Consider the following 60914-nt stretch of genomic DNA (forward strand, 5'->3'; position numbering starts at 1 on the left):
GTGGAAAATAATGTGTTTTTTTAACCTTAAACCGCATAAACACATTTCATTACACCAAATACACAAAATAATGTTCTTTTTAGCAACATCATATAACCCCTTTAAGATTTTAATAAAAAGTAGACTGTGGTGTTGTCTGATGGTATTGATTTAATAGTTTTATTGTTAATAACTTATGAAAACCTTATTCTAATTGAATTAATTAACATTTTTTTGTTTGTTTTAGTTGTAGTCACATTTTCCAATTTTGTATTTATTTATTTTTAGTAAGTAAGCATATAATACATTTCATTTTTATAAAATGTGGACCGTGGTGCTGTCTGGTGGTATAGATTCTATATTTTTATTGTTACAAACTGATGCAAAGCTTTCTGCCTGTTTCTTTACTTTAGTTTAGTGTAGTAGCTCCATTTTTTTTTATCACTGTTGTTTATTATTATTATTATTTTATTGATGCTTTGGTAATATTGTATGTAAAACAGTCATGACAATGACATACTTTGATGCCGCCGGACATTATTTAATTTAATTTAATTTAAATTCAATTAATTTTTTTGTTTATTTTCATTTAATTTGTTTTTATTTATATTGATGTTTTGGTAATACTGCATGTAAATCAATTATGCCGATGACGTACTACAAAACTGAGAGATAGACATGCACTTCTACCGACTAGGTAAAAATCTAAAAAATCAACTCTGAATAGGATAGAAATGCTGGCTGTCAGTGTTCATAAATCCAAATTAATATCATGCTCCACAAACAAATATCCCATGATAAACAAGACATCATACAACGGAACCAAAAGTTATCTTCTCAGCGCTGGATGCATGAGGTACGGGACTGTTATACAATCAAGCCATAGATCCCCCTGATCTGCAGGTTAAATAACTATAACAGTCCTCGGCTAATGTAACCACCCTGACAAACACACACTTCATTTGAACATAATCAGCTGTATTTTTATGGCATGTGTGTGTGTGCTTGAAGTTTCAGGCGTTCTCCAGTGCAGCAGGATGGGTATGTTTGGGTTGACACCAGGGTCAGTTGGCTCTGCTTTGACAGTTTTATATATACCCAATAGATGGCTGGCTACATTCACTGGAAGGTTTCGTATCTTCACTCTCACCGGTATGGCTTTCTCTGATTCTAAACTGGCTGTATTATTTACGTTAGCCGAGCTGATGAGACTCGGCCTGCGTGGGCGGCCCGCGGCTCCTCTCATAGTTGGGTGTTTCCCATATTTGGCTCTCCTTTGTGTTTATATTGCGAAAATCTTGCGCTGAACAGGAGCCGACGGAAGTAGAAAGATACAGAGTTGATCTTTCTAACAGATAAAAAGTGAAAGGAGAAGGAAATGGAAAGACAAAGTGGATGAGTTTCAAAACCTCCTTTTCCTCCCCACTATATTCTCTCTCTCTATTCAGCGATTAGCAGAGAGGTCTAGATCACCGGCAACGACATGTATGCGTGTGCATATGTGTGTGTACAATTAAGTATCTTTTAAAAATGTATTTCACCACTTATTACATTTTTATTATAATTATTATTATATCTAAATATTTGTAATATTAAATAAAAAGATGAAGTAAAATTGCAATGAGACTTAAGATTACTTTTGCTGATTTTTTATGAACTTTAATTTTGAAAGTGAAAAGGTGCTTTCAATCACATTCAGTACTCTGTCTTTGTAAAATCTTTATTAGATGTGTGTTTTGAATAACTTTATAGATCTGGCGAAAATTGTGCATCACGTCATTGACTTGTCTGCATGTGTATATAAGGCGTGAAGCAACCCGTTCATTCTGGGCAGAACAAAGTGGACATCACGCCAAGGTCTGTGTAATCTCAACAACACACTCACTCACACACCCTGTACTTGAGGGGTTTGGTGATATGAAATAGTAGTTGCAGTGTTTTAATATAATTAAATATGCATGTGCATGATGCTACTTGTGTGTAATTGTGTGCATGAATGTGTATTTGTGACTACAGAATAACTCTTTCTGAAGTGATCTGTAGATCGTGCTGAATGTGTGTGTGTTTGCACGTTAGTGAAGGTCTCTGGTGCAGATCAGGTAGCTCGCTTGTAATCTGAGAAGCCAATTAGTGTGCTTCAGCACTGTGCCAAATGCCTGGTTTCTCTCTGCCTCATTAGGCTAACACACCACTATGACCATTTACAAGTTGCCAAAAACATCTGAAGACTCTTTTTAGGTCCAGTAAACAGTTTGTGAACTCTGGATGGAAAAAGCAGCATCTTGCAATGTCAGCATTCAGCACTGTCAAAGGTCTCTTAATGCAAAAGCATAAACATTATCTCTCAGAGAACAATCCAGTTTAGTGTGGGGTTATTTGGCTTTAAATTAAATGTATGTTCACTTCCTGTCCACCTATTCTGCCATCTGTGTAGTAGCTCAGGTACACCAGACTCACACAAAAGAAGCACCGTGAATTATCACTATATAGGGTAACTAAATACAGGGGCAGACCAAACCCCATCTGGCCCTTAAATCTACCTGAGACCTTTCACTACAGTGGGGTGTTTTTCATTTCTCTTCCTTTCATGGATTTATGTGCCTTATTATTTATGATGGTGTAATATTAAAGATGTGGTCAGATTTTAGATGCAATTTTAGCATATAGCACAACCTAGGAAACCACAAACTGTGAAACTCAAATTGTAAACCAGGTTATTCATGAATGAATCCAGGTTTTAAGCAGCATAACTGTTTTCAACATTGATAATAATAAGAAATGTTTCTTGAGCAGCAAATCAACATAATAGAATGATTTCTGAAGGATCATGTGACACTGAAGACTGGAGTAATGGCTGTTATAAAATCAATGTTACCATCGCAGAAATAAATTACATTTTAAAATATATTAAAACAGAAAACAGTTATTTTAAATAGCAATAATATTTCACATTATTACTGTTTTTATGGTATTTAGATCAAAGAAATGCAGCCTTGGTGAGCATAAAAGGTTTTAAAAATCTTACCGACCCCAAACTTTTTGAATGGTAGAGTAGAAGTGACAAAATATATCAGCCTTATTGAAAAGACATAGACCTGTGTTGTTTTTATTGTGTACATTAAACATTTTTTAAAACATCTAATTTTTTGTTCAACAGAAGAAACACAGTTTTGAATGATATGAGAATGGGTAAATGATGACAGAATTTTTATTTTTATATCTAGTTTAGAGCTAGACCAGTCTAGATCAGAATACAACTTTCTGGTCCTTTCAATGGGTAAAGGTTAACTTTTATTTGTAATTAATTACATGTATTCATTCATACAAATGTTTTTCCTGGTCATCTTATTTGATCAGTCAGTGTGGGAGTGCTGACATAATTTTTTTTTATAAATCTAAAAATGTTTTTTCTTCTTGAACCATTATTATTGCATATCTTTTTGCTTAAAATCTTTGTAGAAGCAGGTTTTCACAGAAGCCGGACTGCTTTATGAGAGCACAATAGAGAGGATTACTCTAACAGCACGACCTTCACATGAAAGCTAATATAATCTCTCCCTCTCCTCCCTATCAAGAACACTCGTTCACCCCCAGAAGAGCCACATTCATAATTCTCAATTCCACTGAAGCACTATTTCAAGCACAAACTCACTGTATCCTGCACATACATCTGTTATATACTGTAAATCTATCTTAGATATTAGACTCAGCTTTGCTTCTCTCATTATCACAGGCCCAGAGTGCTGCTTGAAGATGCTGTAATTCATCCCAGATGAGTGTTGGTCAAAGCAACTGCCACTGGTTCAGGGGTCACCAGGGGTCACAGAAAGGGGTTACAATTGCCCGAAGGGGCCAGAGGTGACCGCTGCCCTGAAACAAAGCCACTTGGGTTACTCCCTGTGCAATGATCAGTTCGACAGAGAGCTTTGAGTTTTTGACAAGTTTAGCCGATAACCGCCTGTGTTTGATTCTTGATCTGATCCTCATCGAAGCATTTTTATCAGACCTTCAAACACACTTTTACCTTCCGCTGTTTGTCATTCAGTGTCTGTGAGAGAGAGCTGTTTAATTAAAGGGATAGTTCGGCCAAAAATGAAAACTCTGTCATCATTTACTCACCCTCAAGTTGCTCCAAACCTTTTCTTTTGCTGAACATAAAAAGCAAAGCCAAACAGTTGCTATTCCCCATTGACCTCCACTGTATATATATATATATATATATATATATATATAAAAAATTATAAAAGTCAATATCTACCAGAAACTGTTTGGTTGCTCACATTCTTCAAAATATCTTCTTTTATGTTCAGCAGAAGAAAGAAATTCATACAGTCCTATAAAAGCACCATCAAACGTTTGCACTATATTCCAAGTCTCCCAAAGCCATACAATAGCTTTGTGTGAGAAAAGACTGATATTTAAGTTATAAACTTACACTCAAAAATAAATGATGACAGAATTACAATTTTTGGGGTGAGCTATTCCTTTAGCCCTGTCAAATCCATCTACATATATTAGCTTGATATTTTTAATAATAAACACACTCACTTGCGATAGACCGTGAACCGTAATTTTTTATCTCTAGCTTACAAAACAGCTCTGGAATTTAAGAAAAATTGTGTTTCGTGAGAGGCCCAGTTACAACTGCTGGAGGAACTCTTTGCCCTTCAAGTGTGGCCCTGAGCCCAGACCCGCTCCCCTAAAAAAATCCATTATGTCAGCGTGTGGTTACAGTCAGGGTCTAGGGTGAACAGAGATGTGTGTAGTTCAATGTGTTGAGTGTGGAGAGTGTTTAAGTTAGGTTGGTTCATGCGTGTGTGCGCTCTTGGTGTAGAGAAAGTTAAAAGTATAATTCAAAAGTTTGGTGATTAAAAAAAAAAAAAAAAAAAAAGAATACTTTTATCCAGCAAGGATGCATTAGATTGATGAAAAGTGGCAGTAAAGACATATGTTACTAAAGATTTCTAGTTCAAGTAAATGCTATTGAATAATGTTTTTAACTTTTTATTCATCAAAGTATCCTAAAAAATTACATAATTATCAACATTGATAATAATAAGAAGAAATGTTTTTTGAGCAGCAAATTAGCATATTAAAATGATTTCTGAAGGATCATGTGACTGAAGACTGGAATAATGGCTACGCAGTCTTCAAATTGTAAGCATATATTTTAAATTGTAATATATTTTTCACAACATTGCTGTTTTTACTGTATTTTTGATCAAATAAATGCAACCTTGGTGAGCATAAGAAACCTTTCAAAAAACATTTTGTCAAAATGTTAAAGGCCACAAAGTTTTGAATGATAGTGTACAGTAGCATCATATATATCAAGATTGCATGCTTAAATATGGTATAAAATTATTAAAAAAAATAAAACTTACAGAGTTAGAGTAAAATGAACAAGCACATATAAATAAAAACCATAAGAAAATGAAATAAAAATGCTAATAAATAGATGTGAAAACAAGGAGAGAAGTTAATTAAATTGCATGAGGAAAGGTTCTAGTAAATAAATGCTAATTGAATAAGTTGCTTGCAGAGCGTTTTGGAGAGCGTTCCCCAGCTTGGAAGTGTGTGTGAAGTTAAAGTTAGTGTATGATTAATGTAAAGTGTGTTTGGCTGGTATGAAGATGTGAGACTGGGGACACTCTGATGAATGAGCTTTGGACCAGAACGACATGTGGAAACCAGATGGTGGAGAGAGAAACTAAAGATGAGGAGTGAGGAACAAATAGAAGAATGAAAAAGAAAATTGCTTATGACAATAATGACAGCAGCAGCACCATCACAATAAAAGCCTGTCCAGTAGGAAAGAAAATTAAATTTGTACATTTTCTGCAGAAAAACTGAGTGATGTTTGCCTGTGCAAAGGTTGCTAGGGCATTCTGCATCATCACCAGGGTGTTGCTTTGTGGTTACTAGGGTATTTTGGATGGTTGCTACCGTGTTCTAGGTGGTTGCTAGCATTGCTGGTTTGTTGCTATAGTGTTCAGGGTGAATACACACTAGCCCAAGTAAAAAGAGCCTTTGTGGAACCTTCAGTGTAACCTTCAGTTTATAATGCATGCTTCTTATAAGGGGCATTCAAGTATGAATATAAGAAATGTAAAAAAAAAAAAAGTCTAGTTCTAAACTCATTCTAAACTGTAGAAATGAACAAAATATGCTTTTATTCCTGCAAATGAGCAACATGTTTTTGTTTAAGTGATGTATGCGTGTGTGTCTTTGCCTTGAATCTGTTTATGCACGCTCTTACTGGAGGACTGCCCGGCCTTCACAGGTCTGCCAGAGGAGTGTGTGAGGGAGTTAGGTCAAGCGCACACTCACACACACTCACACAAACATAGATTATGACTTCCCTCCACCTGGCTTGGCTGTTTGTGAAAAGATCCACTGCGGTAAACGATTGGGTTTGGTCTTTGGATGAACGTTAGGTTTAGACTACAGTAATGCTGGGTTTTCTCTAGAACCGGGCCACCTGTCTGACCTTGAGGTCTGGTACCCATCACATACCGGAAACAGAAAGCCACTTTAAAACATGCAGGAAACAAGGTCTGGACCTTATACACCCTCTCATACACACACACACACACACACACACTCGCAGTTCCCACGAGCCAAAACCCCAGCCGACAGAGCTGACAGGCTGTCTAACATCTCTGTAAGGCTACACACACACACTTCGCCATACATTCGCTTGGCTTGTTCTTCTCACTATAATCTCTTTCCAACTAAAATCACTCTTCATCTAGGGATCGAAGATTTATCTGAGCAAAGCACAATCCGTCTGTAACCCAAGGACTGAAGTCTACCCAAGATCCTCTGTCTTTCTTTGCTTTCTCTCGTTTGGACATGTAGATAATGACCAAATACAGATGGGCATCCATTCATCTCTGCACGGCCGAGGAAGCCGCTTTATTCATTACCCATCCAGCTGAGCTCCGCGGAACAGAGCGCTGCTGTCATCACAATCCCTCTCTGAGAGAGGTAATGAGCCGCCTGCGTATGTTTACACTCTGATTAATCACAGTAATTATTTTAACGGGGCTTTTTTCATCATGCCAGAATATCTGTTGATACCTCACGCTCGTTTATCACCTGTACATGGAAGAGAAAACAGTGAGTGTGGCGGCAGCAGGGAGTTGAACTTGGATTTTCGTGTGTTTTGAAGGTGTTGGCTAAACTGAGAAGGTAGCGCAGAGGGAAATGCTGTTGCTCAAATGTTGCTCTTTTATTGATCAGGACGTTTCATCTAAATATCAGCACATGATTGACTCTTATGAGCAGGCCCGGATTAAGAACACACAGGGCCCTTTGGTCTATAGCAAGCTAAAGGTCCCCCTTCAAAGTAGCCTATCTTGGTGTCACAACATTGTTGCTTTTTTCCCCTCAAATTTTAAATCTCCAGCACACCGAAATATATGGAGTATGCATACTAAATATTCCAGGCTACAACATATTAAAAGCATAAATTAATTAACATCAGATATATGAGGTCTAAGCAAACAGGTTTGCTTGGGCTAAAATTCAGCCCATCTGGCCCATAAATGTTTTGCTGGGGTTAGGGACTTTAAATTGGAATTTAAAAAACTCATTATTAAATAAAGGACAGAAACAAATCATATATATTTTGAATATACTGCAAATGCATTTAACAATATTATTATTTCATTATATTACAGGCTTTTATTAATTGAATTCATATTTTGCTTTAATTACAGTTTATATGTACTTGTCCTACTGAAAAGCTATAGTGTAATTCTTGAATCCAGAGTTTACTGTAGTTTTAGTAAGATCACAAATCAGGCAAAAACCATAATCCTCATTACCATGATTTTCTGGTTTCTATAACAACAACAAAACATAATAATAATAATATTCATAATAATAATACATTTATAATAAAACTGAAAAATTAACTGGTGTTTGTAATGAAAAACATCTTAATTACATAAAACGAAAACAATCTCTATAAAAGTGATGTTTTGCCCTCATATTACCCAGTTTTTAATATTAGTAGCTTATAATAATTGTGACATTAATAATAATCAGGTAGAACTGTTTCATCACATGGCTCTTGGTGTTTGTTTCCCATGCACTCCAAAGCTTAGGCGATTAAAAGATACCTGCAACTCTAGTTTAAAGGAGTACAAAGACATTCTATCGCTCATAACTTTTTGAGAGAAATACCGCAGACACTGGACATGGATGAATGATATGTGGGGGCAGGTGAGGTTTTAGCGATCGGCCTACTGGGAAAGTTCGGGTGGTCCCATTGGCCAATCAATCTAGGCCTACTTTTCCTTTCCTTCACAACCAATCATAAATTGCACCCACTGTTGTCCAATTACTGAATGAATTACTCTTATGAGCCGGGTTGTTTTAGTGAATCAGAATCATTGTGCCCTGTGTACTCTGATTCATGAACTAATGACTCTTATGAACCGGTTCTTTTAAGTGAAACAATGCAACCAGTGTTGTCTGGTTCCTATGAGCTTGTTCATCATACATTGCACCCAAGTATATCTAATTCTTGAATGAATTATTCTTGAGTCATTTTTTTTTAGGGAATCAAAGAAACATCGTATGACTCTGAGACTTAAGACATGCATTTTGTCAGTAGTGTTTTATAAATATTAATGTATGAAATGTGTTATCACTTTTTTGTTTGTTTAGTATTGTTGTTTAATTAAGCTCAGGGCGTTTTTTGGTATTTTCGCCTAAATTTGACATACTCAAATTCAAATGTTTATGGGAACCGAATATTACACAACACCGGCAGCTATCCCTAACATTCAGAGTGTCAAACAAAAACATATCAGTTCATCCACACAGCACTGTAATAATCCATGTATATTTACTGTATATTCACTGAAATGCATAATGTACTGTACTTTTCTGTCAATAAACAGTGTATCAGATTGCTAGCTGTGCTATCACGTTTCCAAACAATGTTTCAAATATCAAAAACACGTTCATATAGCCTTACCAGACGCGCGTTCATTCCTCTCCACGGCGCCGCTGAACGTTCTTCACCATATATAACTGGTAATATGATTATCATAGATTGATATAATCCGGGCCGCGTGTGCAGTATCCTTTCTGTGAGGGAAACGCGCCTTCAACACATTCAAAAAAAACTACAGTGACCAAAAACCCCCAGAGGTACATTCCCGGATGCAAGACCCACCTCTCCCCCTCTAGTGACACAGAGGTGTCAAATTTCACGGCTCTGAAACGGCCGCCGAGTTGACAGACATGTAATCTGACCAATTGCAGTCCACAAGCAACACAGATCTCTAGAACATCAGACGCGCTGGCTGTGCGCTCCTATGATATGAAGAGCGCCTATTTCCAGACGCACGTCTATTTCTTAACCTGGACAAAACGCTATATATCTCACCGATGGAAGCACGCAGAAACGTGAAAATGGTCTTGTTTGAAAGAAGAGATAATAATCTAAAAGATAATATAGAGTATATAGATATTTGTGGCTGTTTGCGGCTGACTGAAGCAGTGCTACGAGTATAAATGTAAATTCACTCAGAGGTGACAAAATTTTACATCGTGATTCTATCGAAGATAAGTCGATCTGTGATTGTCACACAATGAAATAATCTACATCGTCAAATTCCTGAGAATGAGAGCTTTCTTGTGATATATGACTTGACTTTTTTGTGAAAAATATATAAAATACACATTCTTCATAAAAATTATTCGCAATGGTTAGGCGGAAATTCGTGTGTGGGACAAATACATTTCCAAGCTTAATTTTACTGCTTTATGAATATAAAAACCAAAAGGAATGGTATTCTTTGTAAAGAAGACACTCCAAGCTTTCAAATGAACCCATATATGGGCTGATACCATATAAGGAAGCATAAACATTTTTAACGCGATTTTGGACATGCAGAGTTTAACTGGTTTTAATATATGGTTAAGGCCAATTATTGGTCTGCAGTTATGCATCTTGCATATCTTTTCCCCCAAATATTTATTCCTTAAAAGTACTAAAATAATCATTAATGCAACCTTTAAAGAAACTGGAATCGTAATTGGAACTGGAATCATTCAATTATTTGTGTCTTTTGTGTTCTTTTCTTTCTTCTGTGTTCTTTATGTAATTTCTTTCCTTGTGGCTGGGAGTGTTGCAAAGGCAAGGACTATTAATGTTCTTCTGAGAATGCAAAAATGTAGATGTAATGGTTTATGAATATTATGGATATGATTTATTTAAACTACAAAAAAATAGACTTATTATATGGGCGATATCCCTGGGTCAATTTGAGGTTAAATACACAGCTAACAGGGGCAAAGTGGTGATAGGGTTCTTTCAATAACTCAAGTTCACAGGTCACCCCCACTTAGGATGAAACCTGTGACAGTATAAAAGCATATGGCTTGTGTACTGCAGACAGAAAGGAGGAAGACATGGGTGGGTGGTTTCTTTTCAGCATGTTCAGACAGTTCCACTGAAACTGACGCACCACAGCGGGTTCAGTCAGCACTTCTGCTCCCTGTAACACGCGAGCCTGAGTGAACACACACATTCTGATTCAGGCTGCATGAAAATCTGAGGAGGTCAATGCCAAACCTCATTCTAGACAATTCATGGCTGCAGGGCAGGTGTGCACAGCCACACACACACACACACACACACACACACACACACACACACATTAAAGTGTACTTAGTGTAGGGGGAGGGAGTTTTCTTTCCTCACCTGTCTTTTCTGCCTTGAGTGGGCAGAAGGTGCTTATTTGTGTTGTGTGTGGTTCACACAAGTTTTTACCTTTATTAGTTGAAATGCCTTTGGATACAAATTTTGCTGTTACAGGTGCACATGCAGATATAAAGTTTGCGACACAAACAGATTTCACCAGTAATTTCAAGGAATAGTGCATTAAAAAATAGCTTGTAGGATTTTCTTTCCTCCGTGTTACACAAAAGGAGATATTTCAAATAATGTTCACGTTAAACTCCAAAAAGCCACCATAAAAGTAGTCCATATGACTATATTAAGTGCTGTATTTAGTATTCTGAAGCCATACGAAGTACAAACTGAAATTCAAGTCCTTGTTCACTCAAGTTTTGGTCCGTTCTTCTGATTTTAAGCCATTTACTTACAAACGCCATTGATTTCAATGTGCCTTGTAAATTAATATGTGTGTGTGTGTGTCATAATTTTTGAACCAGTGTTAAAAAAGCAGATAACAAACTTAAAACTTGACTAAAACTTAAAATAAAAATACAAACATAAAGCTAATTCAAACTGAATAAATGCTATAATATTATATAAAATACTAAAAAGAAATACTACAATTCTAAAAAGAACACTGTTTTGGACTTTTAACAGCACACATTAAGTTGCGTTTTTTCAAATACCTAAAATGAGCTAGAATCAGAAAAATTAAACGAATAAAAGTCATGTTAGTTCGTAAGGACATGAGTAAATATTTTTCATTTTTGTGTGAACTTAACCCAACATGTAAGCAAACGAGAGTAGTATCATTTTCATATTGCAGCTACAGACTGATTTAATCGTGACTCAAATATTGTCGACATGAGGTCACTCTCCTTGCATGTGCGTTTGAGTGTGTATAAAGGATTTGGTGAAGTTACTACTAGAGCCAGAGGGATATTTGCGGGCTTTCCTCGTTTGTTTTGGGAAATCCAACACCTCTGGATTCCCAAAGCGGCCATTCTGTTCAATGGTTGGCTACCTGCACAGGTACTGAGGTCAGTGATGCGTGCTTCAAGCTAACACCTCCGCTCTGAAGTCATGCGTCCATTATGCATTCCGTCATCTCCCGCTCCGTCTGCTCATCCCCAGATCCACGTCTCGGCTTCAGTGCGGGGAAAAACAGCAGAGCTCGGAACAATAGGAATGCCACTCAAACCAAACTCCTGCTGGAGGGAGTGTGTGTGTGATGCTTGAAAGAATGGAAAGACTGTGGTGTCATCTAACCGCAGGGCCAAGACTGTTTTCAAGGGGTTCTTCACAAATGTGTGCATGATATTTTACTGGACGCCCCCTCCTCTCACCTCATATGCTTTATTCTGTTATTCTATTCATTTTCCACTTACATAATGAGAAAAAAAAAACATATTTGAGAGCTTTTACAGTGGGGCACTGGAATGGACTGGAAATGAGAGAATAAGAGAAAGAAACCTTGCCAAAAAAAGCGTGTTTTTTTTTAAGAAGAAGATAAAATATGTGAGTGATTGAAAATCAAAGAGAAATGGGGGGGCCAGTAACCTTGTCCTGCTCATCAGCAATTTATTTGTTAAATGTCAGGAAGGTCTTTGACTGTCTGGTGTGGAATACTAGCCTAAAATACTCTAAATATGTATTTTTTTTATTTAATTGGTGTGTAAAACAGTATACATTTACAATTGCATTTACATTTAATCATTTAGCAGACGCTTTTATTCAAAACGACAAATGAGGACAATTGAAGCGATCAAACAAACAAAAGAGCAATAATATGTAAGAAGTGCTGTGACAAGTCCCGGTTAGTCTTCCGCAGTACACATAGCAAGGTTTTTTTTTTCTTCTTCTTTTTTTTAATTTTTATAATGAATAAAAAGTAAATACAATAGAAAGAGATTTGTTATAGGGTCAAGTTGTTGTTATTATTTTTTAAAATAAATAAAAAGAAAACAAGTAGATAAAATAGAATAGAGAGTGCTAGTGTTAGAGGGTCAAGTTTTTTTAATAATTAAAAAGAAAACAAGTAAATAGAATAGAAATAGAATAGAGAGTGCAAGGATACAGTGGTACATATTTCAGAAGTTTATATTGGTTCACATTTCAGTAGTTTTGGTTCATTCAGATAATTAGAATGATTGTATTTTAAAAGTTAAAGAATGAATTGAAGATTTACACTTACAATTAATAATATTAATATTATTTCATATAATAACAGTAATATTTTCTTGTAAAATAAATTAATACTTTCATTCAGCAAGAACGCAATAAATTTATCAGAAGTGACAGTAAAGACATGCATAATGTGAGAAAAGATTTCTATTTCAATTAAATGCTGAACAAAAATATTACGCAGCATAAAGTTTTTCAACATAGATGATAATAAGAAATCTTTCTTGAGCAGCAAATCAGCATATTAGAATGATTTCTGAAGGATCATGTGACACTGAAGACTGAAGTAAATATAGTAATAAACTAAAATACTAATGAAAATATAATATTTAGCATAGAATAGATTCCAACCCCAAACTTTTGAATGGTAGTGTACATACTATATACTGAAGAAATATGAGTAACATAGTAGTGTGCACTTCTGAACATACACTTTGTCAAGTTCTGAGGAACTAGAGGAGCATCCTTACTCAGCTCTTACCTCATTTCCTCTCTAATAGCCCAACACCTCCAAAGTAGCCACAGTTTGAAGAATGACACTCTATCTAATGATACAAACTTGAGCCAGACTGGGTTTGATCCTATTTTGTATGCGTATAGGTATGAGTCACATGATTTCCTGCAAACCTTTGTCACCGTGTTTTACCTAATTGCAAAACGGGCTGTTATGTCACTGAGCAGACAGGCTCAGACATGGATCTGGTCAGGTGAGCGGTGGAGAGGCACAACAACCCAAAAGGCCAGTATGATCAGCCAGAGACTGGAGTAATGTCGTTTTGCTGCGTTGGTAGGGAGGGTCAACTTGTTTTCTTGTAAACTGCTTTACTGATTGACTAACCTGTTTGATTCATTTTCCTTCATTCCGTTTATGACTATCAATTTCAGGAAAGAAATGTAGTGAATTCTAATGCATGATTAATATTCAAATAAATACAATTATAATCAAAATATATCACTTTATTATGCTTTATAAAGTATAATAAAATATAAGGATAATATCTAATCATTGATCAGTCTTTGTGGTGGAATATACACATTATCTTTCGTCTTTTTGGACTCTGTTAGTTCAGTCTGACCTCGTATGGTCTTTTTATTGTATTCTTTGTTATGACCTTTTTAAAAAGTCTGAGATGAGTTAAATAAACATCAGCACTGTCTCAGGTAAAGGTCAAAGAATTAAAGAAACTGTCACCAGGCCTCTAGACAAAACCATGGCATCAGCAGCGGATGAGTCACAGTCAGCCCAGCTGACTTCTGACATTTAATAGTCAATACACTGATCTGAGAGCAGCTTAGCTCAGGGGTGCCCAAACTCGGTCCTGGAGGGCCGGTGTCCTGCAGAGTTTAGCTCCAACCCTAATCAAACACACCTGAAGCAGCTAATCAAGGTCTTACTAGGCATACTAGAAACTTCCAGGCAGGTGTGTTGAGGCAAGCTGGAGCTAAACTTTGCAGGACACCGGCCCTCCAGGACCGGGTTTGGGCACCCCTGGCTTAACTGATCCTTTGGAATCACACAGGAGAAGCTGTTCCTGTTCCTGGACCTGAGTGTGACATTTACAGTAGTCATCCTGTCTTGTGACTTAAGGAAAAAAGCAAATAAAACAACACAATAAAGATGGTACTTTATGTGATCATTTGAAAGTACTCATAGCTTCATATAAAAAACTGACATATAGGTTATTTATTTAATTAAGTTCCAACAGCAAAGAAGATTATAGGTAATCCAAACGCGCAAAACAGAGTGCAATGCACAAACAATACCGGCCCCATGAAAGGTGAACAAAGAGGAACTTAAAGGGGGGCAGACGTGGCCTAATGGTTAGAGAGTCGTACTTGTAACCCAAAGGTCCATGGTCCATGGCAACTGATGGCTGGTGGGAAAACTAGAACAAAGAAAAAAGGAAAATGATGAGAAAAAAAAATAAAAGTCCATGACAATGAAACTAAAAGAATATAACTGTTACAAAGACATACTTAGAAAGCTCTCTGCTATTATCTCATAACTTGAATATATTACTATTGTGAGCTGTCTCAATCTAAATCATGATGCAATATTTCATTCAGCTTTTTTTGTTCAATTATTTTGTATCTTACTATTATATTTTGTATATGAATATTAATATTAACAATATATTTAATTGACATAAAACTGTATATTTCATAAGATATTTTATCCTGGTTGTGGTTGATATCTTTATTGTCACATAACAGATTTAATTTCACATAACACGGCATATTTTTTAGGATATTTGATTTCTGCACTTTATTGTTTCCTGTTTTCTTTTTCTCTACATTTTAGTGTCTTTATGATTCATTGTGTACCCTTAAAACTAAATTTTACATCTGCGATTAATGAAGTTGTATTGTTTTATATCTCTCCTATTTATCAGTAAAGAAAAGAAAATATAAAAACAGAATACAAAAAAGAGAGACACCAAACCTGACACATCTCTGTTAATTAATGCGACAATAAAATACAGCTCTGTGCACATGCACCATGTGAAGTTGATGTCATTGCGGGTTACTTCATTTGAGAAAACACAGTGGCTCAATGGGAGTCTTTCCTGTTTATGGCTTGTCGTTCTTAATAGAGTTTATTCTCTCTTCCCATGATAAAAATAAACTCTGACACAGGATGTGAGCTTCTGACTGATGTGTTGACCATCCATGAAAAGCAGAAGTCAGATATTCACACTGTTCTTTTTTTTTTTTTTTTCTGTGTTGTTCTTTTCTTCCAGTCACCCCCATACAGAGGTTTTATCTCATGAGAAAGTCCAGTTTATTTTTAATACAGACACACTGGAATATTAATGGAGATGGTTTCTTGTAGGACTTTCTGAACAAAGAAATTCACTCTTGATATTATTTATTATTTTATGTATAATTAATCCCACTTGTATTAGTGTTTCATATATGACTGCAGGTCATTTATATCTTGCTATCTGTTTTTACTTTTCATTATTGTAAAACTATTATATAAAAATCAATCAATCTCATACTGCCCCCTAAAGACCACACAGTTTGTTCAATTAATGACCGATGTCATCAGGTTTGAGTAGTTTGTAAAAGTGTGATAAGGCTGTAAAAGCAGACTAGTGAGTAGATGAGTTTACCTGCTAGGTCCCCAACAGCTTCTGTAGCCAATTCTTAGCTTGTTCAAGAAAAATGAAAACTTGAACTTGAAAAAACTTCAGTGCATTTTATGGCGTAGAATAAAAAAAGACATTACTGATGCATTTTATGGCGTAGAATAAAATGCCAGACCTTATTTCAGCCATTTAACCAAAAACACGAAAAAACAAACAAAAAAACACTTTGGGACAATGGAACCGGAAGTGCAAAAATTGCACATTTCCAGGTTATAGGAATCTCTATAGTAAGAATATTATGCTATTCTGATTAAGCCACAGTCTTTTCCCATCTATAATTCCATAATCATTCACTCTAGGAGCCGATTTCACAAAACATTAAAGGGGTGGTTCATTGCGATTTCACTTTTTTAACGTTAGTTAGTGTCTAATGTTGCTGTTTGAGCATAAACAATATCTGCAAAGTTACGAAGCTGAAAGTTCAATGCAAACGGAGATATCGTCTTTTAAAATTCTGGCAGTTTAATGCCTACAAAAACGGCTGGCAGGGACTACAACAAATTACTTCCCGGGTTCGTGACATCACAAACCCAGATAAACCCCGCCCTCAGGAAAAGGCAGCAAAGGGTCTCAATCGGGCTCAAACTGATAAGCGATATTAACGACGCCGTTGTTTACAATACAACCGGAGCACATGCCGCCGAGGTGAGGGGCGGGACGATTAGACGCGCACTAGAGGTGGTTTAGCCAATCACAACACACTGGACTAGCTAACCAATCAGAGCCCATTGCCTATTTCTGAGGGAGGGGCTTCATAAAAGCAGGAAATTGATCAGCGCGTTTCTCAGAGAAGGGACAGAGCGGTGTGAAATAAAGGTAAATTATGTGAAAAATAGTGTTTTTAATAAAAAACAAAGCATTAACATGTAAGACTGCACCCCGTAAACACAATCAAGCCTAGAAAAAAACCACTGAACCAACCCTTTAAGATTTTCGTGAATCTGGCCCCAGGACAGAGGAATGTAAATGTGCACATACCTACCCACACATATTTTTGGTGTCGCATAGTTGAAAATTATGCAGTTTTAGCTGGGGGCAGGAAACCCTGTTATTTAAGATGGGAAATTCTGTATGAGCACTTCTCACTTGCTTATAGCACTTGTCAAGTGTCCCCATTGGGAGTTTAAGGGTGATAAAGCATTTGTATGAAGATCTCAACACTATGTGATCTATGATTCGTTTCCAGATCTGTATAGACATAAAATAGAGGAAATGGAGACCCAGCAGAGACCCTCTTTAGCAGGCTTTAGCTCTGCCCACTCGCTTTGCTTCACATGCTTTTCTGGCTGCCCATTCCCCCACAGGCTCTATGTAAACACTCCAGGATCTGCTTTAAAACAGCCCAGAGGAGCAGAACGACCAAATCAGCTGCAGATGTTTATACTGCCACCCCAGCTGCTGCCCTGAACAGGAAGTGGCCATGGCCAGAGCAACTTAACTCAAAGCTAAATGTGGCAGTAAATATTTTCTGTTTAGGGAACATGAGAAAAGCCACACTAATTTCTTCTGAAACCTTGTTCCAAGTCTTGTAGGAAGTTCAAGACACTAGGAAGAGAGTGAGAGGTCAGCTGGACTTCCTGTTAGTTCCTGCTTTCCCATGAGCCCCATGGTCCATAAAAGACCTTGTATCTTATCTTCCATAGCTTCATTAACCTAATGAAAACAATTACGGATCACGAGTCGGCCCAGATGGTTCTTATAAAGCTAGTGCACTGATCTGACAAGAACACACTCTGAGAAACATTTAGAGAAATCCGAGAAGGGAAGTTTTGTGGGGATACAGGGAGACAAAGACATTCACATCTACAAATATATGAGTTTTTCATGTGCGTTAGACAAGGAAAGTCCAAAACCAAGTCATTCCAGATTCCCAGTAGACGGTATGTCTATTTAAGCGAGATATGTCACTCTTAAAAATGAAGGTTCCTATAGGGGGGTTTCGATGCCATATATAAGAATCATTTTTGTTCCCCAAAGAACCATTCAGTGAACAGGTTTAAAAGGAATGCATTTTCTTATATAAAGAACATTTTGAGCAATATGAATGTTTCATGGATGTTAAAAGTTATCGTGGATGCTATTAAAGAACCTTTATTTTTAAGAGTGTAGGAAAACAATGTTCTTCCCAACAGAAATGTGTGTTTATTTTAATTGAGATTTGTAGACATAGGTGAAAATTGTATCACTCTGTGCTCCATTCGTGTACCTCAAAGAGAATTATGGGTACTCGGGAAGCACCGGGAGGCTATGGCGAAATAATAACCTCTATGACACAATTACCTGCTCCATGAGAGGCTTTCAAGATCCGTAATCATCCCATCAAAAACAGATTCCCTTTGTGCTCGCTGAATAAATCCCATGCTCTTCGGCCTGATGGAAGCCTTCCAGAGTATGAACAGCATTCAGCAGGTAGTCCACACACCTTATACAGAAAAAATATGGGACAAAATTGGAATTGAGAGAGCCGGATGCACAAGAGGCTTACAGGCGTGTGATGCAGTTGAAGTGCCAGAAATTATGATAAGATCAAAATTATTCTCCACAGGACATCACGAGATCTTTACTGTGATCTGTAAGCTCTGGCTTTATAGAAGCTGTCTGAGATGGGTTTTGTGGTTGTCTGCACTTCAGTGTTATGCTGCTTAAGGAGTTCTAATAGTCTTTTGTGAATGTTATGATCAGTTTTTGCATGGAAAGATGTGCCAACTGGAATTGGACGCATTGGATAAGGTTGTTTGTGGTTTTGGATTGACAGCAGCTTGGGTGGCATTTCTTAGAAATAAATACATATAAAAAATAATTGTAAAAATGCAGTAATGCAATTGTTTTCTCAATAGCAGAAAGAAGTCTCTTATGCTTCCCAAGGCTGCATTTATTTGATCAAAAACACAGTAAAACTGTTAATTATCATTACAATTTAAATAAGTGTTTTCTATTTTAATATATTTAAAAATGCTATTTATTCCTATACGTTAAAGCTGAATTTTCAGCAGCTATTGCTTCGGTCTTTAGTCACATGATTCTTCAGAAATCATTCTAATTTGCTGCTCAAGAAACATTTCATATTGCTGTGCTGCTTAGTATTTTGTGAAAATGTTGATGCATTTTTCGAGGATTTTTTTTGATTATTGAATGGCAGAAATTTCTTGAATGCCCTGACATACACAAACCTTTAGCACCCCCTGCTGCCTGTACAGACTAACTTTAAGACTCTACATATAGCATTATATTTAGTGTAAGATTTACAAATGTTTCATCACAGCCAACTATATATACTATATATTCTGACACTATATATTTATCTACATAACGCTACATAAGTTATCAGAAAGCTGAAAATCAAGTGATGTTTTCGTCTGGCTTATACAATATTTTGGAGTTTGATATATTACAAGGCACCTTTTATGAATTCCAAGAATCCTGACAAGGATTACGAACGGAGATGTAAATAGAAAAAAAGCTATAGTTTATTGTTTCAAATTATACTCTGTACAGAGACAAGAAAAAAAATGAATGAAATCTGAAAAAACAAAGACAAAGACTTCAATCAAAATATTCAGAAAGGAAAAGACAAAACGGACAAATATAAATACAGAAACTGGATATAAATTCTGACCTAAAACACTTAAAATGCCAGAAATGCAGCCCTGTTGAAAAGTCAAATAAATAAAAGTATTTTCTATCTCATGAGACACAAGTTCATTTCAGTGTAATATGAGGCACCCACTACCCAGTGGCACGATTTAGTCTGTACAAGAAAGAGTCTAAAAACACATATAGATAAACATTTAGATCAGCTTAGAGAGGCCATCGATATTTCCACAAACACAGTCTAGCACTAAAATTCATTTTCAGTCTCCACTGAAAATTTCCAAAAGCATGTGGCATGAAGTGTTATCTGTTGATCACCAGCTCCCTGTGGATGCAAATACCCCTGAAACTGGTCATATTCACACAGGAAACTGTTCTTAGCAATAGACCACTAGGACCACTTTCCTTATTAACATCGCTGTAAATAGTGGCTTTCCTTATTGCATTTTTGGCTGGCATCATGGGAAAAATGTCTCTTGCAGGCCTGAAAAGGGAGGTGTTTTATTCCAAGAAACCATCCAGAGTGGTCAGGCTGGAGGTGGGCTTGCTTGTAACGGGCCTGGACACCTTCTTTCTCTTGGACTTCATGGCGAGGGGTCGAATCTCAGATAAAGGAGACTGGTGCACGTACTAAAGTTAAGGAAACATTATGAAAAACAAAACAAAACAACAACTTCAAATAATTATTTACATGCATAATGATAGCAACTTAAGTATTTTCATTGGATAAGGATACAGGTTGGATAAATTTGGCTCTTCCCCCAAGTCCATCATAGCCAGATCTTACCTGGAATAAAAAAGATGCATTAAGGCAAACTGCACAAAATGTTCAAAGGTTTGAGGTCTATAAGATTTTTTGTTGTTATTGAAAGAAATCAATACTTCGATTCAGCAAGGATGCATTAAATTGATCAAAAGTGACAGTAAAGACATTTATTATTTATAATTACAATTATATTGCAGCCTTTGTGAGCATAAGAGACAGAAACATAAAAGAAAATCTTACCACCCACAAACTTTTGAATGGTAGTATATGTGTGCATGAAAACCAAGAAGAGTTTTGAGAATGGCCAATTGTATGGGTCTGGCTTCCGGTGTTATCTGCTGCCAGCTCGTTTTGCTGCTTGGTATTATAAATATGTGTCTTACCATATTATTTTTAATGTAATAACATAATTATGAACACACTGGTTTGTAGTGCAAACAGTTTTACCGCTTACTGCACTTTGTTATTCTTCTCGTTATTTCTCTATGGCGGCTAATGAACCGGAAGTCTCACACATTCACAGAAAACGGCTTACTACCACGTTGAAGAATAAAGTGGATAAGTTACAAAAACATTTAGAAGTCTCTCACAGTGCCAAATTTGCATGGGTCCAGCATGCTCCCTAACGCGTTCTTTCTGAAGAGCAGCGAGTTCCTTAACATGGGCCCCATCATGACATCATCTTCTTTAACACGAGCATTCTGAGAGCAAACACACACAAACATTACACCCTCCATCTAATCCAGTCTCATATTCTTCAACACCAAGACATCCTGCTTGAACACATACACTACGTCCAAGTGCATTTTCCATGTTTTTGGATGACGATCTGTGGAAAAATGAAAACAAATGGACATCAGTAGAAATCATATGAAGAGTTGGACAAAACCGTACTGTGTGGAGTAAAAACTCACACCGGAGGGACCAGACGCATCTTCTTAGATGGCACCTGAACGGGTTTCTTATCCACCTGTTCGGGTGTGTTAATGTCAAAGGTCAGGTTGAGGTCAATTTCCTGAGAGTCTGTCATCAGACCATGACCAGGAGGCTTCAGCTCCAGAGGAGCAGGACTGGAAATACAAAAATCAACAATGCCTCTTTCAGCAGATCTACCAAATAGCCAAGTTTTGCTCAAAATACAAATGGAAATTCTGACCTTTCGAAGACCAGTCTGCTGATGGCCTCATTGGTGCGGGTCGGAGTGCTTAATGTCCTCTGCAGAATTTCCACCTTCTTCTTCAAGCTCTGTGAAACATGATGTCAGATCAAGAGTTTAGAAATAGTCAGTTTGAAAAAAAATTGCACCCCCTTGTGGCTGATTTGAAGGACATCTTGTAAAAGTATTTTGATGCTTATATTAAATGCATTTTTACAGAATAGTAAGATGTTTATGTATGTTCTCAGTTCATCTTTCCCTTCCATTCTATTTGTGTTCAAATTATGCAAATTTTAACCTTAAGGCAAGACACTACAGGTGAATAGGGTAAATTTTAATTAAAGATCATCACACTTCCCCAGTTAATTACTCACAGTACATTAAAGACATAATAGTTTGCATTACAAGTTCTAAAATTTTATGTTTAAATATGCAAATTATGCATTAACTAATTAAAAACACACTAATTTGCATACATTTCCAAAGCAGAAATCTGAACACTGGAAAGCCAGGTTAAAAATTTTTTGTTTCATTTTGTTAACATACTAGAGTTAAAGATCCAAATTCCCTTCGGCAAAAAAAAAAACTTTTTTAAAATTTCTCCTTAATTCAGAAAATACTGTCAACAGTCAGAAAAAAATCAACATGTTTTTAGGAATAAAATGATATATAAAATTATTATATAATCCAGACGAATGTTTTATGAACAAACCCCTCTGTAAAAACCTTCAGAATTTAGATAGGATTAATGGCCTTTAAAGATCAACAAATGCAAATAGATAAAGTGTAATAAAGTAGAATTTCTAACAGTGATCTCTTTGTCTGCGTTGGACAGGTCGTTCTGAAGTGCCTTCATGTCCTCCTTCGTTCCGTTTGTCTCTGCAGTGGCTTTTTGCAACTGCAGTAAAAAAAAATGAACATACATTACAAATAAATAAACGGATGCTGAAAAAAAAAAACTATAAAAAGATCAATAAGCAATTATACATTTCTAAATAATAATATTTTTGATAGACAGTCTCAGAGACAAGAAATGAACCTTGCTGTTAGAAGAGATGAGTTCCCTTTTTAGTTTCTCACACATCTCATTTGATGACTTGAGGCTTCCTTTCAGATTGTCGTACTCCCTGAGGATAAATAAAATATAACACTCACATACAGCATGAGGAAGCACAACTGGTGTACCAACATTCTAAAAGGTTTGGGGAAGTAAAACTACTGAGGTTTTAAGTTTTAAACTGTACAATCACACTACATATGCAGCAGTGAGAGTGTGTGTATTTGCAGGAAAGTAAAACTTACTTTTTAAGTGAGATGCAGTATATGGACAGCTGTTCAACAGCAGACTGACCAACACCCATATCAGTGATCATGGCCTCCACCTCTGACCTTTGACCCTGTAGGACCACATCTAAACTAAAGGACAGAAACATGCACAAGAGAACATATGAACAAACAATAAAGTCTACTAAGTATTTTTTAACCTTACAACTAATCAGACAGTTAATTTATTATTTTTATTGTACACATGAGGAGATGGACACAAACTTTTCGGCTCTCAGGCCTTCTTCAGTGTGTCAGTGTATCAATCTCCTAATGTGATCAATAAATAATAATAATAAAAAAAAAACATTGATTTTTGAGTGTGAATCACTATTCATAAAAATAGTTTTCATAAAAACAACAGACTTTTTTACAAATTTGCCACTCATTAAATGTCTATCTCTCACACATACATTTAACAACAAAAACCTGTCTTAGACAAATGAATTAGTACCTTTCATAGGTTTTCATTTTGACTCGGAGTCGCTTGGCTTCCTCTTTGGCTGCCTGCCCTTCATTTTTCTGACTCTCCAAGAAATTCATCTGTTTCTGAGAATTTCATGTACAACAAAGTCAATACCAGCATTAAAATAAAATGCAGAAAGCATGCTGGACTAACAGACACAACAGTTTACTAAAATAAATGTACCCGGAGGACAGCACACAGCATCTCTTTGTCTCCGATTTCCTTCTGGAGTCTATCCAGGTCCCTCTTCTGCCTCTCAATAGTGTCTTTTAGAGTGTCCACTGACTTCTGCTTGTCCCTCCATTCTTTCTCTGGAATGCACAACACATGCAAACACATAATATAAATGGATGGACATTTTAAGGATCAATCAAACTTGAGTTGATTATTTCAGTCTTACCTTTTTCAGACAACACTGCTTTCATGCGATCAAGCTCATTCTGAAATTGGAACAATAAAACAAGCACATCTGTCAATAATTGTTAACTGCGTAAACAAACTCTGAGCATTGAATAAATTCAGCAGCATGCTTTATCACCTGTAAACTTTCAGGATCCACTGGCGTCCCATCATCCTCTGGTGCTATGTCAAAGAACAGTTTGTTGATAATGTGCCGTGTACTGACCTGAAACACAAAGAGTGAGGGTTTCATTGCAGTCCAGACCTTGAATTAGTTTAATCGAATTAATCAGAAGAATAAGTCAGTTCACGGGTTAAGTCAATGGTTTACCTGTTTCCTACATTGTGGACAGGTTTTGTTTGGGGCTGACTGAAACCACTGGAGAAGACTTTGTTGAAAAGAAAAGAAACAGAAAGTCTTTAAAAGTCATTGAGAAACATTAATTATTGTTTAACATTCAAACACTGACATTTCTAAATATTTGAATGTACATACATTAATAATTGGCCAGGTTCCCACACCTTTCGACCATTGGATTTTCATAACTTTATCAGGTATTTTATTATGGGTTTAAATAAAAATAATAATTTTAAAGACACTCTTTATAGAAATTTTTAGCAATGAGGATCCTGTGTTAATTAACATGTAATGGTATAATAATTGTGTAATATTATAATAATGCATATAATATTATAATATCAACAAAAACAAACATGCATTAGAGTAAAAAGGAGACAGACTTACCAGACATAATGAAAAGTGTGGCCACAGTGAATTGCAGCCACATCTTTGGAATTATCAAAGAAATCTGAGCAGATGGTGCAGTATGCTCGAATAGGCATTGTTTGTCTAAAATATTAGACACAACATGGTCAAAATCTTTATGTTGATGGCACGGTTTGTGTTTTGTTCATTACTGATGTGCTGTGGTACCCTGTACCACCGGTTACGTGAATTACTTCATGTGCTGCGTTTACTCACCCAAATGACGCTGAGACGACCGAGAGCTCTTATTCACATGGATTTGTTGAATTAAACTCCATAATTGTGTTTATATGGCTTGTTTTTGCTTTAGTGTTGAGCTCCTAAAAACAGTGAAGCGGCGCACTTAGTTCAAACGTAATGACTCCTCCTTTTTGATTGCGTCATCAACATACGACTCCGTGCTGCCTGGAAATATACGGAAAACCTATTGGTTAAGGTTAAGCTAGGTTTATAAGATTTAAGTGTTTAATTTAATTTGACATAAAAACGCGGACATTGTTTTTTTAGTCCAGTAGCAATAATTAAAAAACTATATGTTCTCTAATTAAAAACTACATTTCCCATAGTACATCTCGTGCGTGTTGACGCCTGTGACGGTCCGAGTTGACTTTTGATCCAAGTCAAGTCAACATTCAGTGATTTGGATAAACACTGTTTAAGGTACAGTAACGATAATTTGTATTATTATGAGTCTAAACTATATGAACAACATCTGTTAGACTTGATTAAGTTCAAGCTGGCGCAGAATACGTTGTCTTCTAGTGATATTGAACAGTTTTTAAAGGTTTAGCTCCGTGGCTAGTGTGTTAGCCGGAGTGGATTTATAGACATGATAAAATCAACGAATCTTCCATATGCGTTCAGTTGCAAGAATATCTCAAGATTGGCATTAACATACACCGTGTTTGACAGTTTTAAACAGAGAAGTTGCACTGATATTTAATTTAAAATTCGCTTGCATCAGCATCATCATTATTGTCATAAGTTTAAATAGTTGAAATACTTAGTGTTAATGTTATTATTGCTGGGAAATGTTAGCATATTTAATAAAAGTGGTTCAGAGCGTTTTATACTTGTATGAAGTTTTCAAACAAATATAACTTTCCAACAAAAATGAAATTATGTAGCCTAATTCACTGTTGTTGGTCACTATGAACAAATGTAAGATTTTTTATAGATTTTTAAATTATATTTGGCACCCAAAAACATTTTATGGGGGGGGCTTTAATTGCATAAAACTGTGTCTAAATCCATTAGAACAGAATATTATGAAATGCATCAAAAGAAGAATGAAGTTTTAAAAACTGAGGAATTAACTCATTTCTTGTTCCTCTTTTAATGTGTCTTTCTGTAATTTCACTTCCAGACACTGATGGAAACCCTATAAATTGTGCTGTAAGACCTTCCAAGCTGTTGGGATCATGCAGTGAATCGCTCCTGGCACTGACTGGCGGTTCAGGACACTGTGTCCTCTCTTCTGCTGGGTTTCTTTTGTGCCTGATGCCAGGATGGCGGCAGATGTCCACAATAAGGGTGCACTCTGGGAGGTTAAAAATGGCAACTTGGTGCCATCAGATCGACTCGGGCAGGACCGATCGTATAGTCCGACCCCAGGGCTGGTGGAGGGGACAGAGCCAGGTTAGTTTAACAGTTTATACTCTCAGTTATAACGCTGTGTAATGATTAGATGCAAATATATTCTGCTTTTGTCATGGATTGTAATCTTTATTTTTACTTAGAAACATTTTTTTGTTGCCAAAGTTTTTATGATGCTTTGACAAAGTCGTTAAAGTGACCTATATGCTTCTTAAGCCTATAGGGTGGGTCTCTATAAACAAACCACACCTTATTTCTTAGTCATGCATATCCTTGTAATATCCCATTGTATTTCCCGTTGTGAGTGATCAAATAACTTGTATGTTTGTATGTGATAGATGACTAGAATCTCAGAATTAGTTTAGCGGTGTAAATGATTCTTTCGAGAAGTTGAAGTTTGTCACAACACAGGCAGTTTCATAATGATATGAAAGTTTCAACTAAATCTCCTGGAGGATTTCCCAGAAGCCCCGGGAGTATGTGAGGGCTGATTCCTGAAACTGGAAAGTTAAGAAGTGTGCCTATATTGTATTTCGGTGGATACTTGGCGTTGTAGGAATTTTTGATCCTTAAATGAATTATAAGCGATTTTTGACACATGTAGTTAAAGCATTTACAGAAGCTCTTCAGTCTCATTTACTGTTCAGTCTCAACCTGCAAGTTTTTCAGATTTTCTGATTATATTGGTTGCGTTTTTAACAACATTAAGAGAGCAGGGTGACCCGTGGCTAATGTATTACAGATTATAGACTATAATTTAAAGTTTAGTTTAGTAAGATTTTTAATGTTTTTGAAAGAAGTCTGTAATGCTCACTAAGACTGGATTTATTTGATCAAAAATACAGTGAAACAGTGATATTGTGAAATATTATTGCTATGTAATATAACTGTTTTTTTATTTGAATATATTTGAAAATGTATTTTATTTCTATGATAGTAAAGCTGAATTTTCAGCAGCATTTACTCCAGTTTTCCATGTCACATGAGCATAAATCATTCTGATATGCTGATTTGGTGCTCAAGAGACATTTCTTATAATTAACATATAATTATGTTGAAAACAGTTGTGCTGCTTAATTTTTTGGTGAAAACTATATTACATGTTTTTTTTTTCATGATCCAAATGAACAGTATCATAAATCTTTTGTAATATTCTAAATGTCTAGTAATTATGTTGAAAACAGTTGTGCTGCTTAATTTTTTGGTGAAAACTATATTACATGTTTTTTTTTTCATGATTCAAATGAACAGTATCATAAATCTTTTGTAATATTCTAAATGTCTACACTGTCACTTTGGGATCAATTTTTTGCGTTCTTAATAAATAAAAGAACTAATAAAAAAAAAGAATCTTTTGAATGCTAGTGTATATAGACAACAATTTTATGACAGCAAAAAGAGATGCACATAAAATTGTTAAATTTTACTTTTTATTTAAACAGTTCACTCAAATGCACAGAAAAATACTTTAATAAACATATATTGTTTCTTATTATTTATTATCCATTTACAAGGCTGTTGTAATTTTTTTTTTTTTATTCACAGAAGGTGTTGTAACACTCATATAATTGATGATTACATGAATGATACCTCAAGTCAAGTAGCTTGTTGAGCAGAGGTGTGCTATTACTTCTCTAAGCAATGTGTCACTCCCTGACAGGTGCTGGACAGGAGGGCGCCATGTTCGTTCATGCCCAGTCTTTTGAGGACTTGAGTGCTGACAGCGAGCCCAATACCGATGACAAATCTGCAGAGGTTGGCAGCTCAAATCTAGGGAATGCTCAAGTAGAGGCTCTGGAAGGAGGTGAGGAGGAGGTGCAGGAGCGAGGTTTAGTGATTGAACAGGAGGAAGGAGGGAAAGAGGAGGTTCGGAACAGCAACAAGGCAAAAGAGGAGGATGTGACAAGTGAAACGTGGCGGAGTCACAGGAAGCATATGTTTGTCTTGAGTGAGGCGGGGAAACCCATCTATACACGCTACGGAACAGAGGAAGCGCTCTCCAGCATCATGGGAGTCATGATGTTACTCATGTCATTTGTAGAGGATAAGAAGAACATCATACGCTCCATCCATGCAGGTAAGAGATATTTAGAAAGAAAGCAAATGGAAAATAGCTGGTGTTAATATATGGATGTATGCACATTGCACACTACTGTTCAAAAGTTTGGGGTCAGTATGATTTTTTTTTTTTAAATAAATTAATACTTTTATTCCGCAAGGATGCATTAAATTCATCAAAAGTTGCAGTAAATAAATTTATAATGTTATAAAAGATTTCTGTTTCAAATAAATGCTGTTCATTTGAAATTTCTATTCATCAAAGAATCCTGAAAAATAAAATCTATAATGGTTTCCACAAAAATATTGAGTGACACAACTAAACGTTGATAATAATGAGAAATGTTTTTTTGAACTTCATTTAAATTAAAATATAATAAAATAGAAAATACCTATTTTTTAATGTAATCATTTTAAGAATATTATATTTGTAATATTTCACAATATTACTATTTTTGCTATATAGTTTATCAAATAAATGCAGGATTGGTAAGCATAAGACTTCTTTTAGAAACATTTAAAACCAGCCCCAAACTTTTGAACAATAGCTTATACCTTTTTTATATACCAAATTTATGTCTTTTATTTATATATATATATATATATATATACAGGTGCATCCATCACATCTCTTAGATTTGAAATGAATTTTCGTCCTACAAAACTACTGCAACAACAGTATAGACAGTTAAGTAAAGACATTTTTGTGTGTAAACGTATCTTTTAGATGGCTACAGGGTGGTATTCCTGCGGAAAAGCCCTATTATCCTGGTGGGAGTCTCTCGCACTAACTGCTCCGACCGGGAATTGACACGAGAGCTTCAGTACGTCTACTACCAGATCGTTAGCCTGCTCACCCTCACACAGCTGAACCACGTCTTCCAGCATCGGCAGAGCTACGACCTGCGCCGCCTACTGGCCGGATCAGAACATCTCACCGACAACCTTCTGCGGCTCCTCGATCAAGATCCAGGTCTGCTGCTGAGCGCCGTGATGTGCCTGCCTCTGGCCAGTTCGGCCCGCAACGTGGTCTCCTCCAGCTTGCAGGCTGCTAGAGCCAAGAACCTGGTATTCTCCATCCTGCTAGCAGGAAACAGGCTGGTGACGCTGGTGCGCAAAAAGGACCAGTTTCTGCACCACATGGACCTGCACTTGCTCTTCAACTTGGTCGGCTCTTCGTCCTCATTCCGAGAAGGTGAAGGGTGGACGCCCATATGTCTGCCCAAGTTTAACCCAGCTGGATTTTTCCACGCACATATTTCTTACCTGAAACCAGCCTCGGATCTGTGTCTCATCCTGGTGTCCACAGATCGTGAGGATTTCTTTAACCTCTCCGACTGTAAGAAGCGGTTCCTAGAGCGCTTGCGCAGACGCAGTGCATATCAATCCCTGCAGGAAGCACTGAACACCCCAAGTTATCCTGTTTCACAGGTGGGCATACCTGAGCTGCGACACTTTGTGTACAAGTCTAAAAGCTCTGGGCTCTATACAAGGTGAGACAGTTTAGTGATGATCATGAAAAGAAAAGAATGACTGTAGATAGATAGACACACATTGAAGCTTCATGTTTATTGCTTTTTATGTACCTTCCTGTTTTTTCCTATCAGCCCTGACCTTCCAACTCCATACCAGGGAGAAGAGGAGCATGAGAGGCTGATGGGATTGTACCAGTACCTGCATAGCTGCCTGCATCAGCCCACACGCCCCCTGTGCTACATCTACCGCTGCACAGAGACTGAGAACCTTTATGCCTTGGTGAGTATGCCATAAAGTGCAATACACTGGCATTATTAGATACCATTCAGAGATTTTGTTATGTGTATGCATGCTCGAGGAGCTAAGATCACATTTGTATATGTTAGTTATGGTTTCTGTGTTGTATAAGCAGTCTTAGTTTACAGTTTTGTGTTATATAGTCTTGCCCTACCATTGAACAAAAGTTTTGGGTCAGGAAAGTTCAAAAGAACTTATTTGAAATGGTTTGTAACAATATAAATGTCTTTAATGTCATTTTTGATAAATTTAATGCATCCTTGCGGAATAAAAGTAAAAAAAATACTAACCACAATTTTTGAACAGTAGTGTAATTCATGATTCCAAACGATAAACATTAGCAGGAAATGGACTGTATTTTAGGTAATGGACTGTATAAATACTAGTCACTCAGAAATGCTTCTGTTTGTGAATCTTTTTGCACATTCAAGTCTTTAAGCTTATCTTTAAGCTTCCTTCTGCCGGCCATAATTAGATCAAGGATGTTTTTCAGTTTTCATTTGAATTTCAGTTAGTTTAGTAATTTATATACATATATATTTAGCTTTACTTTCATTTCCATTCTAGTCTTAGCAATTTTAGTAACTTAAACTTGTTTTATGTCAGTTAGTTTTAAAGGCAACATTTCTTTTTTTCTAAGTTTAAGTCTATTATTTATTTTTTCTTTCAGCTTTATTCAAATAATGAAAAACAGTTTAATAGTTTTAGTTTTGATCAAAAGTTTAAAACCCCCAGAATTAGACCACTCCATCCCAACCACATGCCTTCTCTCCAAAATGTAACTTCCAAAATACATGTCAGCAAACCCAAATATATATAAAAAAAATAAAGACAGGCAGAGAGTGTTTCTGATTGGCTGCTAAATTGGCAGCAGTTTAAACCCTGATGCTTTCTGCTTTTCTTACTTTGTCAAACCTGTAGGTAACAAGTGGCTTTGAGCTCTACCTCTGCTTCAGTCCTCTGGGAACAAAGGGCCTGGCTGTGTCTGCTGTCAACAAACTCCTGAGGTGGATCAGGAAGGAGGAGGATCGTCTGTTTATACTCAGTCCCTTGACATACTGAGCCAGTTCAGGCAGTTCTGAACACCAGAAACACTAGTGAACGTCTGACTCCAGACTGCTGAAAGAGCAGCATCTGTGACTCTACTTGAATGAATGAAGATGCAAACGGATGCTGTCAGATATTAAGGGCTTGATTGATATTTTGAGGACTATTCACGCCGGTGAAGTACAGTAGATGTAATCAGGAAGGTTTGAAACCGAGTAAAGGGTGTTTAACCTGTCAGCAGTTGTCAAAGTATGAAATGCGATATTTACAGATAATTGCTTTTAAACGTGGCCCAGTAACCAGCAGCAAAACTTGAAGGCAGTAGATTAGCAATAACAACTGAATAAATGCTCACAGTGTTTGTACGCTGCTGGAAACTAAACATCTAGTCCTGTGCATTTTACTAGACCTGTCACTGTTTCAACTTAACATCTATAGTTATAAATGAGCCAAGGTAACAAATATTACTGATTGCATTAATAGTTTATTGAGCTGTGGCCTTCATATTTCTTTATTTTCAAGAGAAGATAAACTGAATCTTTATCATAGCTAGATTTTTATGTTTCCCGCCTGGTGTCATTCATAAAAGTGTGGTGTGGTGGGACTAATAGTATTTCCTAGCTAACCAAACTGACTTTATATAACAAGACATTTCATTTAAGAGATGTGACTGAGTAGGTGCACACTCTGAAAATATCTGAAGCATGGCTTGATTTGAAGTCTGTATATAGTTAAAGATCTCCATCTCTGTGTCATTGTGTCACATTTTAATGACTGACCATGTGTTGCTACTGAGGGCTTCCCCAAATCACTAAAGGACCAGTTGAATCAGATAATATAATTTTTTACATTATGCTTTTCTTTTATGTTTCGTAGATGCACTTGATTGTTAATTTGTTACTAATGCTTTCATTTGAATGAATAGGAGAAGTGACCCAGTGTGTCAGGAGGACCTCTGATGTACTCACTGCTCAAGTCATTTATGGTCTATGATGTAGATGTTAATATATATCAGAGGAAACTAGGTTGAAATTTGCACATCTGGTGTTTCAAAAATATTGGTGGTGGTGGAACTTACTCTGTTTACTTTCTGTCTAAAGCTATTTTGACACTGTGCATCATGTTGAAAACAATCAAAAGAAATTAAATCCATTTACGGGAGACATGGATCATTTGCCACATGTTTACCCTTTTGCTTGGCATTCTTGGTCATTCCTCAAATGAAAAATAACATGATGCTGGTGGTTTAGGATATGTACTTGGCAGGAAATACAGCTCACTGTTACATTTTTGTGTCCTGTACTCTACCATTCAAACGCTTGGGGTCAGTAAGATTTTTTAAAATGTTTTTGCATAAAGTTTAGAAAGCGAGAAGAGTAACATTGATTAATAATTTCAATTATCATCATTAGAGCACACTGTCACATGAGCCCATACACTTTAGGTGTGCTATGTATATTTATATAGTAGTAGTAGTTATATATTTTCTACAAATGGATTGCATTTTGTGGACAGAGCAAGAGAGTATATGAAATCAGTTTTGTGATTTAATGAGATCGTGAAATGATAAACATAACTTTTCAAATGGTAATACAGTGTTGATATCGTAAGAAAGTTGTGTTGAAGCCCCTTCATAATATATAATAATATATTAATATAATATAATAAACTATTGAGTAGTAATTGGATATACCACTGATAGCACACTTTTTCTTTTTTTTTTTTTTACAAAATGTTTGGTATGAATATGTGTAAATGTTTTCATTGAATCAGAAAGCTAAATTAAAACTAGCCCAAACACAAGAAAATGTTGATGTTGACCCTTTCTATTTATAGTTATATAATGTCATATGTGATACAGACTACAATTTGAAAAGAGAGTTGGGATATTTTTTATGATTTAAGACTACACTGACAAACAATATTTGAACATTTGATAATCAAGCAACCTCTGCATATTTGTCTAAAGTACTGTACGTAGCCTATTGAATACAAATGTAAATGCATTTAAATATACCACCACAAACATTCATCTACATTATACCATATGTTTTCTCAAGCTGTTCTGTAACTCTGCAGATACGCTTCCACAGAATTAGAATTGCTGGCTGAACAGTTACTCTGTCATAGGAGTGTAGTCAAACACTTTCCTGTGTCTAATCCTTGTCAAACTGCTTTTTATTCTCTAGAAACTTATTAACAATGTGGCATATTGTTCACACCAACAACTTCAATTTACATTTAACTCTGGATTTAGAATTTAAGACCAAGTTTGGTATTGTCAAGTAACCACAATCTTGTGTAGATTACAATAGTGTTAGTAAAGTTCAAAATTAGAGGTTGCTCTGAAAAACCTCACTCAACAAGAAACAAATCTCATTTTGTTTTTAATAAATCACTGTTTGTAATGAAAACTTTGTGTATCTGTGTGATGAAGGCATTGAATTAGATTATTTAAAGATAAGAGTTTATCTTCGTTTTTTGAGGTTTTTACAGTTCAGTTGTGTGCTTTTGAGAAATCTTCTCACAACCTGACCGACACACTATTTGGACAAAATGTGCGCTCTGTTTAATCTATTCATTAAATTAATAACATTGAATCCTACTATGGCGAAGGCTTGTCTCATGAATATTAATCAGTTTACGTACTGGAAGGCTGCCAATGGACGTCTGCATTGCGTAAGTAATATTTATGAGCAGTGGTGTCACCATAGTAGTAATTCCCTTCTGCGGGTGGGCGGGGCCTGTCAACTCCAGTCAGTGTGCTTTTGAGAAATCTTCTCACAACCTGACCGACACATACTATTTGGACAAAATATGCGCTCTGTTTAATCTATTCATTAAATTAATAACATTGAATCCTACTATGGCGAAGGCTTGTCTCATGAATATTAATCAGTTTACGTGCTGGAAGGCTGCCAATGGACGTCTGCATTGCGTAAGTAATATTTATGAGCAGTGGTGTCACCATAGTAGTAATTCCCTTCTGCGGGTGGGCGGGGCCTGTCAACTCCAGTCAGTGCTTCAAACGAAACGAGCAGTCGCCTAAAACACAAAGACATCTCTTTCATCATATGTTTCTAAAGTTTCGTATTATCTGGTTTTATGCATAAACTGAACTGAATGTATTGTGTTGATATATATTGAAAGTTGTTTCCCTTCTTTCAATGTTTTTTTTTCACTACTACATGTCTACATGTTCAGAGTTGGAAATACAGTTATTGATCTATCCTGAGATCTGTACTTCACCGGTTTACCGTCACTAACAGGTGAGTGCGTTCTTATTGCCTATTTATCGTAAAATATGAAATTAGATATATAAAAGATTAAATTTTTTGTTGGAAAACATAATTGTACATATTCGATCATTTATTGCCTCGTAATTTTGTCAAAATAAGCTAATAAATAAAATAAACAGGATTCAGAAATGGCAACAGCTCTGTTAATTGCATAGATACGGTGCATTCCAATTACGTTTTATTGATTTATTATTAAAAGTCGGTGTCTCATGTCAGACAAAAGCTGAATCCTCTTTTCAAAGACTAAACAACCTCATTTTAAAATGAACCATTCTCTAAACATAATATCCATGGTACAAATAAATCCTCCACTGGAGCTGCCATCACAGCCTGTATTTAAGATATTCTACAAGCTTTGGGAATCTGTGAGATTTATGTTTTGTCAGTGCAAACACAAAGAAAGTTACTGAATATTTGAAAACAATATAGCATAGCAAAGTATTTGCCTAGTCAGGTGATATGTTTTAAAGAAACACATACTACTTTCCACTGTTTCTCTAAAGAAGAATAAATTCTTATACATGTAGTCTGCAGAATGCATTCAAAGCAGAGGTTCAAATGCTGTGGCATGATTTTGAAAAGTAATTAGCTCACTTGTTAGTTAAAAAAAGCTCTTGAATGAAAAGCAAAACAGTCCGTTTGCAACTTTTGCACAAAAAAAGCACGTCTAAGTTGTGACAAGAATGACAATTTGAGAGGCCCTCAGTGTAGAACATGGTGATGAGCTCTTAATAATTAACTCAGATGAGAACCAAGAAATATTACATTGAACATTGGTTGGAAGCCAACCATTCTTTCTGAAAGGCCTTTTTTTTTAAATATATTTTTCTTCATATTTTGCTTAAAACACATGAAAATAGTTCTCTCAGTTGTGCAAAATATCTATTTCTACCTTTTAATGACTTTCTCTCTTTCTGCGACATGACTTAAAGCTGCAGGCACGGACAGACATGAGTAAGTAAAACCTCTTTTAGTGTTTACAGACTTGAAATGTTTCCCTTTGCCATTTATGACAACTCAAAACATAATTTCCCCCCTAAATTACATTAAAACATTCGTTATGTAATCATTGCTTCACATCATTTTGAATTTGAAACCTTTATTTTAAAGTTACTGAATATTTGAAAACAATATAACATAGCAAAGTATTTGCCTAGTCAGGTGATATGTTTTAAAGAAACACTACTTTCCACTGTTTCTCTAAAGAAGAATAAATTCTTATACATGTAGTCTGCAGAATGCATTCAAAGCAGAGGTTCAAATGCTGTGGCATGATTTTGAAAAGTAATTAGCTCACTTGTTAGTTAAAAAAAGCTCTTGAATGAAAAGCAAAACAGTCCGTTTGCAACTTTTGCACAAAAAAAGCACGTCTAAGTTGTGACAAGAATGACAATTTGAGAGGCCCTCAGTGTAGAACATGGTGATGAGCTCTTAATAATTAACTCAGATGAGAACCAAGAAATATTACATTGAACATTGGTTGGAAGCCAACCATTCTTTCTGAAAGGCCTTTTTTTTTAAATATATTTTTCTTCATATTTTGCTTAAAACACATGAAAATAGTTCTCTCAGTTGTGCAAAATATCTATTTCTACCTTTTAATGACTTTCTCTCTTTCTGCGACATGACTTAAAGCTGCAGGCACGGACAGACATGAGTAAGTAAAACCTCTTTTAGTGTTTACAGACTTGAAATGTTTCCCTTTGCCATTTATGACAACTCAAAACATAATTTCCCCCCTAAATTACATTAAAACATTCGTTATGTAATCATTGCTTCACATCATTTTGAATTTGAAACCTTTATTTTATCATAGTATGGCCACTTGCCAATATCCTCGAAGTTGGGCTGGTGTGTTTTGTTTTTTTGAAAGATATGGGAGTGACTAAATGATGACAGAATTCTCATTTTTGTGTCTATTCATTAACCATTTTTAAAGGAAGCTTCTTTTGTGATTGTTATGCTCTCACGCCTTCCTGTTCTCAGGATGTCTTCATTGACAGATGCCAGCTGGAGCTAACCGCAACACACTACAGCCATTTTTTTTCACCCTGGAGTGGACATGGTCCATTGGGCCACTCATCTGGTGACATGTGTCTGGATACAGGCTCTAATGTCTTCTGCATTAGACACTTGTCCCCCAACGGCTCCCATCGTTGTGGACTTCTCGGTGCCGTACCCCATGCCTTACTTTCAGACCCGCAACCCCATCCAGAACATAGTTACCAACTCCCTTTTCCAAGAGGTCTATGTGTCCTCTCAAAATGTCATTGAGGCGGTGAACTTCACTCTAGGTAAACTTTGGGAACTCCGTACGGGACCCGTGGGCAGTCCGGAGTGTGAGATATGCGATTTGTGTGAGATCGCAAGAGATCCCTTCCATGAGGACACAGACAATGAGGTGTTGCTCCTAGACACGTTCTTGATGTACTTGTACTCGTGTGGAAGCTCCCAGTATGGAGTTTGCTATTTCCATCAACTCCATGAAAATGGAAGGCCTCCTGGGACTTCAAAGTGTTTATTCCGGAAGAAGTTCAACTCTCCACAGTTCTGCCCGGATTGCATCGCTAGTCCTTTGGGAACGAAAGTCTCCATGGTGGAAGAGGGCCAAACGGTGTACTTCTTTGTCGCAGCAACAGTGAACAACAGCGTGACGCAAAAATACGGTCGCATGTCCATTTCCGTACGCCGACCGGTTGCGACTGAGGACGGTTTTTACACCGATGTCAGAGGGCTGACGGTGTTGCCTGCACTACGGCAGACGTACAGCATTGAGTACATCTATAGCTTCTACACGCAGGACTTTGTCTACTTCTTGTCTGTCCAACGAGAGAAAACCGACTTGGACTCTTCGCCCTTTCAGACAAGACTAGGCCGTCTGCCATGTCACGAGTGGGAAATGCGACGCTACCGTGAAATTGTTTTAGAATGTCGTTTTGAACCCAAAAGGCGAAGGAGAAGCAATGGCAGTGAACCTTTTAAAGATGTGGTCTACAATGTGGTTCAAGCGGCCCACTTTGGCAAGGCCGGACGGGAGCTCGCAGATGAGCTGGGTGCTGAAGAAGAGGATGATATCTTATATGGCGTATTTGCTGTAACTGATGACTCGGGCGTTCCTGAACATGATTCAGCACTTTGTGCATTTCCGATGGATACGGTAAACACGGCAATAGACGATGGAGTGGAGGACTGTTGCAAGTCGGGACCAGAGCAGCTTTCCAGAGGCCTTTGCCATTTTCAGCCCTGTGAGAGCTGCCCTCATGAGGTTGGTGCATTTTCAGTTTATTTACCCCTTTGTTTTTTGTTTGCAACAATCTATTGTGTGTTCTCTATGTGTTTGAACTATTTGCAGACTAATTAGGTTAAAAACAACTGAAGGGTTAATGAAAGCCTCTGTGACATACTGTTGAGTACTACAGAAAAATATCCTTGACTTGTTCCAAAGGAAAACTGTAATTAAACACCGCAAATAAACATTTAAAATATGTAAATGCCACACTGTTTTGAATGTCTAACTTTAGCACATGATATTATGTGTGGTTTTGAAGAAATGGCTCGTGGATTGCATTTCTTGTCCATCATTGCTTTCCATATATTGGCCTTATTTTTTTCCTCTTCTGTCTGGTCCCTGCACTATTGTTTTACGTTGAGACTTACCAAGCTTTCTAGTGGGCGATTTTTGTTCTTTTGTTGTAAAATGGTTTGAGTGACCACAGTGTGGGTCATAAGTCTTGTGTTTTGTCTCATGTCCTTGTGTTTATTATTACTTCAACTCCTATAGAGATTAACAATGGCACTAAAGGCACTACACTCATAAATCATAAACTGGTCTGATTAAAGAAACCTTTTAAAAATCCTTCTGTATCCATTAGCACTGAGGCTCCGAGATTGAAATAATTCCTTGAAATACCAAATCATTTTGTCTTTATGCAGGAATTAAGAGCAACTATTGTAGTCCATTAGAATCATTGGGAATAACACTGTTGCAAAACAGTTTGGTCCCTGTAGGAAAGTTTAACCATTATGACCCAAGAAAGAGGTTATGTTGAGTTCTAAGTTCGTGTAACTCTTAAGGCCTTAAAAATATATGAATTGCTTAATATAAGTCTGTATATGAGGTTGCTATTGCTTTATACTCGCTGTTAAAAGTATTTTCTTTAGGCTGTGCTTGTTCTTGAGTCTGATTGCCTTAGACATTACTCATGACTTGGAAATGATTTAAAACTTGACTCAGACTTGCAAAACAGTGATCCATGCCTGACCTCTTGGCATACCAACATTAAAACCCCAAATTTGAAGTTTTTGGTGCTTCCATCATTTTGAGTTTTAGAATGAATTTTAAAACAAGTAGCTTAAGTAGCCTTGTTTTTGAAAAAGCTTTTACTGCACCATCTCTGCTATGAATTTCATATTCAAGCCTGCAATAGTTCTGCGAGACTATCTAACATCTGTTAAATAACTTAAATCTAATGTTCCCCTGCTCTGTACTACAGCAGGATTCTCAGAAAACAAACTCAGCCACTCACATAATGAGTTTTCTTTCATTACAGTAAGCATTAGAAGACTGAAAAGAGTTTTGTGAATATCCAGGAAGGTATTTGAACATTAAAAAGTTATTGGAAAAATGATGCACTTGTAAGGAAAAGCGGTCTAGAGGAACATTTTCTGGCATGCAGCAGCTGGAACACTTTTTTGGCTCCACCGAAGGTGTCAAAGAAACTTGGAAGCAGAAGCAGAACACTGAGTTCATGCTTTTAGTATGTGTTCTTAAACGGCTGTCAGTATTTGTATTAAGTATGCTAAATCTTTTCTCAAAATGAACTCTTTTTCCTAGTCATTTGCAATTATTTTTAACCAGCATGTGTCAAGGCGAGTTTTAATCTTTGTATGAAGTCAGTTCCCCTCATGTTCCACTTGGTTTGATATTTTGGTTTTCATTTTTGATTCTGATTCACTGTATATTTATAAAATACTCATTCTAATTAATTTCTAATTTCTAATTAAAGAACTAATTTCTTATCTATCATTTTCTGTTTGCCTATGCTAGTGAGTGAGAAGCTGCATAAATGTGGTTACATGTCTTAAAATCTGTGAAGTTTGCACTGGAGGAGATCATAAGTTTAGTGTTTGAATGAGAATTGGCTACTTTTACAGTTTAAACTTCCATGTAATGTGTGGGAGAATGTCTCGGAAATCTCAGGGTGTGATTGCGAGTTTGCTGCCATAAAAAGTTTACAGATGGTATGTGTCTAAGAGTGTGTGTTTGTGCAGTTAAAAGAATAGGGTTTTCCACTGAGGTCAGTGTTTATGGGAAATGAGTGGAAAAAGGAGAAAATGACAGTGTAATTTTTGGGATTCCAATGAGAGACACTCACCAGATCGCTTATTCTGAATGCACTTGTTAAAAAGTATAATTTAGCACATTTGAAAAGTGCTGCTGTGTTTATTATTATTATTTTTATTAAGAAACCATAATCTGAAAATATAGAACTCCTCTAATTTGTGGTTAATCAGTCTAAATGCAGAAATGAAGAAGATTAGAGTGTTTCCAGACTGGAAATGCATTTGGGAGAATTATCGTGACTGTCTTTGTTTTCCGAAAACCTGTATTTTCAGGATAAGATGTCAGTTGTGACTAGCTAGCACACTTTCTATGGAAAGTTCACAGCCACTTCACAGTTGTCTAGGGCCATGATTTGGTTAGTCAAGGATTGTGTGGTTGTCTTTTGTCTGATGCTTGGAGTTTCAGTTTTTTGTTTGGAATGCAGGAATTGGTTGAGAGAGCGACATGTGATAGCTTAGTTTACAGCAGATCAGCGCAGAAACATCACTGCAGTACTGAAGTACCCAAACAATAGAGACTGAGTTCTTTTGTGTTATGTTTGGAATTCTTGTGGTGAGAATCGAAATGGCGGCCTGGATTACTGGAATATCCAAAATATACAAAACATTTTCATACAAATGTCATTTAATTTGTCAAAGTATAATCTATTTACTAATGTCTTGTTATTTTTATGCTAACTGCTAATTTAATTCAAAGTATTTTCAAAATTAAGAAAGAACTTTTGTTCTTTCATAACCAACTTTTGGATGTTGTACTGTACATCAGAGCGTCTATCAAAAGGAAAGATATCTTTAATACAACAGTGCAGCTCTGATTATTTTATTGCATATGTGTGATCAGAGCATGGAGCACAATATGACCTGCAGAGATCAGCCCACCCTGGTGTCTCAGCCATACTACAGAGTCGACCTCTTCAACAGACAGATGAGAGGCGTTCTGCTCACCTCATTGCTGGTCACCAGCATTGAGAACAAGACAGTGGCTCATATAGGCACATCAGATGGGAGACTGCTGCAGGTATGGGTCATAAAGAAGACCGTTACTTGCTATGCCAGTTTCATTAATTATAATATTAACCTATTTTCTTTTTTATGCCGCAGCTTGTCCTGAGAAGATCCAGCCCCGTCATTTTTGCTAATTACTCCCTTGTAGAGAACCATAAGGTGTCGTCTACCGCAGCTGTTCTCTCGCCGGACCATCTACTGTTTGTGATTGGAGATAAGGTTTGTATCATAAACAAATTAAAGGAATGAATCTGATGTAATACCAACCATGATTTCATATACAGTACATTGTTTAAGTAGTATGCTGTATGAAGTATGCTAGTATTCCAAATGGACGTGGCTAAGATTCCAGAAGACTGTATTCCTTTTTTGGGCTAATGATGGTTATAAAATCAAAACTGGCAGATGATTCAGGTGCCTCAGAGGGGTCCGGGTTGTCGGCACTTCCTCACATGCGCCATGTGCCTGATTGCACCAAAGTTCATGGGATGTGGCTGGTGCTCAGGTCTGTGCACCTGGGCTTCTGAGTGCAGGACACACTGGGGAAATGAGTCATGTCCGCCCGGCATCACAGAGGTGAGACATTAAACACACACCAAATGAGCTGTTGTGTAATTTAGCTGAGATTCTTATTTGTTAACAAGGTTTATCCATCAGTAACTCATTTGAAATGTATTGTACAGTTAACAACAAGAATCTTGATGTGAAACTAGATTATAAATACATTTCTAACCCTTTAAGATATTTAAAAAACATTTCAGATGTTTAATAATCTGGACAGCATTTTAAATATTTGATAAATATATAATATGATAATATATAAATATGTGTTTATATATATTATTTGAAATATTAGGTGAGTATTTGTATTGATATTTGTATTGATATTAATAAGTATTTATCTGTAAAATGTATCTGTAAAACAGCAAACGTATGGAAATGTTCTGTGTAGTTTTTCCCCAAAACAGCACCCCCTGATGGTCAGAGTGAGATGACTCTGTGTGGATGGGAGTTCCAGTCGCCCCTGCGACCCACCATCACGGCCAGAACCCATGAGGTGAAGCTGGGAGAAACCGCCTGTGTGGTCCAGCCTCACAAAAGCAACAGCACACAGTAAGTTTTACTGATTTCATGCAGGGTAATTATAGGTAACTAAAACCAAATCTGAAACTAAAAAAAAAAAAATATATATATATATTTTATATATATATAACTCGAAATAAAATACTATTTGCCAAAGCTACATTTCTCATTTTAATTTAGTTTAATTTGATGTACTAACATTATTAAAACTAAAATGTACACTGCTGTTCAAAAAAATTAGTTATATTTTTTGTTTTAGAAAAAAAACAAATACTTTATTCAGCAAGGATGCATTAAACTGATCAAAAGTGACAGTAAGACCTATTAGTAGAATGTAACTGGACATTTTGTCTGCTCAGCTTGTTGTGTAAGATCCGTTCTGGGGCAACAGAGCCACTTTTTAAAACAGTGAACATCACAGCTAAAGTGCATGAGGGCCGAGTGGAGGGCCGATATTCCATTGAAGGAAGTGCCGAGATGCCCGGATTCATCTTTGTGGTAATTAGTTAATTCGTTGCACATACAAAACATGCATTTTCCTCCTCTTAAAACCCTCCACCTGATTTTTAAACAATAGTCATTAGCAAGCTTGTTGACAGTAGATAACCTTTGCCCAACATATTTTTTACACAAGGTCCCAAACATCACTGAAGTCCAGCCTGACTATGGACCTGTGAATGGAGGAACACTCATCACCATCACAGGCCCTTATCTGGATTCTGGGAAGAACAGGAAAGTTACGCTTGATGGAGAAACATGTCCAATCAAAAGGTGTGTGTGTATTCAATATAACAGGGCTCTTCAAATGGGGGCATCTAATAGAAAAGAAGAGGGTCTGCTAATTGTATAAAAAAAATGCAATGTTATTATATTAATATTACATTCACTACTGTTCAAAACTGACCCCTTTAAAGCTATATGTTTAAAGTTCCAGCTCTGTTTATTATTTTTTTCTGTTTAAGATTATATATGTAGTGTTCATGTTCTAAAGTGAATGTTATTCCACCTACAGTGTATCTGTGGTAAAACGAAACCTGTCCTCCATCGTATGTCTGTCTCAGCCTGTGACGGAGGTGAAAGACGTGGTGCTCCGTGTCTACATAGATAAGTCCCGTGTGGTGACCACTAAAGTCTTCCGGTACAAGAAGACCCCTGAGATTCTTGCTGTGCTGCCCGATTGCAGCTTTGACAGGTAGATGCAGAAAGTCATACATTTTTTACTTATCGGCAGTTAAGAAAACAACCTTTCAGAAAAGTTATGGAACGTCTAACATTTTATTTTGCTAAATTACAGTGGGTCAAGAATCATCATTGAAGGCCGAAATCTGGACTCTGTCTACAGAACTGTCATCTACTTTAAACCCAAAGAAAGCCACCTGAAACCTGTTTCCACTGTATGAACTGTAAACTTTCACTCCTGAGATCTGCCCATATTGATCTATTGCCTTGTTTCTTTAAAGTGGTCATATCATGAGGAATCAAATATTGCTTAATATTTTAAAATAAAAGTTAATTGTAACATACTGTAAGTTGGTAATAGGAAGGTAGCAGGATAGATAATATTATTCCTACTCACTAGTTGAACCAGTCAAACGTTTTGCAGATCCTTCATTATCTAAACATTAGAAAAGATTGGCTAGTTTATTTTTACATCTCAGTTTGAGCAGCATGTTTTCAAAGCACTGTACCTCATTTCACATGCAAAGCGTTTTTTAGAAATTATATATTTAGTGTTGGGAGATTCTGTCTACTCTCTTTAATGACCACAACTTCACAACATTTAAGACTTTCATAATGTTGTCTCAGTCTTCCACCGAGAGCTGTGATTATGAATTTAAAGATTAAAGTGTTTTAAATCTATACGCTAGCCTAGCAGCACAGCATTAGCATTTTTGGATTGCAGCATCAAAGCAAACAGACATAGGTTTGTGCACCAATAGCCTCGTGGGCAGCACGCCGACATATAGTGCTGTTGTGCTTCGGGCGTCCCGAGTTCGAGTCCTGGCTCGCAGACCTTTCCTGATCCTGCCCCCCTCTCTCTCCTACTTCACTTCCTGTCTAAATACTGTCCTGTCACAATAAAGGCAAAAATAAATCCTTTTTTGTGAGATTTGTGAGCACATTACTTTTTTTTTCTTTCACATTTGCTTTATACTGTTGTTCCCTGAAGGAGTGCAGAGGTAAAGCCAAACCCACCCGTATGGAGTGCATCACCCCAGTCTTCCATCGAGATGAGACAGAAGAGGGTGAGCTCTCATTTGACATGGATGGAGTGCTCGGCCTGTGGAAACAAGACTTCTCCTACCACCCCTATGGCAGACCCATCCCGTTTGAGACTGAAGGTCACATACTGAGACTCTACCCTGGGTTTGATGAAGTGTCCTTGCATGTATGTAGATACTTCTATGATTACAATCCCATTATTGCATTGCTGCACTTTTTCTACTTTTAATTATCTTTCTGAGTAAAGATTTAGAATCTGGTATTCAAAATCCTTTTCCCTCATGACGCAGCACCAAAAGTTGAACCTCGTGAGTTCCTGCATGTCAATCACGATGACAGTTGGAGATGTTGACTGTGGTGCTAAAGTTTTAGATAATGAGATCACATGCAGGATCCCTAATAATCTCACCATTCCCAGTGAGGGTTTACCTGTGAAGGTGAGTGTTTGAAAGTATGTGTTGATCTATAAATGCAGTAAATTACCTTGTCTTTAGCCAAAGAAATTGCCATTAGTTGCATAATACAACCTCATTCTGACATCAGTATTTTCCTGTACTAGGTAACAGTTAATGGGTACACACATAATGTTGGCATCGTAATCTTGGTCAGTAACCACTATATGATGGGTATTGTGCTTGGCATACTGGCAGCTCTGGTCACGGGTGCGGTTATGGCCTTTATTGTGCTGAAACACCTGAGAAAACAGAAAAAAGGTGAGCACAATTTATGTCACGTCTCACTAATGCAAATCTTTTGCAGTCATTCCTAAATCTGATATCTTAACAAGCACAGCTGTTATGAAAAAAACACAATCAGTTTTATCACACCCTTTTTACCCACAGCTTCGCTGGCAGAAAATCGTCTTTCTTACTTTTCTCATAGTCGTTCACATAATAATAGTGTGGATTTATGTCCCTTAGGAGACGACAGACGTGGTGAGACAACATCTTCACATCAGTAACAAATTTTAATTTATGTATTTTTTCATTGAAACTTTGAAGTTGAAGTCTACAGATACTTTAGAAACACTTCCATTATGATCTTTGTTGTTTACAGAACTGCCCCTCACAACCATCACTGCACCTACTGGGGCCGTGGCGTTCCCCGGCCTGGCCTACACAGGCACCCTGGACACAACCCTGACCCCTCTCATGCCCCCAGAGAAGATCTCCATCAGCAGTTTCCGCCCGGAGCTGCTGGAGGAGGTGAAGGATGTGCTGATCCCAGCCTCCATGCTCAAGGTTCACCACCACCAGATCATAGGAAAAGGTGTGTTTATAAATAAAATATGCTGTGTGCTGCAAATAAGTTCAGTACACTACCTTTCAAAAGTTGAGAGGTCTATAAGATTTTTAAAGTCTCATCTCACCAATGCTCTATTTTATTTGATTAAAAGTACAGTAAATACAGTAATATTGTAAAAATATTTTTACTATTTAAAATAACTGTTTTCTATTTGAATACATTTTAAAATATAATTTATTCCTGTGATCAAAGCTGAATTTTCAGCATCATTACTCCAGTCTTCAGTGTCACATGATCCTTCAGAAATAATTCTAATACGTTGATGCTGCTCAAGAAACATTTCTTATTATTATCAATGTTGAAAATGGTTGTGCTACTTAAAAATTTTTGTGGAAACCATGACACTTTATTTTTCAGAATTCTCTGAAAGTAAGAAATCTTTTATAACATTATAAATGTCTTTTGATTAATTTATAAGTCTTTGCAGTATAAAAGATCTTACGAACCACAAACATCCAGGGTTTAGGACATGATATTGCTTAATTTCTCAAAAAAACAAAAGCTATTACAAGAAAAGGGAATAAGGTCATATTTTGAACAAAGTTTATTGCCACTATTAATAAACATGCTTTTTTTTGTAGGACACTTTGGAACAGTTTACCATGGTTACCTCACCGACCACAACAACAGAGAAATCCATTGTGCTGTGAAATCTCTTAACAGTAAGAAACCCCTCAATGAAAAGAGCTCATAAAACACTCATGAAGAACTGAACTACCCTCTCGGGATTACCTGCCTGATAAAAAACATTTATTTCTCACAATGAGCTGCCTTTAAAATTGGGTGGCTGATAGCTGTAGCAGAAGTAGTGTTCCTGTTGCTTGATTGGGGTTTTAGCAACAATAGGTCATGGGTTCAATTCCCAGGGAATGCATAAACTGATTAAATGTGTACTGTACCTTGAATGCAATATAAGTTCCTTCGGATAAAGTGTCTGCCAAATGCATAAATGTAGCAGTGGTTTATGCAAAGGTTTTTAAACAACATTTTGAGGGTTTTTTTTAGAAGACTGATCTCTAAATGTAAATTGACTTTAATGGCTTAAATAATATAAATGTGTACTTGCAACTGTATTTTCTCACATTCTCTCTGGTAGGAATAACGGATGTGGAAGAGGTGGAGCAGTTTCTGAAAGAGGGCATTCTGATGAAGGGATTTCATCACAGTAATGTTCTCTCTCTGCTGGGTATCCTGCTTCCTGAAGAGGGACTTCCCTTGGTGGTCTTACCTTACATGAAACACGGAGACTTGCGTCACTTCATTCGCTGTGAGAAGAGGGTCAGTTGCTAGAACGTAAACTCTTAACACATCAAATATGTTGCATATTTTCCCTTTTACCTTTGCCTTGCACAATAGGTTTGTATTTGTGGATGGATTTCACAACATGACCTCCTGCACAGCTCAGCATCAAGCTCATGACCTTTGCAGAAGCTCCAGTAGTGATGTTTCCAAAAATTACACAAACTCAATGTGTGCCTGTTACATATAAGTCTTATGTAGATTTGTTGTCTTACCCTAGAATCCAACAGTTAAGGATTTGATTGGCTTCGGGCTCCAAGTTGCTAAAGGAATGGAATATCTGGCACAAAAGAAGTTTGTACACCGGGATCTGGCAGCACGCAATTGCATGTGAGTTTTGCATGCACAAAGATTTTGCATTAAGGCCCTGATATACTTCAAGTGAACTGGAGTGACATAATTTCAAACAAAATCAGACCAAATTAAGTTTGTTTGTAGTTAGTTTCGGGAGTTCCAAACAGCTTGCCAAAGCGAACTTTCTGGAAAAGTTCAGCTGGTAAACTCCTTCGAACTACCATTGGTCCATGGCACTTACATTCATGAAGCCGGCCTTCTTTGACATGGAAATCCAGTTTTTTTTTTCTTCTGTTTAATCCATCAAGGTTAGATGCGAGTAAAAATGTGAACACGCTGGAGACCTGCTTAATAGTAGAAATCAAAGTTGCAATTCTAATCGAAAGCTACACTGACACTGTTTTTTCATGTTTAATACTGTAAAGCTGCTTGATTTAAAGCAATCTATTGTATAAAGTGCTATAAATAAATGTTACGTGACTTGATCTGGCTGGAGAGCTGAATTGCAGAGCTCATGCAAACATATTCACATCGCTATGATCAGATGCTTTCTTAACTGCTGGTTTCTGTCATTTTACATATTCATCTCAGGATGTTAGCTAACGGTATGATGCTGCTCAGGTGTTTCGAAACTTTATTTTACTACTTCTATATCAGGGCCTTTAGGGCTCCAAACCGGTATGTTCAATTAGTTAAATTTACCTACGAACTGTTCTTTGCTTATGTATGTAAATGCACACTGAAGCGCAACAGACAACTGTGAATTAGGTACTGATTGAACCAATGTTCTCTCAGGCTTGATGAATCCTACACCGTAAAGGTGGCAGACTTTGGAATGGCCCGAGATGTGCTGGAGAAGGAGTACTACAGCGTCCAGGACCACAGGAAAGCCAAATTACCCGTCAAATGGATGGCCATTGAGAGCCTGCAGACACAGAAGTTCACGACCAAGTCAGATGTGGTGAGAAACATGGTTACTTTAACCACTGGATTACAATAAGGAGTCGTCATATGTTCTTCTTAACACTGTTATTCTGTCTTTTACTGTAGTGGTCTTTTGGGGTTCTAATGTGGGAGATGCTCACACGAGGAGCCAGTCCGTACCCTGAAGTTGACCCATATGACGTCACACATTACCTCCTGAAGGGCCGACGGCTGCCTCAGCCACAATATTGTCCAGATCCATTGTAAGATTCTCAATTTTTCTGCAATATATATTTATATCCTTATTACTCTTCTCAGTTAATCAAAATGTGGAACACAATTTGAATGTTTGGTTGGTTTACTGAAGCCAGTTCTGTTCTCTAGTAGGTTTCTCTTTCATTTGTTTTTGGAAATTGTTCCACAATGCAAGAGAGAGTGACATGGCCTTTTGGAAATGCAATGGTTTTAAGTAGCTGTCAGTCAGTTTAGTGTTTTTCCACCATTTGAGGTTCAGAGGGTTTAAAGCTTACTCAGTATTCAAAGCAGTGGAAAAGGTCAGCCGAAAGGTTATTGTGAATGTCCCTTCAATTACCCAACACCTCCAGCACTGCACCCAGAGAGTTAATCATCATTCACTTCCAGACAGAGGGAAATATTTAAAAACCAACATAGTTTTCAGTGTTCCCCAAGTGACACTGCAAAACTTTGTAAACCTTGAGAAACTTCCAGCAATCACTAACCAAGCCTTTGTGTGGTTGTTGCTGTGAAAAATATACAAACTATGGTATCATGATATCACAGTTTTTTTGTTGTTGTTGTTTTGAACACATATCATGATACATCCACATCACTTCTTTGTAAAGATTTGGAAACTGTAGAACACAGTAAAAGAGTGTAGTGACTCAGAGTGTAGCAACAGGATGTGGAAACATGACCAGTGGTGAGGTTCAGCAGTGGAAACTGAAGTGTGACTGAAGTTCATATGCCTGACTGATGCCTGATTTGACTTTTCCCAACTGAGAGATGACTGACCATCACCTCTGTATCTGCAGATTCGCCATTATGTTACAGTGTTGGGACCCCGACCCTGAGAGGAGACCGACCTTCTCCACGCTAGTGTCCGCAGTGATGAGTATTCTGTCCAGCCTGGAGGGGGAGCACTACATCAGCCTGAAGGTCACATACGTCAATCTGGACCAGCCCCGCCCCTACCCTGCCCTAACAGACTCTGCTGATGAATACGATTCGTCAGATGCCGATGATGCAGGCTCAGTCTCTAGCTGATTGACCAACTGGTTCGATACTTGCGTTTTAGGCCTTGCTGACACAGTAGTGTCTAGGTTTGAAACAGCATGCTAGAACACTATTTTAACAATACCATTTTAAAGGAATCATTCACCCAAAGATGAAAATTTGCTGAAATCTTTCTTAGGCCATCCAAGATGTAGATGAGTTTATTTTATCAGATGTTTTAGATGAGACAAAACAGATGATAAAAACATCACAATAATCTACAAACACTTTAATTGTATATTTGTTTATTACTAACACGCAGCTTTTCACTTCACAAGACATTAATTGATGGATTGGAGTCATGTGGATTACTTGTGGATTATTGTGATGTTTTTATCAGCTGTTTGGGCTCTTATTCTGACGGCACCCATTCACTGCAGAGGATCCATTGGTGAGCAAGTGAAGTAATGCTAAATTTCTCCCAATCTTTTCTGATGAAGAAACAATCTTGGATGGCTTAAGGGTAAGTAAATTTTCAACAAGTATTCCGTTCCAAAGTCCATGCCCATTATGTGCCAGAATGACACATAAATATTGGAAATCTTTTGAGTTATGTTTATATGTAGTTCATATGACATGTTATATATTGCATATGACAGACAGACACAACATTTGCTATTGGGTCAATACTGTCTAGCACCTCATGACTGTGCTTTTAGTTACTATACTTCTGGCCTTGTACTGTATGTGCAGTATTTTCCAACACAAAGCATTAAACTCCCAGTAGAAGTCTATTGTTCATGAAATGTTCACTTTTGTGAGATACCTGTGCATAATTTTGAAATCACGTCAACAGTGAGAGCACTGAAAGTGTTAACACACATTTAAGTTTCGCACTCAAGCACTGCCCTCATTAGAATATCATATTTCAGTTGTAGAGGATGTATATTTTATTTATGAAACAATTCCTTTTTTTATGTAAATAATTTTCTGTATTTTCTTATTACAATCAAATACAGAAAATCCTGGTCTGCACCACTTTATTTTGAAGATATCTGTAATCAGTGAGCCTTTACTTGGTATTTGGTTTATGATTATATCAGATGCTTGTACAGAAAAAGGATTCAGTGCACAATGTTTGGGATGAGTCAGCGTTCAAAGGTGTTGAGCTGAATATATCACTGTGCTGCAGTTATAGAGCCTGTAGAAATGAGTGAGAATTTGATATCTGTGACGCACATCCCTAAATAAAATCTAATTTTGCCAAAGGTGCCAGTTTTAGTGTGCACTTGAATAATCTTGGGTAGTACCGCCAACCAGCCATATGACTAATGTAGCTTGTCATGACTACTGAATATTACATGAATGCATTAACGGAACATTATCTAATTGCAAAATCAGTCTCAATGAATATTTAGTTGCAAGTAGTGAAATTATTTCTTCTCATGGGTATGTAATTTTCATATACTATGTAAGGAATTTCTGTATTTCTTAATATTTGGTGGACTTTGAAAATTAAAATTATATTAAAAACTGTTTTTGTTCTAACGTAATGACAATGGGTCTGTATAAGGAAACTTTATTGAAAAAATACAATTGTACACTACTTGTTTGGACAGGATTTTTGTAGTAAAATGTGAGTCGACAAGACTGACATTATATTTGTCTTCGCATTTTAAACGTCACAAAAAATACAAACTGTACCTTTTGAGCTTGAGCTACAGATGAACACTAGGGGTCAGTAAAAGCCCTTTCATAATGGAGCAAACATTAAATGAGATGCTCTTTTCTTACTGTTTAAAATAATAATAATAATTATGCCATTTAAACTCCAATATTTGCTTTCAAAGCAAAATTATTGTTTTTTTTTGTGTGTTCATGTGTTTACATACTTCTGTATTACAGTTTTAGTAAATGATTCCTAGTCACTATGCATTATATTCTGTTATGAGTATTCAGACTATAAAACCTGCAATACTGAATTGACTGTATATCTGTGCAATTACAAAACTTGTTGGCCGACAATGTCTGTCTGACAGAGATGTGCAGAGAAAGAAAGAGAGATCCAAGTCAACAAAAGCCACAAAGAACTATAAGTTCAGAGGTAGTGGAGTCTTATTCCAACAACAGAAGCCAATACAAATAAAACAGGGGGAAACAAACATAACGTTGTTCTTCCCTCCCATGTCCCCCGCTCACTGCCTCTGTTACAAGATAAAAGAACCTAAGTAAATTCCCAGAAGATGCAGCCTTCGATTGTGAGCTCGTACTGCACCAGTGTCAAAAGTGTGTGAGTGAGGGAGAGAGAAAGAGAATTTCCTACTGGGTGAGCAGAGATGAATAGTGAGCTGCTCACGCCACATAGTCACAACCTGCAGCCTTGAACCCTTTCATCATGTTCTAACAGCTCAGATTTAGATCTTTGCGCTCTCAACACACACACACACACACACAGACAGAGACAGACAGAGTTATTTACTGAGATACCAACATACACATTTCTGAACGCTTTGTAACTGTTTTAAAAATGTATTTTTTATTTGACATACAAATGTTAAACGTTGCAAACAATGTGTCATTCTGCAAACATTGTGGGAACGTAAGTTTCTAAAAAGAACATGAATAATGTATAAATATTGTTTTTATGCTACATTTTGAGAACATTATTTAAGAATAGATAACTCTGAATAAACGATCTATTAGCGTTACTGGATAAACGTTTGTACATAACTGTTACGATTGGCAGCTGGAGTTCCCACAAGCTCCACTAGAGGGGACTCCATCCTGTACCTTTGCCATTCACCCCGGACACCATTTCCCATAATCCTTTGCCTGGACTCATCAGAACTCATCAGTTCACAGCTGTCACATATAGGAGGACTATAAAGCTTGCACACGCACACACAGAGATTGCTGAGTATTGTTAGCCTGTTGCGTTCCCTAGTTCCTGTGTCTTTCCGTGTTTCCTAGTTCTTTGTTTTCTTGCCTAGCCTTGTCTCTTGACCTTGGACTGTTTACTTCATTTCTTGTTGTTTGCTGCCTGCCCTGACCTTCGCCTGTTTTGTGGATTGCTCTTTTGTCTCGCCCTAGATTATACGTGTTTGCTGGTGTGTGACCCTGCCTGTTTGACCACTCTTTTAAATAAAGCCTGCACTTGGATCCAACTCCGTCGTCACGCTCCCCACGTTACAATAACTTAAAGAGAACCTTGCCTTTTTTTTAATGAGAAAAAAAACCTCCAGAAAGATAGTAATAAAAGTAATAGTTCATGAGGAGATCCCCCTCACCCCACCCCACCAAACACAAACATAATTTAAGAAAAGATAACTCTGAATGAACATTCTATTAGTGTTACTGAATAAACCTTTGTTCATAAATTAAAGAGAACCTTGCCATTTTTTTACTGAAAAAAACCCTCCACAAAGATAGTAATTAAAGCAATAGTTTGTGAGGAGATCCCCACCAAACACACACAATGCAAAGTGTTTTGAGTGTCTAGAAAAGCACTTCATAAATGGAACAAATTATTAATATTTATTATTATATTTTTATCAGCTGATTGGACTCTCATTCTGTTGGCACCCATTCACTGCGGAGGATTCATTGGTGAGCGAGTGATGTAAAGCTACATTTCTCCAAATCTGCTCTGATGAACAAACTCATCTACATGCTGGATGGCCTGAAGGTGAGTAAATTATTATTATTATTTTTATTTTTTTTTACAAATTTAAATTTTTGGGTGAATTATTCCTTTAAGAATGTGGTATTTTTTGCAGTGTTGTAAGCTCCTTAAAATGTTTTCTAGGTAGGCAGCTCACTTGGTAACAGAGCTCATAATGTGAGTCATTAATGTCACATGGCTTTGCTTGTGTGATGATACATGCTTGATTCTGATGATGAATTTTAATTGTACAAGACTGAAAATCAACTCTGATTACATTAGCTGGCGTGATAAATTTATGCTGCTGGTATTAGAAAGAGAGATCGATGAGGCTAGTGAGTCAAAAACAAGCAGAGAGGGAGAAATTTGGTTTAGGTTGTTGTGTTCGAGAGAAAGACAGCTCCAGAGCAAACTCAGAAAGACAGAGAGGCAGGAGGAGAGAATCAAAGACGTTCCGGCATGTGTGAGAGTTTGAAAACACGTCCAGGTTTGGGTTATGATTCGTAGAGATCCGTTCCAGCAGTGTTGCTCTGACTCACTCATTATTGAGCTCTAAAACAAAAGTTCTACAGGTGCTGGGAGAAGTAAAGGCTGTAAAAAACCAAGACTCACTCTGCTGGAGCTTGTGTCAGCTCCTCGATAAACAAAAAACAAACAAAAAAAACTTCCCTCCGGTAGATGCATCCTGCATGTTTAATGGAAGCTATCAATCATTTACTTTCTTTTTCTTAGATAGGAGGTTTATTTATATATTTATATTCTGAAATGATAGTAAAATGGATAGTAAAGTGTCAGTTGATTAGACAGTACTTCATCCTGGTCACATGATGTCAGAGGTCATGTTTTGCTTCTGGTGGGATATTTTTTATTTATATTTTCCCAAAATGTGAAAGTTTTCACAGTTAAAAAGGCAGATGTTTAAATGATGAATACTGACATTGCATGTTTATTCCAAATATGGATCTATATAACTATACAATAGTGATGTAAATATCACATCACTTTTACACGAATAAGTGAAATGCTATGCACGTAAATGTGCAAATAGAGTTATGGTCTCTGAGCACATGAGCGATACAATAGGCAACAATGACTGTGCAAAAACAGGTTGAATATGGCTTGATTCAGCAGCATTTGAAAACAATTTGTTCCATAAAACCAATCTTGTTTGCTGGATGAGTCAGAATTTTCCCTCTCTAACAAATTAGGAAACGTTTTCAAAGACCTGTCTGAAAATCAGCTGCAGTCAGGTTTTTTGAGCATGTTAATCAAATTTGACGAGCAATCTGGATTTCAATAAAATAAATAATCAAGACAATCGTAGGAATGAATAGTGGGAAACCTGTGGGAAATCATCACCAGAGTATTTTTTTTAGCTCACAGCATGTTCTGTGTTTACAATTCAACACACCGCACCACACACTGAATACTGCATACAATTTAATATATCATTATCTCATTATCTCAATAATTCCATTTCATGTAAAAATGATTAAATTAGGGAACAAAGTATATGCTAAAAATCATGGCTGTAATTCCACGTTTATTCTGCCCATTGAAGTTAGTGTCAAGTTAAACATTTCATTGTGTGACACAGTATTCTTTGCTCTGTTGTATGCTGCACAAATATAGTAATCTATGGATACTGAACATTTGCACTATTTTGCCCACTAAACATAATAATAGTATGGTAGTATGCTTTTCTGAACATCAATAATTGGAGCACATTCATGTATCTAAACCAAATACATGCTCAAATTCATCACAATTTGATCACATCACGTCACATCACTGATTCAAAGACAGATTGGTGGCAGTTATAGTATTTGCAATGCATGAGGACACTATAGAGAAGACGATCTGATTGTTATGTGAGGTTGATTGGCATCACCTCCCAAAGCGCATCTACAGAGAATCTCATTTGAATCTACACACATTTGAATTGCAGAAATAAGATTATTATTGTCAATCCTAAAATAATCTGCATACAACATCTTTCTTCCTTCCAAAACCAAATATAGCGAGACAATTGACAAGCATCTCTGAACAATTACTGGACACCACATATGATCTGACATTACATTCCTGCATTTGGTAGACAATCACCAACCAGCAATATGATTAATGTAGCTTGTCATGACTTCTAAATATTACATGAATGCATTAATGGAACATAATCTAATCAGCAAAATCAATCTCAATTAATATTTAGTAGCAAGTAGTGAAATTATTTATTCACAGGGGTATGTCATTTTCATATTTTATGTAAGGACTTTCTGTATTTCTTAGACTTTTGAACTCTACTGTATATCATTCTTAATGCAGAGACATTAAAAAAAACCTAAAATGTCTTTAGAACATCATGTGTATCAGGCACTTGCTTCCACCAGTTTAAATATGGTAAATCCTGGATCTTTTAAGCTTTTGGCTGGCAGTCATTGCTGGAGATTAAATAAGACATTAGAACTCATCACAGTCTCAGATTTATCCGTATCTAGAGGGGCATTAGCACCTCTCTTAGGGTGTGATGAAGAGCTGGAGTGACAGGAAATCATTGTCTTGGCCAGTCTGCTGGATCTGGTGTCAGTGGATGGAAAGGGGGGGGGATCTCTAGAGGTTACTGAGGGTAATGCTGGAAAAGGAGACTTCATTTCATTGTATGTTTGTGTGGGTGTTTATAACATAGAAATGTGAAATATCGCAGGTACTGTAGTTGTTGTTACTGTCACCAATGCAGTTTAGTACTTTTCAGATTGAAACCTGACAGATCTGGCTTCAATAAATATACAAAGGAAAGAATTGTTTTGTAATGCTAACAAGTACACAATATGCTCACTGGTTAAACATCTCAAGTGATGTCACTTTAATGCATTTATAATATCAAGTTGTTATTCACTCATACATTCATACAATTCAGTTTATTTCTTTTTTTCTTCCTATAGAAACAAAATCAGATGCTAAATTAACTTTATTTGCCAAATGTGCACAAACACACATGGAATTTATGGTTTACAGGAGCTTACATATATAACACAAGAGAAAACAAAAATAAAAAAGACAAAGACAAAATAAAGTAATATACAGTAAGGAATAAGCAGTATTACACCAACAAGTTCGCTCTTCACATTCACATCCATATTTAATACGGGGAGCTGGCTGCGCTGCCACCTGTCAAGTACCCTCTCTCTCTCACACACACACACACACCCACCTGACCCTTGTGGGTTTGCAGAGGGAGATAAGGGCTCTTGTGGGCATCAAACTGAAGCTGGAAGAGTTGCATGGGTACTATTGGTTCTGTACCAGTCAATAATTATATTATATAAACCCGTCAGCACGCCTCTCATAAGCACGAATACTTTTATGCATGAGTTCAGTAATGACGTCAGTTTTTTTTTTTTTTTTATAGATTTATATTTCCAGTAACATAGGTAAAATGAACAAGCGGTGCACCTTCAAAAACATAATCACACATAGTTTGTCTTTTACCCCTGAAATTCAATTACATGTCAGATGCTGGAGAGATTTTTTTTGATTGAAGAGGTCTCTTATGAGCAGTGGAGGAAAGAGAGAAAATATAAACAGAGAGTTTTAGCTTAGTGATATTTTGCTACATTCTGCCGAGTTTTGCACACTTGGAATAGTTAATCCTGGGTCATTCTGGGATCCTAGGTTATCTTGCATCACGTTTCACACTGCTCATAATTTTACTGATTAGGATTAACAATTAATCCTGCATTTTCATAAACTGACGTTTTACACTGTACATCCCTATACTCCGGGTTAACATTTTTGCTGTGTCAATGTCATTGATTGGACGAACGCACCACTTTACATGTTTATATAATGACTCTAGCATTGCGCATTTTCATATTATTGCAGTTTGTACTATCAAGTAGGACTATTTGTAAATGAACTTTTCGTGGGACAATAAAGGTCAGAATAAAGAAGACTATACTTCACTCCAATTCGCGAATTTTCCATCACCATTTGACAAACGCTAGAACAAAGATAATTGGGAGCTTTAGTGTAAAGCTAGGATCGGCAATTTTCTGTCCTAATGCAATGATAGGACATCCTTCTTGCCTGTCAACCTATGTATTTGCATCTCTACAGAACTTGTTCTGTACTTACAGAAGTGCAAGCAAAATTCAATAAGTCAATATTAATTATAGTCTGTATTCTTTATTTCATGAATGAGTCAGAAAACACACACACACACACACACACAAAACCCTGCATATCATTAGCTAGCCTCATCATACTCATCATTAACTGTTAAAGCAGCCATCCGTGATGCATGATGCTATAAACTTTCAAAGTTGCTGCAGATGTTGAGCAAATTATTTGAGCTAGAACATAGTTTATTAAATCTAAAGACAAACCAACACATTTTGCATTTGAGTGCCTGAAGCTGTCTAACATTGACGGGTGACTTCAGAGACACAGCACTTTGTAAATCAATGGTTGTTATTGACTAGCATGTTGAAGATCACTGCAGGTTTTCTTTTCAAATAGGTTCTGTAATATTGTAGCTGGTCATTCCTATCATGCAGCACATTTCATGCATGTTATAACGTACTGGATAAAAACTCACCATTTTTAATTAGTGTCATTTATATTTTATCACAATATCGCAAATTAACACTTTACATTTTTTTATTTCATTTTTTTTTTTGCAGTATCCCTTAAACTAAAGGCCTTAATGACATCATCCAGGAAGTGACATCACCTTGGAGGGAAAACAATAGCACAAACATATGTAAGTATGAGCAATGGATGTGAAGCAGTCTGTGGTATTTAGTTTTATTGACTGATTTGTCTCACTCAAAAAAGTTCAGTCCTGTGGTAACAAGTTGAAAATGTAATATCAGGAGATTGGCGAAACAGATTTGGCAAACGCTCCAGTTCGTATTTGTGTCTGTGCTCTGGAGAACATCAAAAGTTTCTATTTACAATGTGTTTTTGTAGCGTTGAGCATTGTAGCCACAGACATATCTGTTCATTCTTGAACACATCTAATTGGCCATTCCATTCAAATGAGTCCGGCTAAATGCCGGATTTTGTTCTGAACACTCGCAAATCCTCTCACTGTAACACAATGTAAATAAGAGGTTCATTGTTTATAAAGGAACATTTTGAGATGGCGATGAACTGACTTAAATGACACCTTTTTAGTGATTATAAAGGAAGGGTTATTTGCACTTTCTAGGCTAAATATAATCCGTTCAGAATTTGAATAAAAGTTTTGCCAATGGTCATGTAATCATCATACTTTTATGATAAAAACACAGTACTAGTTGAACTTAAAAGTTGGCAGCCCTGGCACACCCTAACAAGGACTCAGATCATCTAATTCTGGAAGCGAGCAGTTTACCTGCCCTGCGGCAAAATGCAAAAAAGAATGCAGACAGCAGCAAAATATCATGGTGTTCTGATTAGCGATATGTCATGCAAATAAAATTGCTGCTTTCTCATATGCCATCCTGTGCTCTGACATTACCTTCTTCTTCTTCTGTTTATCAGTAATGCCAAGGGAATAAAGTACTGTCAGTGTGAGTATGGGTCCTTTTGTTCCACTGGTTACTCTGGTCGCTCATTAGAAGTCTGTTGAGTCATGCATATAATGATATGTTCTGAAAAACCACTCGCATTCAAATCAGAGTCTTGAACCCAAATCCCTGCAGGTTTGTTGAACGATAACTTGATAATGTTGCTCATAATCTCTCTACATCTTGCTGACATGAGGAAAATTATGTTACATAATGTGTTTACTGAAATACTAAAATCTGCAAGACACAAAGTGGGGAATTCATTAAGAATGAATTGTGCTGATGATAGCGTTGTTAATTGCTTGCATTGTCTGCATTATTTTACACAATTCACAAAACAAATATGCTAATTTGGTAGTGACGCAAACACACCAACAATTTAATTTGTAGGCCAGTTTTGAGTGCTTGGTTGTGATACAGTTGACTACTGCAATCTAGCATACTGTAATCAGGGGCTGCTTGTCTGGATATATGCCTGATTTAAAGGAATAGTTCACCCAAAAATGAAAATTAGCTGAAAATGTACTCACCCTCAGGCCATTCAAGATGTAAATGAGTTTGTTTCTTCATCAGAACATATTGAAGAAATTACCATTACATTATTTTCTCACCAATGGATCCTCTACAGTCAATGGGTGCCGTCAGAATGAGAGTCCAACAGCTGATAAAAATACACAATAATCCACAAGTAATCCACACAACTCCAGTCCATCAATTAACGTCTTGTGTAGTGAAAAGGTGCAAGTTTGTAAGAAACAAATCCATCATTAACACATTCTAACTTAAACCCGTTGCTTCCGGCTAAAATATGAGTTCTCTAACTATACATTTTTTGGTGAACTGTTCCTTTAACACTTTTTTCCATTATTCAGTGAATTGCTGCTGCCGTGATCGAAAATGTACTCTTTTCTTCCCAATATGAAGATTAAGTATGTTTCATGGTGCTGCCAAAGCATAAATGTTTCACCTCAACAAACATTTAAGGCAAGTTTTGTAATCAAGATTTCACATATTTTCCTTTAATAGTGTTGATATTAAATGAAACTCCAAACAGCAACGTGAATTGCAGAACGCTCCCCTCTGATTTTTGTATGAATGATTTTAATTGGCTTTTTTATTTCAAACTCATTAATTCAAAACTATTAATCATGTAATGGAGAGCATATTTGTAAGCCATCCACTTTAACACATTTTCTCCTCATGTCAGCATTGTTATGAAACTAATTATCAGAGGAAATTGTTGTTGAAGTGATGAGTTTTGGCCTGAATTCAGGGTTCATCCCAGGGCAGATCCTATGGGCCTGTATTACTATTTGAATGTGGAGTGTTTTGTTTTTCTGTGCCATGTTTAAAATAGAAGCAAAAAAAAAAACGTTAAAAGCAGTGATGAAGTTATCAGCAAATGATAATATTTTAGAAAATGCAGCTATGTGCGCATTGTTCAAAATGCTCAAAATGTAGGTCAGTCACCAGACGGCAAAGATTTTTGGAAAAGGATGTTTCAAAATACAGATTTCATCACTGAAAATGAACTGATGTCAGTTGAAAATATAAATCTTGGCTGTCACACTGTCTCGAACTGTCACTTGAGATTAAGACACCAGATCTCATCAAGGCTTGAATATTTTTTGCCCTTCTGAGAATCCCCTCTAGTATCTGTCACCCTCCCTGTATATAAACCCTTGAAATGTGAGGAAGTGTGCCACTAACAGTCTTCAGTCCTCTTGCTTTGGTTGAAGTCATTACAAAGTGCCCTTGGTCATCCCACCACCTCTTCCATTACCATTGAAAAAACTAAGAAACATAGTTAACAAAAAAACATCAAATTTGAAATGTAACGCAGGGAATTCTGGGAATGTAAATTTACGGTTATTCACTGTAAATGATACGGTCTTTTTCACTTCCATTTTACCGTTAAATTCACTGTCATTTTTTTCAGTGTGTCTATAAACAAAGTCAGTCTATGAATATGCATTTTGGGTAGTACTTTTAGTCAGGAAAGCTTTCATAAAATCTATTGTTGATCTACTGTTTACACAGGCATTTTTTAAAAGAATGAATAAATCATCATAACGTCTGGACATGAAGGCTTTTGGGATCTGTGATATCAAAGGAAAGAGGTACATGCATTTTTCACAGTAAGTAATAAATTGGCTACAGTTTGTGCTACAGATTTATTTATTTGCAAGCTACTGTAATGTGGGGTTTGGTGTTTGGATTTTGTTTCATGTTCATGTTTTCCATGTCTTTTATTTTGTAATTGTTTTATGCTGTTAGTGTCATGCTTCCCTTGCCCTCTTGTCTTCATGCTATTGGTTCCTCTGTTCATTGTGTCATGTTCCCATTGGTTTGTTCTTGTCACGTGACCCTCATTGCCTGCTATATGTAACCATCATGTTGTCATTGTGCCTGGTCGTGTAGTGAAGTTGTAACCCGCTGTCGGTGAGTCTAGTCTGTTTGTGCCTCGTCAAGTCTGTTCATGCCTAGTTAAGTCTGTTCATGCCTCGTCAAGTCTGTGTCTCAGTTTATGTTTGGATGTTTGGATCACGTCTGTAAATAAACTGCACATGAGTTCTTCACTATGCTCGCCTTCAGTGGACTGAATCTTTACAGAATACACGACCTCAAAAAATGAACCCAGCAGTTGTTCGTCTCCTCCGCCTTCTTCAAGGTGATCAGGCTATTGAGGACTATGTTGTTGAGTTTCTTGAACTTTCCAACCATGTGGATTTTAC

At 36.7% G+C, this 60914-nt stretch overlaps 3 protein-coding genes across 3 annotated transcripts; 2 read left to right on the forward strand and 1 right to left on the reverse strand.

Moving 5' to 3' along the window:
* Positions 1-19559: 19559 nt before the first annotated feature.
* traip (TRAF-interacting protein) lies at positions 19560-24858 on the reverse strand. The gene is made up of 16 exons (XM_016482799.1): positions 24701-24858; positions 24464-24568; positions 24050-24107; positions 23858-23944; positions 23720-23759; positions 23503-23630; positions 23308-23402; positions 22833-22946; positions 22570-22657; positions 22339-22428; positions 21531-21619; positions 21289-21444; positions 21164-21203; positions 20965-21075; positions 20345-20395; positions 19560-20226 (listed from the first exon to the last, which is right to left on the reverse strand). The coding sequence occupies exons 2-16, from the start codon at positions 24559-24561 to the stop codon at positions 20110-20112; spliced, it is 1362 nt and encodes a 453-aa protein (XP_016338285.1). The 5' UTR covers positions 24562-24568; positions 24701-24858; the 3' UTR covers positions 19560-20109.
* A 207-nt stretch (positions 24859-25065) lies between these two features.
* Positions 25066-32657, forward strand: LOC107685969 (protein SAND-like). Its single transcript, XM_016482749.1, has 6 exons — positions 25066-25144; positions 25851-26122; positions 27741-28157; positions 28866-29631; positions 29746-29893; positions 30833-32657. The coding sequence occupies exons 2-6, from the start codon at positions 25993-25995 to the stop codon at positions 30971-30973; spliced, it is 1602 nt and encodes a 533-aa protein (XP_016338235.1). The 5' UTR covers positions 25066-25144; positions 25851-25992; the 3' UTR covers positions 30974-32657.
* A 1354-nt stretch (positions 32658-34011) lies between these two features.
* Positions 34012-49279, forward strand: mst1rb (macrophage stimulating 1 receptor b). The gene is made up of 22 exons (XM_016482801.1): positions 34012-34227; positions 35190-35211; positions 36244-37522; positions 40442-40618; positions 40702-40824; positions 41011-41181; positions 41558-41718; positions 42048-42186; positions 42323-42459; positions 42701-42880; positions 42983-43082; positions 43859-44077; positions 44202-44348; positions 44471-44624; positions 44754-44846; positions 44968-45180; positions 45798-45878; positions 46313-46494; positions 46736-46845; positions 47605-47770; positions 47860-47996; positions 48786-49279. Exons 3-22 carry the CDS (start codon positions 36320-36322, stop codon positions 49015-49017), a joined length of 4125 nt encoding a protein of 1374 aa, XP_016338287.1. The 5' UTR covers positions 34012-34227; positions 35190-35211; positions 36244-36319; the 3' UTR covers positions 49018-49279.
* The last annotated feature ends 11635 nt before the right edge of the window (positions 49280-60914 follow it).

Source organism: Sinocyclocheilus anshuiensis, unplaced genomic scaffold (genome assembly GCF_001515605.1).
Source record: "Sinocyclocheilus anshuiensis isolate Anshui unplaced genomic scaffold, SAMN03320099.WGS_v1.1 scaffold465, whole genome shotgun sequence".
Lineage (NCBI taxonomy): Eukaryota > Metazoa > Chordata > Actinopteri > Cypriniformes > Cyprinidae > Sinocyclocheilus > Sinocyclocheilus anshuiensis.

What these genes read in the sequence shown, in the direction of transcription:
- mst1rb (XM_016482801.1), top strand. Translation starts at nt 36,320, where the DNA reads ATGGTCCATTGGGCCACTCATCTGGTGACATGTGTCTGGATACAGGCT. An exon ending in TTGATGAAGTGTCCTTGCAT is followed by an intron (nt 44,078 to 44,201) that starts GTATGTAGATAC and finishes CTCATGACGCAG; the next exon opens with CACCAAAAGTTGAACCTCGT. An exon ending in TCATTCGCTGTGAGAAGAGG is followed by an intron (nt 46,495 to 46,735) that starts GTCAGTTGCTAG and finishes GTCTTACCCTAG; the next exon opens with AATCCAACAGTTAAGGATTT.
- traip (XM_016482799.1), bottom strand. Translation starts at nt 24,561, where the DNA reads ATGCCTATTCGAGCATACTGCACCATCTGCTCAGATTTCTTTGATAAT. An exon ending in ATGCGTCTGGTCCCTCCGGT is followed by an intron (nt 21,204 to 21,288) that starts GTGAGTTTTTAC and finishes ATTTTTCCACAG; the next exon opens with ATCGTCATCCAAAAACATGG. An exon ending in AAAATGCACTTGGACGTAGT is followed by an intron (nt 21,076 to 21,163) that starts GTATGTGTTCAA and finishes GTTTGCTCTCAG; the next exon opens with AATGCTCGTGTTAAAGAAGA.
- LOC107685969 (XM_016482749.1), top strand. Translation starts at nt 25,993, where the DNA reads ATGGCGGCAGATGTCCACAATAAGGGTGCACTCTGGGAGGTTAAAAAT. An exon ending in CATACGCTCCATCCATGCAG is followed by an intron (nt 28,158 to 28,865) that starts GTAAGAGATATT and finishes CGTATCTTTTAG; the next exon opens with ATGGCTACAGGGTGGTATTC. An exon ending in AGCTCTGGGCTCTATACAAG is followed by an intron (nt 29,632 to 29,745) that starts GTGAGACAGTTT and finishes TTTTCCTATCAG; the next exon opens with CCCTGACCTTCCAACTCCAT.